At 54.0% G+C, this 70,068-nt stretch overlaps 2 protein-coding genes across 3 annotated transcripts; one reads left to right on the forward strand and one right to left on the reverse strand.

Moving 5' to 3' along the window:
- Positions 1–13,766: 13,766 nt before the first annotated feature.
- STYXL2 (serine/threonine/tyrosine interacting like 2) lies at positions 13,767–35,448 on the reverse strand. 2 transcript variants are annotated; one of them, XM_081120951.1, is made up of 6 exons: positions 35,333–35,448; positions 34,671–34,796; positions 25,814–25,908; positions 20,873–21,104; positions 18,788–19,005; positions 13,767–16,934 (listed from the first exon to the last, which is right to left on the reverse strand). In XM_081120951.1, exons 2-6 carry the CDS (start codon positions 34,778–34,780, stop codon positions 14,188–14,190), a joined length of 3,402 nt encoding a protein of 1,133 aa, XP_080977077.1. In that variant the 5' UTR covers positions 34,781–34,796; positions 35,333–35,448; the 3' UTR covers positions 13,767–14,187. The 2 variants fall into 2 exon arrangements, with proteins under 2 accessions (XP_080977077.1, XP_080977078.1); XM_081120952.1 differs by lacking the exon at positions 35,333–35,448 and adding an exon at positions 34,967–35,055.
- A 3,293-nt stretch (positions 35,449–38,741) lies between these two features.
- On the forward strand, positions 38,742–60,446 carry GPA33 (glycoprotein A33; the record flags this gene model as incomplete). The annotated part of the gene is made up of 7 exons (XM_081121914.1): positions 38,742–38,784; positions 48,059–48,213; positions 48,748–48,964; positions 53,587–53,739; positions 59,151–59,270; positions 59,847–59,970; positions 60,377–60,446. The coding sequence occupies 7 exons, from the start codon at positions 38,742–38,744 to the stop codon at positions 60,444–60,446; spliced, it is 882 nt and encodes a 293-aa protein (XP_080978040.1).
- Positions 60,447–70,068: the final 9,622 nt, after the last annotated feature.

Genomic DNA, 70,068 nt, shown 5'->3' on the forward strand with positions numbered 1-70,068 from the left:
TGTGTCTGTGTGTGTATATGTCTGTGTACGTCTGTGTGTGTGTGCATCTGTCTGTGTGTCTGTGTGTCTGTGTGTGTGCCTGTCTGTGTATATGTCTGTGTGTGTCTGTGTGTGTGTCTGTGTGTTTGCGTCTGTGTATGTCTCTGTCTGTGTGTCTGTATAGAAGAAGCCCCGGTGTTCTTTGTAATCACTGAGAGACCACCTCCAATAGCTGAGACACTAGGAGTAACTAGAAAGGAGTAGGCCTGGCCTGAGGCAGGGCGATGTTTTTTGTGGAGAGGTCACTGGCATTTCAGAGTATCTACCGCCAACCCTGAGTATGTCGTAAATTAAGCTCAGACAGAGAGTGAGGGCACTCAGTGCGGTTCAGTGCATCACCATCCCCCAAGCAACCCCAGGAATAAAACAAAACAGAGGCCCAGGAAGAATTTTTTTATAGCCCAATCCTCAGGACACATTCTGCACAGGGGATAAAAAAATGTCCTTCCAGGAAGGACAGCCTCAGAAATTGCATTCTCTTTAAATTAACGTTGAGACCCAGTGGCAGGGGTGGGGAGTAGTCCCTTTGCACACCTTACGCAGCGTGGGAGGAGGTCGCCGTGCAGTGGCAGTGCTCCTCTCCTGGCCTGCTTTGAAAGAAAGGTGAGTTTGAGAGAAAGACACGTGGGATAAAAGAAAGACTGCACACGAAAAGGAGCGCTGCCATCAATTAGAGGTACGTGCAGAATGAGAATGCCGGCCCCCCGCAGGGCTCCTGCATCCTCCCGACCCAGCGCTGTGCGGAAATGATGCTGGGAAGGTGAGGCTCCAGGCAGCTCGCGGGCTCGCTGCCTCCCGAAGCAGGGGAGCAGGACCAGGGGAAATTCTCTAGGTTTCCAAGGTGAAGCCTGGAGGAGCAGCTATGGCTCAGGAAACCAGCATCAGGGTTGACCAGCAGCCTTGGAGATCACCTGTGTGCGCAGGATCACAGGTACACCGTGAGGGAGGGAGTGGGTGAGAGTCCTGGGCCCCAGAAATGGAACCTGGGCAGGTCCAGGCAGGACTAAACCCCACCGCAGTCCATCCTCAAGTTCAGGGAAAGGGAGCGGGGTGAAAGCCATTTACCTGCCCTGCCCACTCAGGGTAGTAGCATCTTGGATGCAACTATTAGTTGGGTCTGGTTGGATCTGGTATCTTTCTACATCAACTAACAGGTTTTGTTCACCTGTGACTTCATGAAACAGCAAAACAATTCATTGACAAGAGTGACTATGTCCACACTACTGGGACTCCTCATGCAGCCTGTATCTGTGACCGTGAGCCCCAAACTACACAAAGGGAGATGTTCTCTTATCCCAATGACGGTTTGAAACACTCTCTCTTTTTTAAGAGTGTGAACATGACTTACGTTCTTCAGCGTGGTTTTGAGGGTAAGGCAGGACAGTTAGAAGCTAGGAAATTCCTTGGCAAGTAGAATGAGAGAAACTGAGACAAAATAGTTAAGGAAGGCCAAGAAGTTAACAGTCTGCTAATAAATCACAAGATCTTATCTTCCCTGACCAAGGACACTTAGGAGAAAATGGTTTACATCAATTTCCCCAACCAGAGAGTGAGTAGCTTAAATCCCTCCGGTCAAGGAGAGAGATAGAGACTCAGTGCCATTTGTGCCAGCCAAACCCCAGAATAGATGAAGTGAGGGGAATAAATAGCAACAACAACAAAAAGAAAACACAACAATCAGAGCCAGACAAATCCAAGATAAAGGTAAAGCAGTAAAACTGACCAGAGAATGGTCCCAAACTCCTCCATATGCTCATTTTGATGCATCAGCATATTAAAGGCACGCCTGGAAAGCTGTTGAATATTTTGTTGAGATTCTCCCCTGAGACCTCGCATAAAACTTCTGCCTTTAGAAACAGATAAGAACCCTCAAGACAAAGGACCCAGTGGGAGCTCTCCCTGAAGCACGCCCAAGACCCCCTGTCCTCGGGCAAGTACTTTTGCTTTCTTTCTCCTAAGATCTAAGGGTCCCCATGAGACTTGCAACCAGGGGAGCAGCAGGCAGCAGCAGCTCCTCCCAGGCTAACCCCCTGAACCTGTCCCGAAGGACTCTCCTTTTGCTTCTGTAACTTCCTTTCCCGAGTCCACACAGCCCAGCCTAAGCTCACTCCTGCTGCTGAGATCTTGTCTCTTCTATTTTAAGCCCTTCCTCTGTTTCACTGTCCCCAGCTTTAATAAACATACTCTGAAAATCACCTGGATTCATGTGGTGTAATCTTTCCCGCACAAAGTCAAGAGCCCATGCATTCCAGACAGTGCAGGGGCAGACCCGCCTCGGTCCTGGTCCCTTTCTGGTGACAGTGGTAAGCCTCACTTTCCTCTTCCTCCCGATTGGCAGGACAGGTCAAACCCAGGGCCCAGCTCCACCTGCTGCTGATGGCCCTGGTGGCTCCACATGGCTCCCTGAGCTTGTTGGCTTCGGGTTCTGCATAGCAATGGGCTTGCCCTCATCTAGCTGGGCCAGGAGGAGCCTTCCCTGTGTCTCTGAGGACTGTGTGGCAGTCCTGTGGACACACGAGGCAGCACTGCAGGTCCTGGGTCCACTGTGGCTCAGAGGAGAAGAGGGAGACACTCCCCACACCCTTTAGTGCAGAACGTGTCAGGGTCAGCAGTAAAGCCCAGCTTGGGGACCTGGAGGACCTGGAGTAGTTCATGCCGCTCTGGCTGCAGGTGGAGAAGCTGCAGGAATAGGCCCAGCAGCAGGAGGCTGCCCTTGGTGCTGGCCCTGGAGGTGGACATCACAAGGAGTACTTGGGAGCAGGCAGGACAATGGCAGGGGTGGCCGAGGACCTCGTCGGCACACAAGAATTCCTTGGGAACTCCCCTTAATAACTGGTGGGGCTGTGTGGGCTCTGCAGGGGGGCACGGAAAGATGCCAAGCCCACCACGGTAGGTTGAAGCTAGACCCCAACAAGTCCTGTTGATTTCTGTCAATGTGCCCCCTGCTGCATACTCCTGCTGATGTGACTTCAGATATGCAGGCTATCTCTCCAGGGCTTTATATATAATGTAATAAAAATATTTTATTCCCTCTACAATTATTTTAGGTCCAGTCTTCATTTATTTATTCATTTTAAAAATATATCTTTATTGATTTCAGAGAGAGAAAAGGAGAGGGAGAGAGAGAGAAACATCAATGATGAGTCATTGATTGGCTGTCTCCTGCACACTCCCTGCTGGGGATTGAGCCCGAAACCCGGGCATGTGCTCTAACCAGGAATCGAACCCCGATCGCCTGGATCCTAGGTCGACGCTCAACCGCTGAGCCACGCCCGGCCGGGCTAGGTCCACTCTTTAAATGTAGAATCTTCCTCTACTGTGAGTTTACAGATTATAAGAACATAGGACAACGGTGCCCAGCCACCAGGGCCCTGCCATTTCTCACAGACACTCGGAAAAGTTCATCTGACCAGGGTCCTGGGGCAACCAGACTCCCAGGCATTGACCTGCACCTCCGAAGCTCATAAAATACAGATGTAGAAACCAAGATAGCCATTATTAATGCACGTTTCGATTGATACCCACCCAGGAGACGCGGTACTCCTGATCCCGGCCAACGAAGTCTCTCTCTGAAGGAAGACCGGCGGGAGCTCGCTGATCCCCCGTCAGGCGTTCCCAGCGAGCGAGCGCCAGGGCAGCAGCTGGCTGTGCGGTTCGCCCGCCCCGGCAGCTGGCCGAGGCGTCTGTCCTCACTGGGGGGGGGATACCTGTGCAGGTCAGAGTTGAGAGTGGACCCATGTTAATGGGCTGTGCTGAGACGCCCTCCATGCCTGCCTCTGTCATTTCCGACTCCCCTCCTATCATGTCACTTCTGGTACTAAGCCAGCCAACTTTTCAAAGGCCAATATACCAACTTGCTAAAAAGAAATACTATTGGTGATCAAGTGATCACCAACTTGCCTAATGACCAGCCTCCCCCACCAAATGACTGCTTCGCCAAAGCCTTGCTCCTAGTAACTACGCGTGGAGCGTGGAGCGTGGAGCGTGGCGCGTGGAGCGTGAGCAGATTGCTGGCTGTACTCTCCCGTCCCTGAGCACCGGTTTTCAGCTTCGCTTGGTGAGCACTAAGCGCTCCATTCAAGGTATTCGCAAAAGAACAGCAGGAGCAGCCCAGAGAAAGCTAAGAAGGAATTAATGAAGCTAAAGCAGACATGACTAAGTAGAAAGCAAATAGTAAAATACAGTTGTTTTTGACAAAATACAAGAAAGTAGATAATCTACTATCTAATCTAAAACAAAACTATATAAACAAATATTTAAAAAAGAACAAGAAAGAGAATATAGCCGTAAACACGGAGGAAATGTTTAGGATTTGTAAGAGTGCGCTTTTCGCCCTGGCCCGTGTGGCTCAGTGGTTAGAGTGCTGGCGCACGCACACAAGGGTCAGGGTTCGCTCCCCGCCCCCAGTCGGGGCTCATGCAGGAGGCAACCAGTCCATGCATCTCTCCCATCCATCTCTCTCTTTCTTCCCCCTCCCTCCCTTCCACTCTCTCTGAAAAGCAATGGAAAGAAATATCCTCCAGTGAGGATTGAAAAAAAAGAGAGTGTGCTTTACTATTAAAAAGCAAATAGTAAAATACAGGTTTTTTTAAACCCTCACCTGCAGATATATTTTTATTGATTCTGAGAGAGAGAGAGAGAGATCAGCGATGAGAGAGAGTCATTGGTTGTCACTGATCGGCTGCCTCCTGCGTGCCCCCTGCTGGGACCTAGCCTCCAACCGGAGCATGTGTCCCGACTGGGAATCAAACCGTGACCTCCTGGTTCATGGGTCGATACTCAGCCACTGAGCGACACCGGCTGAGCAAGTTCACACTTCTTCATCTACTTTTTAATATTCTCTAATAGATTCTCTAATTGGCCAATGCATGTTAGTTTTGTCTTCTCCAATCTAGAAATTATATGTCTTACAGGAAACCCTTCTGACGTGGAGAGCATTCCTATTCTCACCGATTCTTTCAGGCCAGGGCGGTTAACTCCCCTTCCGCAGTAGCTCTGCTCCCAGCCATGCAGGCGTCACTGTCTCACCCACAGCCTCAGCTGCGGCCCCTGAAGCCCTGGTGAGCGCAGGTCTCTCTTACCGGCACCGTGACGAGGCACCTCCTCCCCAGAACATCCTGTTCACAGGGCTCCGTGTCTCTTCTGTCCCCTTCAAAGTACCTGGAACACCGAGTACCAGCAGCTTAATTAAGGAAGCTGACAGTGGCCTTGCTAAATAAGGTCATTCTCACTAAACACAAACGTTCTCGAGCAGTAGGTGTTACTGTGTGTGGTGCTCAGCAACTAATCTGCAGAAGCACATCCCTTCCACACAGCAAGCTTCAGGCCAAACCCGAAAAGCGTCCCAGAAAACAACAGATGCTCTCAGAGCAAACAGATCTCTCCGCAGGAGAAAGAAACAAACGGAAACAACCCCAGCCATGCTCAGGACAGCCAAGGAAGGAAATATCCATGTTATAGACCATTCGATTTAAAAGCGTGTGCACATGCCCTGGCAGGTGTGGCTCACTGTTCCGAACATCAGCCGGAGGGCCGAAGGGTCGAGGGGTCGATTCCCAGGAGAGGGCACCTACCTGGGTTGCAGGGCGGATCCCCGGCCCCAGTCGGGGCACGTGCAGGAGGCAACCGATTGATAGGTCTCTCTCACATCGATGTTTCTCTCTTTCTTTCTCCCCTCCCTCCCTCCCTTCTACTCTCTAAAAATCAATGGAAAAAATATCCTCCGGTGAGGATTAACCAACAAAATAAATAAATAAGTAAAATAAAATAAAATTGTGTGCCCAGGCTTTAGTGACAAGATTAGTCTTCGATTTGGGGTCTTGGAAAGGTAGATAAAATAAATTAGGAGTATCAGAAAAATCTGGGGACTTCCACAATCCCATGCCACACCCGCCTGAGCGTTTGCAGTTGGGAGGCCAAGCAGGGTGTTGAAGAGGGAGCTGACTCCAGATTTAGGCAGAAATGGGCTTTAAGGTCCAGTCCTGCCAATCTGGATGTGTGACCTCAAGCAAGTAATTAAACTTCTCTGAACTCCTTTCCTTGTCTGTGAAAAGGGTGTAGAAATGCCTATCTCATAGGATTGTTGTATGAAATAAAAGAATGTATAACAAATATTGAGGGTAGTGCCCATGACATTTCACCAATGATGGTACCGAACACTATTGGTGACATCAGGGACCAGAACACAATACAGTGCAGAGAAGGAAAGCAGACACAAATGATTGGGCACTTAAAAGCGGCATTCAGTTCCTCACTGGAGAAAACAACACTCTGAAGACTATGGGGACCATGAGTCAAACCGACACTCATGTTTACGGGAATCTTGAGTTCGTATCTCCCACATTAACGCCCACACTCAAAATGTGACAGAAAGAAATCCCCATCCCAGAAAAGGCTTGGGTGGAAAAAGTCCTTCTTGAGGAAAACCAAAATTTCACTTAAAAAGGAACTTCTAAGAATTACTCCAAAGAAACTGATAATTTTCTAGAAAGTTCCTCATGTCTAGAAGGTTAGTATGGAGGTGGAAAATGTGGAAAATTATGTTGCTGACCCATAACACTAAAAAAAAAATAAAGCCTGTGATATGGTAATAGGCACATTTTAATTATCGATTATTTTAAAAATAATCAATAATCAATAATTTCAATTAAAACTTGAAATGCCTTCACATCTTGCTTTGGATTTGGAACGGAAATCAATCGGGTGCCCAGTGGAGAAACTGTGGGATCAAGGGTCCAAGGTAGAAGATGGATTTCCCACACCCTGTGTTTCCTAGTTGGTTGAACGTGAGCAATTTATTGGACTCCCGGACCTGTTTTCCCATCTGTAAAATGGTGATTAAAATGCCTTTGTCTTGTTGTTGTTCAACCACTGAGGTTATGTAGTCACGAAAGCGAAGATGTGCGGGCGTTAGCCTACAGACAGGTCTAGACGAGCCCTGCACACCCGAGGGCCAGGTGAGAGATGTGTGGAGGACCGTGGGCACAGTGCGGCCGACTCTGGGCAAAGTCAAGGCAGGAATTTCTGAAAATGGAATTAACCCTTCAGACGTGAAGAAACATCATTTCATTTAACAACAAAAAAGATGGACATATAATGTCCGACGTCATTTGATTCTAAAACTTTCTTGATAGTTCCTCACTTTATCATAGTGAAATAAGCACAGCGCGGCTGGCGTCCTTCATAGAGAGATCACAAGCTAATGAAATGGCGTTTTAGGGGCCAAGGGGCAGGAAAGTTTGAGTGCTCTTTGTGGAGTTAAATCATCCAGCTCACTTCCCTTCCACTGGCAGCGTGGAGGCAATGGGGGCACTGGGGGGACCTGATAGCCAACCTTTCACTGGCACATGGCATTCACCCGGACAGACAGAACTCAGTCCAAAGCTGAGATTTCATAGACGGTCGGGCCTGCGAGCCCGAGTTTAGAGTCCTCGAGCCCCTTGCATCTCACATTAAGGAGTGGTAAAAAATTTTACTATAGAAAGTGCAATTTTAAAAAATCACTGTGTACAATCACGGCAGAATCAATATTTTTGTGTCCAGTAAATGCTGTCACCTAAAACTCCACAATTTTAATGATCGGATAAAAAGCCTTGGCCGGCTCGGCTGAACTGATACACAGATTTTTGTCCTTCTGTAGAGCAGGGCCGGGTGTCGAAAGGGAGCTGTGCTCTGTCTGGTGACTCACGGGAGCTCAGAGATAGAGATCTCGAGGCTTAAAATAATAGACAAGATCGAGGCGCAGGGAGGCCTCACCTTGGTCTGCAAATGGCCTCGGCTTGCCATGGCTGTTCCTCAGACACAAACTATGGGCTCCTGGACCTTTTGATATTCATGATCAAAACTTACTTTCTCAGTGTCTGGCTCATTTCAAAGGGACGTTGGCTAATCCATGCCACTGAGTTATCTCTAATTCACAGACCTTTTAACTGGAGCTGGTGCCTTAACTCAAAGGAATGCGTCCAAGGCTGGATTCCGGGCCAGAGGAGCTGCTGGCTCTGAAGTGCCTTGTTCCTTTGTTCCAGAACTCACCGGACTGGACTCATTCTTCAGAGCAGGAAGGCGCCGTGTTCCATCTGTGTTTGCATTTCCAGCACCCAGAACAATTCCTGTCCCCAGCAAGTACTCCACAGATGCTTGTGGAATGAAAGAAGGAACGAATGGATGAAACAGGCGAGGGAGATCTTTCATGGCGGGCCCCGATCGCCCCCGATTATAAATGTAGCATAATACAGGTCTACTGCGTAAGGCCAGTGTTAGCGCTGTTTGTCCAACCGTTGGCTATATCTGAAGTCATTCACCCCGACCCCACGGCTATCAAACAGGGACCAATTTTCCTTCTGTTCAAGAGACTGAGGATGAGGGATTTGCCTAATCTCTCTCTCTCTCTCTCACACACACACACACGTCCTCCAGCTATATGCCATCCTCTCCCAGCAGCCTTTGTAATCAATCAAGAGCCACACAGCTACGTGTGCCTTGCAGCTTTAAAAAGAGAAAACTGCCTGAAAGACACACATTGTCTCAGGGATGAAGGCTTCTCTCCCAGGAGTCGTGAAGGGGAGCGTGCAGAAATCTTAACCTTTGGAACACCCCACCCTTTCAGTAAAGCTCCTATTTCACCAGGGTCTCCCAGGGTCAGGGCCTGTCATCTCCCCCACACTCCCGCCCTGGACTGTTCATTAATAAGCAGCTAACACAGAGGACGAGGGCAGCCAGCATGGGCGCGGGCTTGGCTTTGTTCCAGGACTGTATCTTCTGGACGGCCAATCTGTCAGCAGCCGCAGTCAGATTCCAGATTTTTCTGCAATTACGGTTTTAATCCCACCCTGGGCATTGGTCTTTCTTAAAGGCAAGATGGTATGGTAGGAAAAGGGGTGTTAAGATCAGACATGCCTAGCCCTGGCCAGTGTTGCCCAATGGTTAGAGCGTCAGCCTGGTGACTGAAGGATCTCAGGTTCCATTCCCGGTCAAGGGCACGTACCTGGGTGGCAGGTTCATCCCCAGCCCCAGTCGGGGCAGGAAGCAACCAATCGATGTGTCTCTCTCACATCAATGTTTCTCTCTCTTTTTCTTTCCCTCCCTTCCACTCTCTCTCTCTAAAAAAAAAAAAAAAAAAAGGTCAGACATGCCTAGGTTCAAGGGCCTGTTTCCTTACTTCCATGGGGCACAACATCTCAGCCTGAGTTTTCCCATCTGTAGAATGGGGACCTGAACACTGGCTTTGTGGAATTGCGTTGGTCAGCAGGGCTACATGGAGCATAGCAGAGAGGTGGGTGAGCACCTTTCCAGATGGAATTCCAGAAAGAAGGAGAGAACTCGGGGGCCTTCTTGCTACACCTTCTCCAGGCCCCCCAGGGCCAGGCCCGGGAAGCCACTGCCTTGTCTTCCTGTTTGAGAACCGCTGTCACTGAAGCCACAGCTCTCGATGTCCTTCGAAGGGCAGTGAGCCACACCTGCTGTCTGCCCTTTGGTAGCTCTGTGTTCCTTTGGGGAATGCCTGGCCTCGAAACCAGCTCTTAGCTGCCCCCCAGGCATGAGGACAGAGCAGGCTGCTGGAGCGGCTCAGAGCAGGGCCGGGACCACTTCCTGCTACGATAGCCTTTGGAGCCACTCTCGTCTCCCCTCCATCCCCTCCGCCCCAGCCTCTGCTCCACCTCGGGGAGCTGGCAGCGTGGACAGTTCTAGAGACCGAGTCTCTGCAGCTCTTGCTGTCACTGTGGCTGGGAGAGGAGTGCTCTCAGCACCTCCGTGGTGGGCTGGACTGCTGGGCCCCCGGAGGTGCTTGGGACTCCCCCACCAAGAGCATCTTTGACATCCTCTCTCCCATCACACTCTAAACACCTTCCTCACTCATCACAGAAAAAAGGGAAAAGACCACTCTGAAACTAAACTGAAACAAACGGGTGTCTTTGGGTTGTAAAAATTATCCCTGCGGAGTCATTAAGCAGCTGATCTGTCATTCCACGCTTTCAAAGCAAGATTGGTTTAAAAACTTACAACCCAGGAGATGTCAAAGCTGCTTACTGAGCAATTATTACGTGCCAGGCATTGTCCTAAGCACTTTACAGATGTCACACACCTGTAAGCTGTGTAGGCTCTGAAATCAGACTGTCTAAATTTTGGCTTTGACATAGAGTGGCCGTGGATAATTCCTTATTTAACCTCTCTAAACCTTGGTGTCCCCATCAGTTTTTTTGTGGGTCCTTGCCAAGCGGGCCCCTCTCATCAGTCAGGTTCAGCTTAAATACGATCTCCTCTGAGAGATGCTTCCCCATCCCCCCCACTGTTTCCCATCTTCACCCCACTTATCTCAGAGCCCTGCATCTTCAGCCACAGCCAGCATCTGTTGACAGTGCCCTTTATGCTGGGTGGGCTTTTAGGTGCTGGGGACACAGCAATGCAATACAACATTCTAGAATGGAGCTTACATTCTATTTTTTTAAAAAATATATCTTTATTGATTTCAGAGAGAGGAAGGGAGAGGGAGAGAGAGAGATAGAAATATCAGTGATGAGAGAGTCACCGATCGGCTGCCTCCTGCACTCCTCCCACTGGGGATCGAGCCCGCAACCCGGGCATGTGCCCTGACCGGGAATCGAACCCCGACCGCCTGGATCCTAGGTCGAAGCTCAGCTGCTGAGCCACGCCCGGCCGGGCAGGAGCTTACATTCTAGCAGGGGCAGGCAGGCAGGTGGATAATACATAAGTAGTATTCTAAATATTCTAAATTCCTTGTCCACTGCCTATCTCCATCAATAAAATTATTAGCTCCCCAGTGGAGGGGAAGGGAGGTGGCTGTGAGGTCCCCAGCCTCATCTGTCTTGATTTCTTCTGAATTCCCAGTACCTAGCATACACTTCAGAAAATGAAGTCAACAAGTACACAATAGGGCTCTAGCGAGAACAAGCAGACAGTCTGCCAGAGCCCTTAGGGCAGTCCTGGAGCGTGGCAGACACGGAGCCAAGTGTTAGTTGCTTTTCAGTTAAATTCCAAGGCTGTGTTCTTAACCACCTTGTGTCTATAATAATAACTATAACAACAATATTATTATTGTTGTTATTATTTTTGTAGAATTATGTACAACAAGGTACAACTTGCTTAATTCTACTGTATTCCACGAGCTGTCGAGTCATATTAAAGCAACATCTTCTCATCCAGGCCAGAGGGGCTCGGGTGGTTGGAGCACCATCTTATACACCAAAAGGTGTCCGGTTCAGTTCCGCTCAGGGCACACGCCCAGCCTCAGGGTTGATCCCTGGTCAGGGAGCAGGCAGGAGGCAACCAATCCATGCCTCTTTCTTACATCGATGTTTCTCTCTCTCTCTCTCTCTCTCTCTCTCTCTCTCTCTCCCTCCCTCTCCTTCCTCTCTCTAGAATCAATTCAAAAAAACAATATTTAATTATAACCCCACGATAATCTTGAAAGGTAGACATTTTTACCTTTAGGGGCCCAATTCCTATATAAAAGACAGACGTGGTGAGAGTCAAAGGCAGGTGCAAACGAAGCACCGTCAGACCTCAGAAGAGGCAGGACGCCTATGGGAGGGGAGGGGGGGAGAGCTTTCATGGAGGAAAACGTCGGAGGCAGAGGGACCTGGGCAGGGGGAGAGGGGTGTTGTGGGGAAGGGGAGAGAGGTGGAGGGGAGAGCCTGAGGAAGGGCACAGAGTGTTGAGAATGGTGCTCCGTTCACACGAGGGTGACCCTGTGGTACAAGAAGTGATGGGGATGGAAACGGAGGGTAGGGTGGCCCTTGAATGTCAGCAAAGAAATGTAAGCTTCATTTCATAGGCAGTAGGAAGCCACTGAAAGCTTAAGAGAGGAATAAAAAGATCCAGAACTGAGAACTTTGAGGAGATTAATGTGGTTCCAGACTAGACAGGAAGGCCATGAGGCTGGGACCAGTTAAGAAGCCTATTGCACTAGCCAGGGGGTGCAGAGAAGAGGCCTGGTTGGGGGAGGGGTGGGGAAAACGCAGTGAGGGGAGCAAATGCAGTGGGCAGTTTCCTGGCCCAGGTGTGGGGAGAGGGGAAGGGAGGTGGCTGTGAGGTCCCCAGCCTCAGTAGCCAATGCCCTTCTGATATGCTTGGCACCCTAGTAAGCTAGACCCAGACAGCTTGACAGTTCCCTAACTCAGACAATTCTTCACAGTCCTTTCTCGGGAGAGACTGGAACTTTCTCTTACTGGAGATGGTCTCTGTCTCCCACTATTCACACGGTATGTTCTTTTTCCAGGCAGTGCTGGCACAGATGGGCATTCAAGAAATGTTGATCAAACTGAGCTCAATTAAATTGATTAGCGGTTGAGGCCTCTGTCTTGGTTGCTACCAAAGCTGAATCCAGCTTCTGCCTCCAGGAGCCTGGAGACAGAGGTAGTTAAACCAAGCTTATGTGCTCCTGCCCGAGGGGCCGTGTCCACCCAGGATCCAGGTGACTGAATGGTGGGCAGCAGGTGGCATGGCTGCTTGGCGTGTACACCTGCCCACAGAACCCAGTGGAGCCACAGGAGGCTGCTGCGATGCTCAGAACCTACACAGATAAACTGACATTGCTAATTACCTTCACATGCAAACCTGGGTAGATGGAGTTACACTAAATTTGGCAGGCATTTTTTTGGGGTGGTCTGACTTAAAATTTAGATTTTACATGAAATTCACTTGTGAGTGGTGTGTGCATGTGAGAGAGAGAGAGAGAGAGAGAGGGAGGGAGGGAGTGGTTTCTGGTTTGTACACGCAGACCTCCAGACCAGAGCTGAGGAAAGACTCGCTTCAAAAAACAGACACAGAAAACAGGCGATGCTTTGAAACGTGAACCTGAGCAAAACTCCCCAAAGTAGATGCTCCCAAGCATAGGTATACATTTGTATTCAAGATTTTGCTCACAAGAGCAACTTTGTGTAGAAGGTTTTAAGGCAGGTGGTAGCAGACTGTTACTTGTCATTGGTTAATAATTCTCCCAAATACACAGCAGGGATAAAAGTTTCAGGGTGTCCAGAGACATTCATAGCCCCTTTTCTGGTAGGATTCCCAACACCAGGAGTCTCCAAAACCCAGTGTCAACAATGGTATGTCACAGACTCCCTGAGATGCTGGCCTGAGATTTGGGCCTTGCTGTGGGATGTCTCCCATCTGCCCTTGCAGAGCCACATGGCCCCTGTCTGCATTTTCCAGTGCCCATGAGACCCACCCAGGGACTGTGCACCAGCCCCTTCCCTCTGGGTTGTCCCTGTGGGAGGTGGACAGGAGACAAGCATCTGAGAGACAGGTATCCTCTGGGCCCTTCCCTGTGGGCTCACGTTAGACTGGCCCCCAGACCGGACATCTGCCCCCTGTAGGTCGAGCCTGTCCACAAGCTGCCTCTGTCCCCAGGGCTCCAGGATCAGCTCTTGCTCTCACCTCTCCAGCAGAGGGAGGGATCCCCTCACCCTGGGCGCGCACTCAGTTCTATGCTTCCCACACCTTTGTCAACTGCTCCTTCAGGAAAAGCCCCTTTGAATTACCCTAACTTGGGTGTGCTCTCGGCTTCCTGCCAGGACCATCACCTCGTTTCTTTACTGCTGGCACATTTAAATGTTTCCTCCAGGATCACATCTTTGAGGGGAAAAAAGGTTCTCAGTGGATCTCTCTCTCTGTCTTTTCCTCTCTCTAAACATATCCTCGGGTGATGATTAAAAAACAAGTTCGCCCTAATATCCAAAGAACTAAAAGTGACCAGAAGGAAGAAGAAATGTTGGACAATACACCAATTTAATGCAGATCCAATACATTAAAAAGGAACAAGAACTCAGCATCGTCGAGGGAGGGCAGTTCCTCGGCCTCATTAGGAAACCCCCAGGCAGAAGCAGGTCCTGCCCCACAGCCTCCTGGGCCAGAGCTGGAGTCGCCCACGGGCCCTGGCCCCTCGCCAGCTCGGGCTTAGCCGCGTGAACACCAGGGAACAGCGAAGCCCCAAGGCTCAGAGGACACTGGGCCGCGGGGAACCGTGAGCCGTCTGCGTTGGGCCCCCACGCAGGGCTCTCCCCGCCCCGCTGCCTCCCGAGCACCCTTGTCACCCTTGTCCCCTGACGGCAGTGGCAGCGTTGCCCGAGCCCTGTGCCAAGCTGCCCGGCCTCGTCCTGTGCCCTCGCTCCCTCCCAGGCGCACCGCCCGCTAGTCCTCCCTCCTCCTCTGCAGCTTGGTCCTGGTCTCCTCCTGCCGGCGCCTCCAGGCCGCGATGACCGCGTCGTCGTCCATTTCCTCCTCCTCGCCGTCGGCAGTGCTTCGCCGGCAGCGGGCGCGCCGCCCGGAGGCAAACCTCCCTTCTTCGCTGCTTTCGGTCCTCTCCTTCTCTCCCTCCTCTTCAGACCTCATGAAGCTCTGCGTGAATTTCCTCTTGGCTCCGAACTCGGAGAAGTCCGCCCTGGACGACGCCTGCGCGTCCCCCCAGCCCCTGGGCCTGGCCCCGTCGGGGCTCGGGGGCTCCGGGGAGTCTTCCCCTGCCGAGGGCTCGGGGCTGGCCTCTCGGGAGCTCGAGGTCTCGCTGAACAGGGCCCTGGAGAACCTGTGTGTCTCGCTGCCCTCCCTGGTGGCGGAGGAAGAGAAACGGGAAGAGCTTCTCACAGAGCTGCCGTCGGCCGCGTGGTAGCAGGAGGTGTCCCGCTCCTCCGACCGCGACTTGGAGAACTTGTAACTGGACGACGTGGACTCTGTCTCCCGGAGCAGGGAAGACCTGGTGTACCGGCCCCTGGAGCTTCCCGACCAGTCGCTTTGGGGAGGAGATCTTTCCTCTGTCGCGAGGCCGCGGAGCCACTTGTTAACAGTGCTGTCCGCCTCGTGGCTGGCCCCGCTGACACTGCCGTGGAGGCCCGAGACACCCAGCGAGGAGCTGGCCTCCGTGTCAGGGTTTTGGGAGCCGCCTCGGGAGGAATAGCGGAAGCTGCCTATGGCACTGTCGGCCTCCTCCTCTCCCTCGGCCCCGTCCCCACACTCCCCCTCCGTGACCTTCTTCTTCTTGAAAAGGTTGCTGCGCTTGTGGTCGGAGGCCAGCTTCTCCATCGTGTACTCAGACATCTTCTCCCTCAGCTCCACCTGCTTCTCCTTCTCCTTCTGGCCAAGCTCCTTCAGGTTGACGTGCTCAGCAAAGAGGCTGTAGGTGGGCTTGCTGGTCCCCCTCGCTCGGCCCCCCACGCCTTCTGCCCAGGAGCTCGGCGTGCTGTGGCCCGACAGCAGGGACCGCGTGTCGGAACTGGGTCCGGCCTGGCCCCGAGGGGCGAGGCCCAGGGAGGAGGCGCTCTGTGCGCTGAGCACGGAGACCTGGTCATCCCCCAGGCAGCCGGCTGCCGGCGCCGCCTTCGGGGGGCAGGACAGAAGCAGCATCTCATTTTGCTTCTGGGCGAGAGTTTCGCTGACTACATTCGCGATCCAGTTCTGGATGCTGGCAATGGAAATGGTGTCTCCGGGCCCCACTGGCAGGTTAGGCAGCGGTGTGGTGGGGGCGGAGGCCGAACATCCCCCTGTGTTGTTTACAGCCTGAGACGGGTGGGAGCTGAGGCTCTGGGTGCTGAGTACTGATGCTGTGTCCCCATCAGCACTGACAGAGGGGGCTGCAGACCAGAAGGCAGACAGGGGGATGCTCCGGCTGGCAGCCGAGCTGTCGGCCTCCCAGCTGCTCATGGACTGGCTCTCCCCCAGCGTCTGCCTGCTTCTCTCCAGCAGCTCCAGCCTCCGCTGCCTCTTCTTGGCCAAGGTTGATGCCTCCCCCTTGCTGAGTCCCGCCACCTCCTCCTTGTTCTCACTGCCCACCTTCTTCTGGTGTTTCAGCTTCCAGGCCTGGTAGGCTGTCAGGCTGACATCGGGGACGCCTTTCTTCTCCAGCTCGGCCTCCTCTGCACCTGGCTCACAGCTGCTGTCTCCGGCCTCCGAGTCCCTCTTGTGAAATCCAAATTGGATCCTCTTGATCTTCCACCTCTCGAGGGCGGTGAGCTTGTCCTTGTTCCTGCTGCAGAAGTTGTAGAAGGAGCTGGCCTCGGACAGCACGCTCTCCTCGTCGGCGTCTCGCGCGCTGCCCCCCGCCTCTGAGCTCCTGCCCTCTTCCCTCCCGCTCCTGGAGCGGTACTTCTGGGAGGCTTCCTGCTCAATCTCCAGCAGCCTCTGGTTCCACGCGTCCCAGGTGCTCTCCGTGGACACAGAGTCGGAGCGCGGCCTCCCCGCCGGGCTCTGGCGGCTCATCTCCAGTTGCTGCTTCAGGACCCAAATGTCACGGCTGCTCGTGCTCTCCGAGGTGCTGCTCTCGCTCAGGGCGCACCTGCGCCATCTCCCTGCGAAGGCGCCAGTGCCCCCCTCCTCCTCCTCCTCCAGCCCCCACTCCCGGTGCCCTTCGGCCTGGTACCTCTCATTTCGGCTCTGCCACTCCCGGACCAGCCTCCCCACACCCTCCTCCTCGGGCTCCTCCACGCCCGGGGCAGGGGGTGCAGAGCGCGTGCCGTGTCCCCCCTGGGGGGCCTTGCCTGGGGGGAGGCCCTGCTCCTCCCACTGCTCACAGGGTTGCCCCTCCTGGTCGTCAATGAGGGCGAGGGGCCGGGGGGCCTGGCTGGCCGTCCCCCAGGAGCTGCTCAGGCGGCTGGCGGTGTCCTCCTCCTCCACCGTGAGGCTGAGGCTGTGCGCCCTGGCCCCGGCGCTCCCTGGGGCCTTGCCGACCTCGGCCCCGAGCACAGAGCCCTCCTCGTCTCTCTCCTGCATCAGCCTCTCGTTGAGCTCCCGGAGCTGCCTCAGGAAGCCGTCGTTGGGGTAGATGGCCCGCCTCCTCCGCACGGTCATCAAGGCCTCCAGGACGGCCATGTGGTGGAAGATCATCAGGTAGGCCACCACCAGCACCGCCGACCGGCTGACGCCCATCTCGCTGCTGACCAGCACCTTCCCTGAGAAGAAAACGCGAGTCATAAAGCTGCAACCACAGGACATCCTTGTTTTGTTTGGGGGTTTTAAGCTCTACTTTGATGTGCTGGGTTTTATGTTTACTGGGCCTCTGGTCTCCGTCCATGCTTGAGTCCTTTCTGTCTCCATGATACAGATGTCACACAGAGTAGCGAGGCCGCCTGAGCCCAAGCACACATTTTCCGCACTGTCTGAACCCGGGCAGGGCGTTGGGAGAGAGGGGGTAAGGGATTAACCACGGTCCCCATGGCTAAAACACTAGAGTGTTTCTTGTTTCTCCCACCAAACTGGGCTCAGGGGGAGGAGAGATAAAATAGGGGGAAGGGGCAAGAAAGAAGAAAAAACTGAGGCTCAGAGGAATGAATCACAGAGATGTGGAATCTTGATGTTTGAAAGCCTCAACAGTCACAGCCAAGAATTCCCTTTACAGCGTCCTTGAAGCTGGATCATCCATCATCCAGGCTCTGCTGGATACTTCCAGTGACAGGGAGCTCAGTACCTCACACACACACACACACACACACACACACACACACACAGCGCTCACGCACACACACCACACACACACACACAGAGTCACACACACATCACACACACATACACACACTGCTGGATGCTTCTGGTGACAGGGAGCTCAGTACCTCACACACACACTCACACACATCATACACACTCACCTCGCTCCATATTTAGATCTAATTTTTTAAAAATTCCTTCATGTGTGAGGGCAGAGCATCCCTCTCTGCAACAGGCACTCAGGGCTCCCTCTCTGAGGTTCTGGGGTCGATAATGAACACATTTGTATGAACCAGGCCCTTCATACGAAATCTTTAAGAAGATTACTATCATGTTCTTAGTTAAACCTTATTTTTATTTTCCTGGCTACTCTGGGTCTTTTGATCAGTATTCAAATGTCTTTTCATGTTCCTGTATGCGTTTTTAACATTTTAATCCTCACAGCGATTTTAGGAGGATTCGATCTCTTTATCTTTGGTCTCTAGATAAGGAAGCTAGGGTCCCTGGGATACAGGAAATGGCCCTCGGCCGCAGTCCCATGGAACACAGAGAGCGCAGCAGGTCCTAAGTCCCCAGAATTCTGCGCACGAACCCTGAGCTCTCCTGGCACCCAGTGCACGGGCCATCCTGGCAGCTCTGCAGACAGTTTCCTGCGGGCTCCTGTTTGGGCTACAGCACAGCCTCAGCGCTGCTCTCTACTCTCACCTCCCCACCTGGTGGAATCTCCAAAGCTGAAGGGGTGAGTTTTTGTCAAGGTGTCTTTTCAGCCCCTCGGCCCCGGCCTTCCTGCAGGACGGGGCTCCCGCAGCCTCCCCCTCCCCTGAAGGGCTCATCCACACCAGCCCGCGGCTCTTGAACAAGCTTATTGCCCGGACCTCCGCTTCGGCGCTTTCCTCGGCCAGGTATGTGCTCTCCCCATTTTTCCATGGCTAGCTCCCTCTTGTCACGCAGCTCACATGTCCCCTGTCAACCTCCCACTCCAAGGCACTGGCCCATCACTCTAATACATCATCCCCGGCCTGCTCTCTGCCTCATACCTACCAGTATCTCACATTCTTCTTTTTCTTTTCTTTTTAATTTTTCTGCCTTCACTAGCTCTGGGTGCATCTCTCACCCCAGGGCCCCAAACAGCAGCCGGCACCTGTCAGCCCTCAATCATGACTTACTGGACGAATGATGGTCCTTTCCTTCCCCCTCTTCTTATAATGAGACAACCACCTCCTTAAGACAGATCACCCCAGATATGGCAGGGGGTCGGAGGTTTGCACGATGTTCCCGCTTCGGGCCGACCTAGCGGCCAGGGCAGGCGCGGCGCCCTCACCTCGGCAGGTGAGCAGGGCCTCGTCCAGGAACTCGGCGGCCTTCCGGAAGTGCTGGGAGATGTCCACCTCGGGAAAGTCGTCCACCTCCACCCCCAGGTACTGGATGTCCAGGCCGCTGTAGAACTCGGGCCCCGTGTAGACGCCGGTGCCGTGAGCGGCATTCAGGATGTGGGTAATCCCCAGCCTCTTCAGCCTGCCCTTGTTCACGGCCACGCTCCTAGAATGAAGAGGCAGGGACGCGTTAGCGCCAGGGTCGGGGCAGGAAAGGTGTGTCACCCGGAGAGTGGAGTCTGCCCGGGGGTCAGGGGCCACGGTGGCCAGTGCCGCCTCCTCGCTCCCCCACATGTCAGGCTCACTGCAAATATCATTATAAAAAGGGGCCAGTGACTTGTTCTCAGCAAAGGAGAGAAGACACAGGGGCTGTGTCTTAGGCCTTAAGTCCTGGCTGGTGTGGCCCAGTGGTCAGAGCGGCGACCAGTTAAGGGCATGAACCTGGGTTGCAAGTTTGATCCCCAGACCTGGTCGGAGCACGTGTGGAAGGCAACTAATCGATGTTTCTCTCTCCCCCTCCTCCCTCCCTCCCACTTTCTCTGAAAATCAATGAAAAGAATATCCTCAGTGAGGATTAACAAAAAAATTAATAAAACCCCAGGCCTTGGGAACAAACCCTCAGTGAGACGCAGAGGAGGCAGACGAAAATACCGTCCGCATGAGTGGTGTGCCTCATGCTGATTCCGAATGCTGTATTTTTCAAAGTTCTCTTATGCACATAATTTTATTTTATCCTAATAATACACCTCAGAGGTAGACAGAGAAACTATTTTTATTCCCATTTGAAGATTGTAAAAATGAACCGGAGAGCTGTTATGACTTCCCAAGACTGGCTGGAGAAGCAGGACGCACAAGGCCCGGCGGTTTGAGTTTCCAGCTCAGAGCTCTCTTTGCTGCTGCGATGAAGGGGGGCGCTGAGTCTGAGGGGCCCTGAGGACAGGGCTGCCCAAGGAGCCGAGGCCTTCAGCTGGGGACCTCTGCAGAGGCCTGGCGTCCCTGGTGACCATGATGGGAGTGTTTCTGGATCTACAGAGCTAATTAGAGATCACTCAGGACTCAGTGCCCAGCTCTGGGAATCAGGTTCTAGGCAACTGAAGACTCCACTCTGGAGAAGGCCCGACATCCAAAGCTACTTCCTTGCTGTCCCCCCGGACCCCCAGGTCCCCTCCTGTGCTTCTGGATAGATGGGTGACTACACAAGGAGGACATCTCACCAGGAGTTGACGGGTCAGCACAGTTAGGCCCACACACTCGCCGTGGTTCCACCTACGCCCAGGCGAGACCAGGTCGATAGGACGGGAGCAAGTTGTTTTGGGGTTTGTGTGCGGAAACCACTCACAAACTTTTTAAAATAAAATTTATTTTCTGATGATAACAACCATAAATGTTTACTCTAGGAAATCTGCTCAATTCAAAAGAAACCTAAAGAAGAAAATAAAACTCCCTTGTAGAACCACCCCCTAGAGAGAAGCACTGTTAACATTTGACCACGTTTGGTTGCAATTTGTTGTCTACGCAAAAGCTACACACACATCCATGTATTACTTACATTACTGCATCTGTATTGTCATGTAACTAATTATCTTCTTACTATGTTGTGAGCATTTCCATATGTTGGTAAATACGTGTAAAAGTCACTGTCTTCAACGGCTCCGAATGCCCCTTATATGGTTTTATGGATGTTGTGGGACAGTGGTGAGGGGCTTGGGTGGGAAGGCTCTAGGCAGGAAGGGCGGCCCTGAGAAGGCACCTGGAGGGGCAAGGCTATGACAGAGAGCCCTGGCAGGGGACATGGGTTAATTGTGCCAGCACTTTGCCCTGCTGACCTATAGAGGTGAGGGGATCTCTGCATGCAGATAGGTGGGTTGGGTCCTTTCCCCAAGGCGGGGGTGGGGTGGGTGGTCAGGCAGCATAGGTTTTCCGGATGGAGCTATAGGGGCCTTTCGTAAAAGTTGGAGGCAGGCATTTCATCTCTCTTGGGCACTACCCACAGAGGCAGGACAGAGGGGCATGACCCCAGCAGTCAGACTCACTTCTCTGCTATGAAGACGTTGGGCCAGACCTCGTCCACCTCATTCCAGGGGGTCTCTTGGCGGTCTTGGACCAGGGCCCGCTGCAGGTCCAGGACGCAGGGGGTGTTGTACAGGCTGGTGTCATCCATCTTCTCCCGGACGCGGTTGTACAGGTCCTCCACCAGCAGCTGCTCGGCGGACTCCAGCATGCCCGGACGCTCGGCCTCGGCCCTGACCCCCCGCGGCCTGAGTTCTAGGGGGACAAGCAGAGTTAGGACACCACGGTCTCCCTGCTCCTGGGGAGAGCCCGCTCTTGGCTAGTTTGCAGCCGGGCCTCTGGGCATGGGCTGAAATGCTGACAGGTCTACCAGGAAGGACTTAGGGGGCCTGGGGGACCTGCATTGCCCTGGACGGTGTGGTCAGGACCAGCGGCCAGGTAGGGGAAGGGACCCCAGCTGCCCTGTTCCCCCCACATTTCTCTAAAGCTGGCTGACAACCTCTCAGACCGAGGTCCTTAAGTACCTGGTATATGTCCGAATCATACCTTATCTCCCACAGTGCCCCATACAAAGTAGAATCATTTCTGAATGAATAAATGGCATTCTTCTACCACACTTCACCCTGGTGCTGGTTTGACTCCTTTACACATGAAATGCAGACAGCCCTGGGGCAAGTGAAGCCTTCAGCAGTCATTTTTGCTCAATCACATTTAGTTGACGTGTTTATTCCGGGTTTTGTCTGCTTCCCGGCCCTGGAGGGTCAGCGTCTGTGCTGCCGGCTCCCAGCTCCCAGCTCTCCAACAGGCGGTGGGGCTGGCCCTGAGCTCTGGTGCCAGTCTCAAGGCAGCACCCGGCCTTCCCCACAACAGGCCAGAGAGGCTCAGGCTCCAAATAAAGTCAAGTCCTATTCACGCCCCCCAGAGTGGGCCTGTGTCTCCTCCTCCTAATCCATTTGTTCCCAACTTGCCACACCAGGGGGAAGTCAGATACTTCCTTTCTGAAAGAAGGTACATGGGGAGGGGAGAGCAGGAGGTACACGGGGAGGGGAGCAGGAGGTACAGGGGGAGGGGAGGGCAGGAGGTACATGGGGAGGGGAGCAGGAGGTACACGGGGAGGGGGGCAGGAGGTACACGGGGAGGGGAGGGCAGGAGGTACACGGGGAGGGGAGCAGGAGGTACACGGGGAGGGGAGCAGGAGGTACACGGGGAGGGGAGGGCAGGAGGTACACGGGGAGGGGAGGGCAGGAGGTACACGGGGAGGGGAGCAGGAGGTACACGGGGAGGGGAGCAGGAGGTACAGGGGAGGGGAGCAGGAGGTACACGGGGAGGGGAGGGCAGGAGGTACACGGGGAGGGGAGCAGGGGGTACACGGGGAGGGGAGGGCAGGAGGTACATGGGGAGGGGAGCAGGAGGTACACGGGGAGGGGGGCAGGAGGTACACGGGGAGGGGAGGGCAGGAGGTACACGGGGAGGGGAGCAGGAGGTACACGGGGAGGGGAGGGCAGGAGGTACACGGGGAGGGGAGCAGGAGGTACACGGGGAGGGGAGGGCAGGAGATACAGGGGGAGGGGAGCAGGAGGTACACGGGGAGGGGAGGGCAGGAGATACAGGGGGAGGGGAGCAGGAGGTACAGGGGAGGGGGGAGCAGGAGGTACAGGGGAGGGGAGGGCAGGAGGTACACGGGGAGGGGAGGGCAGGAGATACAGGGGGAGGGGAGCAGGAGGTACAGGGGAGGGGAGCAGGAGGTACAGGGGAGGGGAGCAGGAGGTACAGGGGAGGGGAGCAGGAGGTACACGGGGAGGGGAGCAGGAGGTACAGGGGGAGGGGAGGGCAGGAGGTACACGGGGAGGGGAGCAGGAGGTACAGGGGGAGGGGAGGGCAGGAGGTACACGGGGAGGGGAGCAGGAGGTACACGGGGAGGGGAGGGCAGGAGGTACACGGGGAGGGGAGCAGGAGGTACACGGGGAGGGGAGGGCAGGAGATACAGGGGGAGGGGAGCAGGAGGTACAGGGGAGGGGAGCAGGAGGTACAGGGGAGGGGAGCAGGAGGTACAGGGGAGGGGAGCAGGAGGTACACGGGGAGGGGAGCAGGAGGTACAGGGGGAGGGGAGGGCAGGAGGTACACGGGGAGGGGAGCAGGAGGTACAGGGGGAGGGGAGGGCAGGAGGTACACGGGGAGGGGAGGGCAGGAGGTACACGGGGAGGGGAGCAGGAGGTACACGGGGAGGGGAGCAGGAGGTACAGGGGAGGGGAGCAGGAGGTACAGGGGAGGGGAGGGCAGGAGGTACAGGGGAGGGGAGCAGGAGGTACACGGGGAGGGGAGGGCAGGAGGTACACGGGGAGGGGAGCAGGAGGTACAGGGGAGGGGAGGGCAGGAGGTACAGGGGAGGGGAGCAGGAGGTACACGGGGAGGGGAGCAGGGGGTACACGGGGAGGGGAGGGCAGGAGGTACAGGGGAGGGGAGCAGGAGGTACACGGGGAGGGGAGGGCAGGAGGTACACGGGGAGGGGAGCAGGAGGTACAGGGGAGGGGAGGGCAGGAGGTACAGGGGAGGGGAGCAGGAGGTACACGGGGAGGGGAGGGCAGAAGTGCTCTTCCCACTTAGTAAAAAACACTGAATCTGGAAAGGAGAAAGGACTTAGTAGGAAGGGAGTGTTCTCTATGTTGGCCACGACCTCCTGCCGGCACATCTCGTTCCCGGGTGGGTGAAGAAGGCACAGGTCCCCTTGGCCCCTTGGCCCAGCCCTGCAGTGGGGAACAGGCCTCTGTGAGCCAGGCTGCTGCTTGAGGTCCGCAGATGTTGCAAGTCCCCCTTTCACTGTTACACTGTCCATCCCTTGAACCTCAGGGAAGTCCTTAGTTTTGCTGGAGCTGAGAACCCCATCTCCCAAAGCCCCTCTCTCCTCTCCCCTCCTCTAAACCACCCAAGGGGCCCCACATCCCTGCAGCAGGTCTCAGCTCTAAATGTTCTCTCGCCTTGGCCAGTTTGCTCAGTGGTTAGAGCGGCGGCCCGTGGATTGAAGGGTCCTGGGTTCGATTCCAGCCAAGGGCACGTACCTCGGATGCAGGCTCCATCCCCAGCCCCAGTTGGGACATGTGCAAGAGGCGACCAATCGATGTGTCTCTCTCACATCGATGTCTCCCCCCCCCCCACTCTCTCTGAAAAGCAGTGGAAAATATCCTCAGGTGAGGATTAAAAACAAAAAGTTCTCTCATCTCCAATTCAAAGCAGGAAGAGGAAAACCTGTGTGGTCCCAGAGCTCTATTTTGTTGCCAAAAAGATGTGCTCTCCCTGGCTCTCCTGGGGTCTTCCCTAGCGCACGTGGAGGCCCCTCTCCTTCCCTCCCCTCTTGGAGGTCTCTCCTTCACTGCAGGTAAAATAAAACTCCCTGACACCTCATTAAAGTACATGGCACTGTCTCCCTCTACTAGCTGTTTCCCAGCAGCTGTGCTGACTCCCTCCTCCCCTCCCCACGCCCGCTGGCTCCGTGGGCCCCTCCCTGCATCCCCAGCTCCCCAGGATTTCTTCACAAGGAAGCGAGGCCCACGCGTTTCTCCTCCGCCCTGCCCGCGGCCGGCACACGCGGGCTCCTGAACCGAGGGGCTTCGGCATTCACTCTCACCCCTGATCTCGGGGGCAGGGCCGTGTTTAGAAATATCACCTGGGACGTTTTCCTTTCTCCGTATTTTTCTTCTTCAGCCGCTAAGACTAATGAAACTCAGGCCTCACACCCCGGAGAAGAGGAGAGTAAACGAGGTTCAGCATAAAGCCACGCATCGCTCAGCTTTAGGTTCCAGTCTCATCGTTCAGCGTCCCCAGCGTCCTAGTGACGTGCAGGTGATGCGCCAAGAGGCGAAGCGGTTTCCCCCCAACTCCAAAACGGTGTTTCTACCCAACAAGACCAGAGCCTGGAGAGTGGTCCAGAGGTGGCACAGGGTGGGAGGTCAGGACAGACCCCGCCACACCAGAGCGAAAGGGAAATCCAGAGCCAGGACGGTGCTGGGAGCCCTGGGGAGAAACCCAGGGCGGGGTGGAGACACCTCGGCCTGGCCTGGAGCGGATGCCAGAGCCCCGGGCAGGGTGGTCAGAGCAGACAGGAGAACAGAAGGGAGCTCCCAAGAAGACGGGGCCTCCCCGGCTACCCAGATAACAAGGACTGCACATAGAATTTCTGGTTCCTCGTGAGGTACACAGGAGACCCAGATGTCTCCTGGGATCCTGGTGGGGACCCAAAGGACCAGAGGCCTGAGAGACACCTGGGTTTCCACGGACAGGAGTAGTGTGTGTGGTTCTCACAACACGGGCCAGGGGTGGGGTCATGGCCCCCAGCAGCGGATGCCCCTGTAGCCCAAAGCCCTCCAGCACTGGCAGAGACGCTCAGAGCAAAGAGAAGAGCAAGGGGAGGAAAACAATCCTGAAAGATTATTTGCCCAAAATTGATGGGGGGGGAACAACTCCATCCAATCAGGATGGGTATCCATGAATAAAATATAGTATGTTTTCTGCTCCAGGATTTATTGTGCAAATGTTAACGCCTCTCCCCGCCCACGTCCCCACCTCCTCCCCATACATATCTCAGTTTCAAAACCATCTCTAAGCACCAGTGGCAATGAGGCCTCAACCTGGCAGCCCTCTAGGACTCTCTGGATGCTCCTTGCAATTTCTTGGGCTCTCGGGTCTGTGTCTCTAGCGCGAGCCACCCCAGGACCCCTGAGGCTAACTGAAAAACTGAATGGAGGCAGGAGGGGCAGATTGGAGCTGCCTCCCGGTGTCCCTGGAGAACTGCTCACACTGACACGTGGCAATTCCCCCCTCTGTCCCGCAGAGGTGGGGGGAGGGCTGAGCTGCCTTCTTTGGATCTGCTCCTCTTAATGTGACGGGAAGCAGCTGAGACACACTGACACCTTCCAGGGGCCCCATCCCAGGGTCTCCAGGTGCCCCAGGACTCCCCACTCCCGTCTTACCTTCGTTAATGATCCGTTTGGCAGCCACGGCTGAGGAGAGGTGAATGGGCTCCATGAAAATGCTTTCTGTTTCCGCCTCGGAGACCACCGAGAACCTGAGAGGAGACAGGTAAGACTACTGAACCTTTTTCCAGGAGAAACTGGATCTGATTTTAGCCACAAGCGGGCACCGGTGAGCAGCGAAGGGCCTGCTGTCCTGTTCCCGGAGCCTGAGCGTGTGAACCTGGGGCCCGTGGCTCGGTGGCGTCTGTGACACAGCCGGCCAGGCTGTGACTGGGGGAGCCTGCGCTCATGCCGCTTGGCTTTTTCTCCTGTGTTCCCACCCTCGGGGGTCCTGCTGCTCACGCTGTTCCTTACCCTCCGCTCCTCTGTTGTCAACGTGGAGACCGGCTCCCTGTGCCCCTGCCGGGTCCTGCTGGCCCGGTGGCCCAATAGGCTGCCACATTCCCTCCGTGCCCCACACCTTGTCCCTGCATGGAGGGAGTGGGCTGAGGACCGCAGGGGGCTGGGGGACGCGTTCCAGGGCCCGGTCCTCGTTCTGACCACAGGAACTCGGGGATCAGCCTGAACCCACAGATGAAGCGCCTGAGGTAAGTGTCAAGGCAGGTGGGACCGCACCCTAGTGGCGGTGTCCCCCACCCTGTGGGTCTCCTCTTCTCCAGTGTGGAGTGAGCTTTGGGTCTTTTTCTGCTTAGTCTTTCCTAGATTCAGGGAGGTTAACAAAAAGTAAGAGGATTTCATAGACCCCATTTTTTTCCTATCACAAAACTTCCCTCATTCTGCCCCTTTATAGTCACCCCCTCCCTGCCCTTGTCCCCCAGCCACCACTGCTCTGTTTTCTGTCCCTAGAGTGTGTGACCTTTTCCAGAATGTTACATAAATGGAGTCATATATAAATGGAATCTTCTGGAGCTGGCTTATTTCACTTAGCAAAATGCACCTAAGAGTCGCCCATTCTAGTGCATCAATCAATAACTCGTTTCTTTTTATTGCCTAATCATATTCCACTATTTGGGCACCTCAGGCTGCGCTGCCCTGAGTCCCGGCTGAGTATCCCGAGGAGAAAACGACGCCTGCCTCTGGCTGGCTGGTACTTCGGACCCTGGTCTCTTCCCCGACCTGCCTGCTACTATTCCTTCCAAGCCCTCGCACAGCTGCTGTCCCACCCTGCCCAGGTGCTGAAGGGCACCCACGGGACGGTGCAGGGAGAGGGTGCCACCGCCATCTCACCTGGAACCGGAACCTCCGCCCGTTGCCTTTTTCCTTTTAAAAATGTGAATGTGTTTCCTGATCTTTATAACTGACCCATTTTATTTTCATGAAAGCCACTAGGATCTTGTTTCAGTTCCCAGTGTTTAGAAATTTCCCAATGACCTTCCCGGGTCTGCTTTCATCCATTGTGTTGGGAATGGATACAATTTCTTGAGTGCCTTCTATGAATTTAATTCCGACAAAACTCCCACAAAATAGGTATTATTATTCCTACTTTAAGGTGAGAAAACTGTAGCTCAGAGAGGTTACCAAAATTGCCCCAGGCAGTAAGTGGCAGGGCTGAGCTGCAAACACAGGGGAGCTTTGCTCTAAATGCAACCTCCTCTCCCCCACGATACGCCCACCCACACCTTGAAGACTGGAAAGGGGAGGGGAGTCCGTGGCAGAAGCGGCCCCAGCTGGATCCCCTGTCCCAACACAGGCTTCGACACAGAAAAGTACTGAAAGATACATGTTGGAGCCATGAATGGCTGGCTGGGTGAATTCGGTTGAACCGAGCTGAGTCCAGCTGAACCGAACAAGGGCTAACGTGAGCTGGGATGAGTTGAGCTGAATCGCATTGAATGGATCAGCAGAGTAATGGTCTCATGGTCGACACATCAGAGTCCAGCTGTGGCAGAATGGTGTGCCCGGGGCCAGGCAGGGTATAAAGAAATAAATGTCTTTGCCAGAAAAAGACAGTAGCCTGAGACCCTACCCAGGGTGCAGCTACACCTGCCCTGCGGCGCAAGGGACAGCGGGACGTGACGTCATCTCGGGTGGTTCCCGAAGGTTCCCTCTGCCCCTCCCCACGGGCCTGGGCTCAGGCTTACTCCCTCGCCACACTTCTTTCCGCCCGGGGACGCTGCTGAAGCCCGTTTCCACCGCCTGGACACTGCATCCTTCCCTCTTCACCCATCTGTCACCCCAGGTCAGCCATCACTTCCCTGGCAAGGTCTCCCCTGACCTCCGCCTCACGCTGCCCCATTCTCCTGTCCTTAGGCCCCTCTGTCAGGTGCACTCTGACATTCACCTGTGAAACCGTCAGGTGAGTGCCCGTCTCGGGTACTAGACCACACCCTCCATGAGGCAGGACCATGGCTGGGTGTTTTGATGATGGCTGGCTTCCCAGCATCTGCATAATATTGGACACAGAGTAAAAGCTAAATAGATATTTTTTGACTCACCGACTGAATTTGTCCTCAATAGCATCATATTTAAAGGACTGTGGCAGTTGCAACGATCAAGTGTTCACCACTGGCCCATCATTCCACAGGATGCTGGGAGCAACAGCAGGGTCCTGGCTCTGCCCTGCCCTCCTGAGGCCAAAAGGCACATGCCCTGGGAGGTTGTGTTGGCAATTAGCAAGTTTTTCTTATGGTGGATTAAAGGTGGCCCCAGCCCTGTGACCCTCCTCGCTTAGAGAGGTAAATCCACTTCCTTTGAATCTGGGTGATCTCTTGACTTCTTTCACCAATAGAATATTCTGGAAGTGACTGTGCCAGCATCGGGGCCCAGGCTAAAGGGCAGCTTCCCTTCCTGGCCCTCGCTCTCTCTGGAAGTCCTGCACTGCCATATAAGAGGCCTGACTACCCAAGGCCACCAAGCTCTTGGTCAGCAGTCCCTGCCGGGCTCCCAGCCAACAGCTGGCCACCCAGACGAGCCTCTTAGAGGTGGAACCTGCACACGTCCCACCCCCCACCCCCAGGTGACACCACAAGAAACACAGACAAGCTGCCCAGTCGAGTCCCGTCCAAATTCCTGACCCACAGAAAAGGGAGCAACATAAAATTGTGGCCCTAAGTCACTGAATTTGGGGTAAATTGTCAAGCAGCAATGAATAGCAGGAACAGCTATTCTGAGACTGAGAGGTGAAATCTGAGCAAATGCCAGGCCCCCTTCTTCCTCACCCCGATACAGAGCCTGGCAAGTGTCAGCCACCCACCCACATTTCTGCAGTGGAAAGAAACAACAAATGACACATATGGGGACAGACAGTCTGGGCCAGGGTTCAGGGCACTCAGATTTTCAGATATCAACATCTTGTAAAACTATAGTCAGAGCCTCAAATTTTATAGAAATGTGAGTCCCATCTCCATTTCAACAATATTTATTAAAGGAGAGCTATTCTTTCATTTGTAATAATTAATATTATTCATACTACTGTTAACAAAATAATTGTTTTGTGTGTTAAGGGTAAGTATTATGTAAGATGAGGTTTGGGGGGAAGAGCAAAACAGAACCCTGGTAGGTAATGAGCTGGGAGTTCTTGTTCCTGTGGGATGACAAGGTGCTTCTTCCAGGCAGCCCCCCTTGCTCCCACAAGGTGGTATCTTTTCCTCTGCCACCCTCCAGGGCTCTGCATTCTGAGGAGGCTTTCTTGAGACTGTAATCAGTCCTTCAAGCTCGGGCACAAAGTGAAAGAGACAGGAAGAGCCCTCAGCTGCCAGGTGTGCAGAGAAGCCCTGGGAGGTCTCTGCAGGTGGCATCATCTGGATCCCAGCCTGGGGCTGTCCACCTGTAAGCCCTCGGCTGGCCATTTTCCCTTCACAGTGTTGACTTCCAGCAGTGTGGATTCAGTTTTAAGTGACAAACACCAAGAACTGAGCATCTGTCCTACACCTACCTAAGCTCAGAGGCTGGGGGCTTGATGGGGATCATTTGAAAAGAAAACTTGAAACGAGAAACAATGGAGAAGTACCCTGCCTTCTGGCAGGAGGTGCAGATGGAAGTTCCGCTAACTCCTCAGCAAATCCCGGGAATCACACCTGAAGACCCAGGACACTTGAGCAGATCCCCTCCCCAGCTCCACAATCCGTCTGTCCTGGCTGCTGCTGCAAACACGTGAGATCAGGAGACGCAGTCCGTGTCGGGTGTGGGTTACAACGCTTTTACGAGACAACTGCTAGGGAAGGAGGACATGGGAGCCTGGTGGCCATAAAACAGTTCGCCATCAACTCAGTTTACAAGCCTGTAAGGAAGGTGTAACAGGAGGACCTGAAAGCCCCGGGGGCGGGTTGGGGGGGGCACCGAGGAGCAGACAGAACTGCCCAGAAAGGGGGAAAGAGCCGAGACCTGAACACTGGCCCTTTGTCTATTACAAGGTCAGTGAGACGGTGGCCCTGGAGGTTTTGATTTATGACCACATCTGGGTCGCCACCCACATCACCCGCATCCGAGATGGTATGAGACGCACTCACACCTGGATCAGAAGCGGCCAGGGCCGGCTTTTCACAGACAGGCAGGGGCAGAGCGGATCTAGGATCAATAGACACCTCATCACAGGGTCAGGAAGAAGCAGCCAAAAAGCCTTGGGGGTGGATTGAAAGAGGGGCCATAAAGTGAGCAGAGGTTGACGGACCAACGTCCTAACCAAGAGCAAAAGAGCGGTGCAGCTGTCCCGTGCTTGCCAAGACTGCAGACTGTGGCCCCCTGGTGCATCCTAAAATCAACCCACTGGGTCATGCCCAGCATCTGGGGAAAAACAAGAAAGGGAAACAGAGCTGCGCCATCCATGGTGAGGACGAATGTAATTTTGTGAAACCTGTTTTTAAATGCATGCACACCTGTATATGTGTTCTGAGCTGAGACAGAGATGACGTGTCCTACTGTGGCTGACCCTTGGCAGCACTGGAAAAGTCAGCACTGCAAACCCATTGACAGGCTGTCAAGACGCAGGATGAAGTGGAATTAGGGTCCTTCAACCAGATCCCTGACAACTGGGGAGCCCCTTGGAAATGAAATGGAGGCAAAGGCCCAGGGGGCTGTCTTTCTTGATTTGGCTTTTGCAGAAGAAACAGGTTTCTGAGCTCCTTCTGATGTTCATTCACCTCAGAGAAAGCGACCACACAGTCAAGTTCAGGCTCCGAGGGAGGAGAGGAGCCAGGAAACTAAAGCAAATCGATTTCAGTCAACTGCGTCCAGCAGGCTTCCAGAAAGAACAGAGGCAGAAAAATCGTCACAAGAAAGAGATATGAAAGAGAAAGGTAAACAGGAGAAGTCACTTCCTGAGGACACCCAGGCCTGACACTCCTGCCAGCTGCCCACCCGCGGCACTGCCCACGCGGACCGCCCCGTAGACACTGCCAGCAGGCGCAGCTAAGAAACGACGGTAGACGGGACAGGCGCCGTGAGAGACGGCCTGACCAGATCGCCAAGGAATTCTAAAACTGCAAAGGCCTGAACAATTCAGGTCAAGAAAGCCAATGCAGGAAATGCATTTCTACTTGGCAAGAAACAAAGGGAAACAGAAAAAAGTGACCCTCCCTCCTTTACTCCGGGGTCACTGCTTCCCTTTTCCAGCCAACAATCTGAGACGCTCAGTCGCGCCAAGGTGATGGGCACTCAGTACAATGCCTGTCCCGTGGGCAATAATAAACTATATACCCAGACATTCCTTAGCCGGCCTACTGCTAATTGGACGGTTCATCACGTTGTTTAAACATTCTATATCCTTTATTGCTATTAGCGGCTAAAATAGTCTTCTGTGCACACAGGGACTTATTTCTGTTAAGTACAGATCAGCAGTGAGCCTGCTGGGTCATGGGACAGATGTATGTTTAGTTTTAGTAGATACTATGGAATAGTTTTCCAAATCGTTGTACTAATTTACATGCTTACCAGGAATGATGGGAGTCTGATTGCTTCAGTCCTCATTAATATTTGCTATCACGGGGGTTTAATTTTAGATAGTGTGGTGAGCATGTAATGGTATTGAGTTGTAGTTATAATTTGTATTTCTATTATATATTTTTGTTTTTACTGATTTCTAGCTTAAGTCTCAACTGGTCAGAAAACATGTTTTGTATCATTTTAAGCACTGAAAATGTGTTAATAAATGTAGTAATGGCCAGTGTATGATCTGTTTCAGGGAACGTGCCATGTGCCTATGATAAAAATATATATTCGGTTATCATTGGGCACATGGTCTATAAATGCCAATTAGATTAATTTTGTTTATTGTTTTGTTCCAACTTCCTATAGATATATTTTTGAATTTATTTTTCAATTACAGCTGACATACAATGTTATGTTAGGTTCAGGTGTACAACACAGTGATTAGACATTTTTGTACCTTACAAAGTGACCACCCCAATAAGTCTAGTACCCACCTGGCACCATCCATAGTTATCACAATATTATTGACTATATTCCCTGTGCTGCACCTTGTATCTTGTGCTATTAATTAGCAGTTATAAAACTTCCCTTAAAAAATCTTAAAGATTTTTTTTTCTCATGCTATCAGTTATTCAGATTGTTTTGTAAAAATATACATTTGACTAAGAGTGTGGATTTTCATTTTTTATTCAGTTCTGTGCATTTTTTGCTTTCTGTATTTTGCGGCTATGTTATTAGATCATAGAGATGTAAAATGATTACATCTCCCTGTGAACTGGACTTGGATCGTCACAAAACTTCCCTCTTGGTCTCCAGCAATGCTAACCCTAAGTCTCCTGGCCTGATATCCATGAGCAGCTCCTCTGGCTTGCTTTCGGTTAGTGTCTGTGGTATTTTCCAGAGATGGCCCCAGGATGTCCCACCCTCTTGCTCTCTTTACAGCGGGACCCTGACACTCCTCCAGAGCAGGGGTAGAGTCGGTGCCCCTCCTTTCAAACCTCATGGTCCTTTATGTGACTTCTGAGGCTACATCTTGAAAATCAATGCACTCCTGTTTTGTTTTTTGGATGCTAGCTCTTGGAATAGAGCTACCAAGCTATGAGAAAGCCCAAACTGGCCCACATGGAGGGATCATATGAAAAGACCATGTAAGGTGTCTGGCCAACAGGAAGCGCCGAACAAGTGAAGATGCCTCTACGATCCCGGCCCCAGCTGTGGAGTCACCCCGAGCCTTCAGGTCATGCCCAGCTTTCATGTCTTTCCGGCTGAGGCCCCAGACATCTCGGAGCAAAGGCCAGCCAAGTACTGTCCCTTGTCCAGGTTCCTGATGCTGAACGTAATAAAATGGTTGCTTTATGTCACTAAGTCTTGAAGTCATGAGCAATAGTAACTGGAGCAGCATAGTGTAAACCTCTACCCCTTGTTAACTTTTGTATATCTTTATTTTTAAGGTGTGTCTCTTGTAAGCAGTATACAGGCTTTTCAAACATTGAGTCTGACAAGTGTGGTATTGTAATTGCAGTATTTAGTCTATTTGTGTTTAATGTAATTACTTATATTTGGGTTTAAGTCACCATTTTCTTATTTCTTATGCTTTTCTTGTTATGCTGTTTTTATTATTTTCTTCTCATTTTTGTTATTATTTTCTGTATATTTTTTCTTTTCTTTCTTGCCTCCTTTTGCATTGATTTTATTACTCTAACTTTCCCTCGTTAGACTTTTAGTTCCACATTCTGTTGTGAAACTCAACAATTACGCTAGAAGCCACAACACAGGTGCTGGACTTCCCCTGGAACTCAGTGTTGCAGAAAACCTCGCAAGAGAGTGCGGCCCGGCTGAGAGGCGCGGCGCAGACAGGGAGCAAAGAAACGAACCCGGACCGAAACTCACACTTCAGGAAGACTTCGCGCGTCCATGGGGATACAAAACCTAGTAGGGGAGGGTATTCCTAAAGAAACCATGAGCCTTAAAAAGCCTTTGGGTGTTAGAAGCCTTAAAACAGTCCATGGGCCCCCAAATGTCCATAAGCAGGGCACAGTCTGCAAAAGCCCAGGGGGGTGGGCACCCACATTTATTCCTATCTCCCTCCAGTGGGAAGCCTTTCGAGCCCCGAGAAGCAGGCGAACACAGACCCAGGAGCACTGAGGGAAAGGGAAACGGATTCAAGGTCAAGTTACCTGGAGGTATTCTAGTTGGGGCTTTCCTTCCCCCTTTACAGAAAAGACAGAGGCTCCAGAATCAGAGTGACTTTTCATATAAATTTGGTGCCAGAGCTAAGCCAGGCCCCTGCTATTATTTATGGCAGAAGAAAATAGATGGGCACACACAGTGTTGCTACAGCAGGCAATGAACATTTCTCTGCTGTCTCATGATTTTTCTTAAAACTTCATGAACATTTTTCACTGTACATCATAATATACTCTCAGTTTTATGTAAAAGAAGGTGTTAAATTGTCATAAAATAAAGAGGACTGTCCAGGAAGCTACATCATGTTGATGTACCCTGGGCACATGTCCCCTCACCCCCAGGCATACACATGTCCCAGTTGGAAAGACACAGACTGATCACAGATCAAATTATCTTAGGACCCGGGCCTGTTCTCAGGGCCTCTCCCTGTCCTCAGCCTTCTCTTACAGTCCATGGTCGCCCTAGTGATTCAGGCACCATCCTCCAGGTACACCTGTCAGATTCCTCTCATCCTTCAAGTTTAGGTCCAGCAGCACCTCCTCCAGGAAGCCTCCCATGCCCCTTCCAAGTCGAGTTGTTCCCACCCAAGACTAGGATACACTAGACCCCAGGCACGATTCTAACGCTCACTGGGGACACTGCAGTCCAGTCGCCGGGGTGTTTGCCTCTTCCAGAAAGGATGGCACATAGAAAGCACTCAACACGCTTGTCGATGAGTGGCCATCGCTTGTCGGGGGGTGGCCATATGCTCCCTGGGGCCCCTTGCCATCACGCTCCCTCGCCCACCCGCACGCGCACTCACTGGCTGGGCGAGGGGCTCCGGAGGAGGTACCGGGCCTGCACGGCCCTCACCTCCGCTTCATCCTCACGTGGGACGACCTGCTCCTCCTCGCGGTCCCCACCGGTCGCCATGGCAGCCAGTCGGCCTCTGTAAGTTTGGAGTGAAAAAGGCAGTTGAGGTGTGTGTCAGCAATGTCCCCTCAGTGGACCTGGGAACAGAAGGGTCCCCACATGCTAATACCCTCCCGGTGAGAAGACTCATGAGGGAAACCAAGTCACGCTTGGCCCAGCCATTGTCACCAGGATATCAAGACTCACACCCTGGCCGAGGAAGGAGCCAGCCTCAGAGTCACAAGACTTAAGAAGTGACAACTTGGGTCCTTCCACAGATGTCAGCAAGGAAGTGGTGGGGGGACCAGAAGTTGAAAGCAGTGAATTCCGCAGACCAGAAAGGTCTCTCTGTTGAAACAAACACCCACCTGCACACACACACACACACACACACTTTCTGTCTCTGCTGGGGGAGGGGCACTGGCCCTCTCAGCACCTGAACCAAGGCCACTGGAGTCACTGCCTCTGGCCCAGGCGCCATCCCCCAGCCTGCTCAGGAAGGAGAAATCGGGAGCCGACACCCAGGACAGAGCTGCTGCCCTTGGGACCGAGTGGAGAAAGCAGCACACTCACCGTGGGTCTGTCTGCGTCGCCACACCGAGGGGCAGTCTCCCAAGGACTGGGGGCGCCAGAGGAACCGGCCAGGAGCCCCACCGTGAGAGGGCCCGGCTCTTTCTCCCCAGTGCCTCTTCTCTGAGGGGCAGGACAGCTGTTAACAGGAAACCTTAGCTACCTTCTAAATTTAGCCTCCGGCCCCACAGCGGCATATCTCTGGAAGGAATGCAGGCTCAGACCCCAGAGGGAAGCAGGCCCCACTTAACCCTTTCCCTCTGGGCCGGTTCTCCAGACACTGAGCAGCCGAGTTGGGGGAGGTTCATGCTTTGTAGGTGGAGAGGCCTGAAGGAAAGCTTTTGGGGGGAGGGCTCTCTCTCCATACCCTCCCGCCTGGGGCTTCCTGGGCAAGTCTCTAGAAGACAGTCTGAAGTCAAGGATCTAGCAGAGAGAGACAAACAGCACCTCAGCCCCATGTCAGCTTAGAGGAGCTGGAAAAGCTACCCCACGCGTAGGGTGGGCGGGTCCTCTCCTCAGGGAAACCAGTGCTTGTGAGCAGGGTCAAATTCCTTTTACCACAGCTGACTCTGGATAGCAAACTGGGCATTTGTGCTCCTCTCCCAAAATCCCTCCTTCACACTCACACCCCTCAGTGATGATCAGCTGGCAACCTGGGTGATGAAAAATTCCATGAGCTTCATAAACTTCAAATAAGCCCATAAAGCCATCCTGCATACCAACACCACCTCCTGTCATCACCATGATCAAAGCAAAGACCAGCAACCCAGTAATTCACCCCCTGATCCCAGACATTCCATGATTGCCAATCCACCCATCCTTCCACCTATTCATCCCCCCACCCCCCATCCACCTACCCACCCATCCACACATCCATCCACCCATCCACCCCATCCCCCATCCACCTACCCACCCATCCACACATCCATCCACCCATCCACCCGCCCACTCACCCATCCACCTACCCACCCAGCCATCCATCCGTCTACCATTCATAGGTACCTATTGATTACCTACTATGTGTCAGATACTGTACGTGACCGAAGTTAGCAATTATACAATTTCATGCTTAAAATGGTCTTTCTTCCTGGCTAAGTGAACAAATGCCTGACACACACTATCATGAACAATTGGCTGAAGACATGAATGAGCTCACAGTTTATTAGGGGGAATGAGACCAGGGTCAAAAATAACTCAGGCACAAGGCAGAGTGTAGTTAGTGTCCTAAGAGAGCCCCAGAACGCGGTGTGAGTTCTAGGGAGGGAGTCAGGAAAGCCTTCACAGAAGAAGAGGTTATGTCTGAGCTGGCTTTTAAAGGACAAGCTGGATTATAACAGCAGATACGGTGGGGAAAGGAATCCCAGAGGGGATGGCGTGGACAAAGTCCTGGGGTAGGAAAGTATGTCCAACTTGGTCAGAGCACAAGTTACATATTTTGGAAGAGAATCCCTGGGAGGTAGGCTGTGTTTGAGAAAAATACTAGACTATATGGACACAAAAATAGCTGTAGAAGAAACGGATACCCACGGCTGCCCCTGCAGAGCGGAACCAGGTGCCTGGGAGACAGAATTGGGGGAAGACTGACTTTCACGTTGTATTTCCTTTTGAATGCTTGAATTTTGTATGTATCCAGATGAACAAATTAAGTGAAATGTCTGTTGGCAGTGGAACTGGGCAGAAGGGAGAGCCCAGTGTTGTCATTGAGGACAATCCCTGTGACATCCCCTGCCTAGAACCTCACCACACCTGGCGCTTGGTAGGATTCAACAATTATTTTTTTTTAATGAATGAAGTCCCCAGGGAATCCTCCTAAGATGAATTATTAAGTGAAGCATGGGTATATTAACTCAAAAATAAAAAGACATTTCAAAGTGAGAGGCAACAAGCATTTATTTGAGATCAGTAAGAACAGCGATTCAGGAAGCACTGATTCGGGCAGGAGCCCAACAGTGTTCAGATGCAGAGACAAAGGCGATGAGTACTGATGAGAAAAAGAAGGGGACAATGACATCAATAGAAGGAAGGCTTTGCTACTGATGCAGATAACATGATACAGTGATGTTAACCTAAACGTGTTTTAAATTTTCAGCCCAGTAGTCATAACTGCCTTCTTGTTTTCTTTGCAAACAGTTCTTTGGGTCACAATGTTGCCCAGGCCGAAGGTGCTTTTGCCCTGTTGGACATCCCAAGGCATGAGATGTGCGCGGCAGTTCCTTTGGGGGCAGCTTCGGCGCTATTTAAAGTGGATCCGTTGATATTATTTTTATTAACAGTGGGAGCAGAGCAGGGACAGGGAGGGACTGCAGGGTGACATCGGGCAGGGTGGGGCTCATGGTGACAGCTCCAGCATGGGGAAGGGGGGTGGAGGGGAGGGGGGCAGGGCAGACGTAGCACTAACACACTGAGAGGCAACTGACAAGGAGGGGACCCCTCAGGAGGAGAGAGGACTTTGCTGTCTCTGTACCCGTGGCACAGCCTTGAACTTGCGGAGGGTGGCATCTGACCACTAAGGTGGACTAGAAACCAGAAAACAATCACCAGCTACATGCCCCTGGAGAACTCCTTTAACCTCTCTGAGACGGACACCTGTGTATAACACTCACAATGCCCATCTCCCCAGTTGGTTCTGACCACCCCATCTAAAGAAGAGGCTCTCCCCTGCCCACCTCCTGTTTCTTCCCACCTCCCAGGCTATGCTCCCCACAGGACTCTTGCTCATTAAGTTGATGGCCAGTCATCCTAGCTTGCTTGGGACTGAGAGGTTCCAGGGCCATGGGACTTTTGATTTAAAACCAGGACAGTTCCAAGCACACCGAGGCCAGGTTTTCTAAGGTTGTGTTCTTTGATTACTGGTGTACTATCTACCTCCTCTACTGGATGGTCAGCTCTCTGAGGGGACAGGCTTCCTGTCTCCTCATGAAGTCTCTAGTGTGGGCTGGGGCCTGCAGACAGAGAGGGAATTAGAGGCTCATACCATGGTTCAGACTGTGGGCAACACCCTCTTTTATTGGCTTTGGACCCTTCTCTGAGATCATTTCCCTTTTTATTACAAGGCAGCAATTTCCTGCTTATCGTGGGAGAAGCCCACAGATGGGTGAGGAGCCCAGGACTTTGTACACCTGTCAAGTGGAGAAAAGGCAGGGAGAGAGGCTGGTTCAAGGAGCAGGCAAGCAGGTTCCCATTGGGCCTCTGGTGGAGGCGGTGGAGCACAAGTCCAGTCCCATAGGTGAGTTCACCTGCCAGTCCAGGTGAGGGGCGGGGTACGCGGGCAGCTCAGCTGGGGCGGCCAGGAAGAGAAAACCACAGGAAACCTCTGGGCCAGGCCAGAGGTGGTAGCTCTAAGGAGCCATCCCAGACCTGTCTGGGTGCCCCCAGTGCCCGGCAGGGCTTGAGGCACTGAGGCAGCAGGACCATGGTGCGGACGAGGCGGCCTGAGCTGTGGGTGCTCTGTGCAGGTGAGTAGGCTTCTTCGCTGTCCTGTGCTCCAGGGTGTGGGGGAAAGTCTCCGAAAGTCTCCCAGGGTGTGGGGGAGGCCCCCAGGGACACAGCTGTGCTCCTGCTGGGCAGAATGACCAGTCCTGTCACTAAGGTGGCAGGTTCTGGTCCAGAACCCAGAATCAGAATGGCTTTCATTCGTATATCAGTAAATAAAATTCCAGCCCATTTCTGGAATGAAGAATTTGTAAATCTCAAAGATCATATTTTCTGATCCCAAATCAGACCAGAGGGTCGGACGCAGGATCTGACCATTGGGAAGAAATGTTTGAAGTTGAGTTTGTTCTGGAAAAGCCAGGATGTGCAGATCTAGACCTGCTCACTACTTGGGATTTTGCCTTTGCCTTAAAACCAGAGAAAAGGGCAATGTTAAGAGTGTTAACATCTGTATCACATATATGGAAACTGAGCAGAAAAACAATTCAACTGACCCAATATCATTCCCAGAGCAAGAGAAGACTCAACCCTTCAACAGCAACAAAATTAACAGGCCCTTTCCAAAGCCTTCTGCTACTCTGTTCACTGAGAATGCAGAAGATGGGGGCCCCACAAAATAGAAATCAGGCAGCTGTCAATACACAGCTGAGTCTAAGTCAAGCATTACATAGCCAGATGGCTGTGTGGGACCCGTGCAGTTTCTCGGGTTAGGCTTGGCGTTAGGGCCCTGGGCATGGTGGGAAGGAGAATGGAGGAGGGAAGTTGAGAGATGGGGGTTGGGAATTTTACGAGTAGATTTCATTTGGTGTATTTGGCAACACTGAGAAATCCCATCAGCCTGCAATTTAGAAGCTATTGTAGGCTCCAGGGAGCTGGGAAGGAAGGAGGGAGGTGAAGGGTTATAGCGGGAAATATAGGAGTCCCGAGCCTTAGGATGTGGAACCAAGGAGGCTCTTCATAGAGGCAAGCCCCAGGACTGCTGGACTCCTGCCCCCCAGGTTGTCCTCCCAGGCCCCTAGCCCCCCACCTTCCCCATCTCTCAACTCCTGGCCGTGGGGCCCTTGGGTGGAGGGCAGCCTGGTGCTGGGGAAGGGCTAGGTAGAGGCTTGGAAATGGATCTGGAAAAGACTGATTCTCTCAGGCTGTCCCAAGCGGGGCCCACCGGGTGGTCCATCTGACTGGGACCCAAGGGCCTGCTCACCAGGTGACAGGGCCTGGTCCATTCCTTCATCCAGACAGCTCTCTACTGAACACATAGTTTGTGCGGGAACTGAAGGTGAGGGTCTGGAATAATCGCAGTCATGAGATCATGAGAGAACCCGGCAGGTCCAGATGGGCATGGGGAGGGGCTGAAAGGAAGCTACCGTCCTGCCGTCCTGCCGTCCCGCTGGGGCTGGGCTAGTGACACCTGCCTTCCCCTCCCCACCCGCTGCAACCCACAAGTGAACAAAAAGAGAGGAGTTTGGCTTAGGAAATAAACCCAAAACATAGAATGAAAAGCTGCCCTAGCTGTGTTGCCTAAAGGGGTCCGTTTGCCTCCCCTTTGAGAAGGCACGTGGCCCTGGGTGACTCGTCAGTGGAACCAGTTGTTGGGCTGTGTTCAGATGAAGTGTGTCCCCTGCGCCTCCCCTCCTCCCGTCCCCTCACCCGGAGGCCAGAACCTCATGCCCACCAGCTTTGCCTCCATGCCTTACCCTGGAGCAGGGGCGGGGAACCTTTTTGCTGCCAAGGGCCATTTGGATATTTATAACATCACTCATGGGCCATACAAAATTATCAACTTAAGAATTAGCCTGCTATATTTAGTCAAATATTTAATTAACTCGCCCCTAACGTGATGGCTGGAACTGCTTCTCTTTGGTGAGGCCTTGGGAGGGCCGGACCCAATGATTTTGTGGGACCATACACGGCCCTTGGGCTGGACATTCCCCACCCCTGCGCCTAGAGGATGGGGTAGAGGAGCTCAGGCTCAGTGGCCAGCTCGGGTCCTACGGACAGTTTGCTGAGTAAAAAATTTTGGGGGAGAAATAGCCATTGCCATGTGCACGTGAGCAGTGAAGGCCTTCAAAGGTCAAACCTAAAAGCAACCACGTGGCCCTCCCCACCATACCTCATGAGGGGACACCAGAGGAAGGAGCAGGGAAGTTAGGGAGGGCTTCTTGGAGGAGGCAGAGCTTGAGTTGGGTTTCAGAGGACCTACTGACCTTTGCCATTCTTCTTTTCTCCACCTGAACTTGCCCAGTCATAACTTAGATTTTGCTATGTCCTGGGCATAGCATCACTGAGCTGATGAGAACAGGCCTAGGGCCCCCTCAGACTTTGGGGAGGGAGAAGATACCACATAAGAAAATAATATGGAGGGGACACAAACAGAAGGTAGTGCATTAGAGAATTTAAAAACAAGGCTAACAGTGGCTAACCGTTGGCCTGATAATTCTAAACGTCAGTGACAAATACTTCTCCCTCCTAGGGCTCCCACGCCTCCCACTGCGGCACCCCAGCCATCTCTCTTCCTTAACTGACTTTCATGTGGGGCAAAGTAGTTCACCCTGATAAGCCTCCATTTCCTAATCTGTGAAACGGGCAGGATAATCTCTGACATGTAAAAATGCACATTGTCCCCCAGAGGTCGTGATAGATATTCAGTGAGTTCGTAGATGTAAAGATCTTGGAAGAGTGCCTGACACACGTGGAGCATTCAGCAAATGCCACTTGTGTGTGCCCAGAGTCAGAGTGGCTGTGGGTGAGCCTGGAGTTAGCACCCCTCCCAGAGGCCACTAGAGAAAACGCTCCAACCTGTGCCCAGAACCCAGGCTCCTCCACTCTGGGAACTGTTTCAGCCACCAGACTCCATGAAAGACTTGGCATGATGAAAGTTTCAACTGTAGGGGAAGAGATTCAGAAAGAGGAACCACCAGGAAAAATGTCCCTGAACAGTGGTGCCCAAGTCACTCAAATCTTTGAAGACATGATCTCACACACACACACACACACACACACACACACACACACACACACACACACCACACACACCCCACCTCCCCAGAACTAGAAGAAACCTCCTTGAAGACTAAATGAGAAAAATTTGGGAAAATACTGCTTTACACAGAGAAATAAAGGAACCCGTCATCCCCAAATATTCCAGATAAGAAAATATATTTTTTCTCCCCCATCTAAAAAAATTCAATAAACCAGTGGATGCCAACCCATGATGGGTGCTGATGGGAACCAAGTCCCCCAGTTCCTGGCCTTTGAGGCCGGTCCCGCTGTTTTAGAATCCTTCCCTTGGGGTCTGTTAGGGCCAATCAATCCCCCACACCCCCAGCAGGGGAACTTTCCCTAAATACCTTCCACTTGGCCACTCTCAGTGCCTGTGTGACCAACGGGAAGTTGGCATATCTGAGCCCCATGCCTTGGCTCCGTGCAGGCACCTGGCCCACGTGGCGAGGCTTCCAAGGCTCAGCCTCAGCCATGCACATCTGATATCAGAGAATCGCCTATGAGAGTGACCCCGTGCCCACAGCCAGGCTGGTGTCAGTGACAAGTGTGCTTCCATCTGCTCCAAGGCAGTGAGCCCTGAAGCCACTCTAGTCCCCAGGGCCTTGCTTCCGCCTGGAGCCTGCTGAAGCCGGAGCCTGTCAGCCAGTGCTCACAGGGCGGGCTCCGGGGCCTGGGGGCTACACAGCTGCCTGCAGCGGTGCCGTCAGGATTCAGATCCCTGCCCCGGCCCAGCTTTAGAGGAAGGGTGCCAGGAAAGATCAGGCTGAGAGAGGGGCATGTGCAGAGGGCACAGTGGTGTGTGGGGCAGTGGCTGGCGACCCTGGCTGCCCAGGGTCACCCGGGGAGTGGATGGTCAGGCTGCCCCAGACCTTATGAATTGGAACCCTGAGGGACGGAATCTGGGCACCCCTTTGATTTTGAAAGTCACCCAGGCTGTACCGTCCAGGTTTAGGGGTGCAGACTGGAACTTGAGGGAAAGTGGGTTGAAGGAGCAGTCACCTGTTCCCGGGGCAGGTCCTCTGCAGGTGGCTTGCAGCTCAGGTTTGCACGGGCGCCTGTGTTACTGGAGCTGGGTCAGAGTCAGAGTGCTGCAGGGACCATAAAGTGGGGATAGGGCAGGGGCCCCCACCTGGCCACTCTGGCAGCGCCTGACCACAGAATTTCATTGCGGGAGAGTCTGGGCGGGGGGAGAGCTGATGGCGGGATCTGTCCGAAACCGTCCCGAGGGGACAGTGTGCTGTTTGTACTTGGCCGGGACGTGTGCTTGGGGCCATAGTGGGAGGCTCAAGGATATCATGTAGGGGACCACACCCCCAAACCACCACTGGCTTGTGTCGTTTCTGGAACCCGCCCTGCTTCTCCCCTGCGCTGCCCTCTCCCCCACTCGCCTCTCCTCCCCTTTTCTCCTCGCCCTGGGGCGTCCTCAGGACAGCCCCCCCCCCCCCTTTCCTCTGTTCCCTCCTGCCATCGAGTGCGTGAGTTTCCACGGAGGTTTGGTTTACATGGACCCGTGATTATTGCTACCGTGTGACTCACGAGTGAGTGCTGGCCCCTGCCCGGTGCCCAGCGGCGGCCACTGCGTGGTTGTCACCTGCCCTCGAACCTCCGGGCAGCCAGCTGCTTTTCAGGGCTCCCCTCCTGCCTCTCTCCCCTCCCTGGTCCTCCAGGCAGCCCTGCCTCCTTCCAAGCCTCAATTTCCTAATCCCACTTGCTTCCATCAGAATGTCCCACCCGAGTCCCTTTCTGGGGCTCCATGGGTAAGACAGGGCAGTGGATTTGTCCTGCGGGTTAAAGGACCCGAGGGTCCCCCCCGCCCCAGATAGACCTGCACCTTAGCAGGAACATCAGCGCAGCCCGGGGGTGCAGATTTCAGACTGTGTGGAGACAGCCGTGGTGCTCCCTCCCCTCGGCCACCCAGTGCCCTTTGAGCTGCTTTCTGGTTTTCTGCCCTGGTGAGTCAGGGTGCCATAAACAGCGGGCAGGACGTGGCTGCCAACAGGCACCCACCCAGGCCTGTTACAGAGTCCACCGGGACAGCATGGAGTGCGGGGTGGGGCCCGCCAGCTCACCGCCCGCACCTGCCCCTAGGGGCACAGGTGACGGGGTCCTGAGCAAGACTCATCCTCCAGGATCCCCGACCCTCCTCCCACCCAGGCTGGGGTCTTTATCTTCTGTCCCAGTGGGGACCAGAGACACCTCACGCTTGGTGGCCCTCTGGCTCCATCTGGCTCCTCTCCCTGCGACAGGCCAGCTCGGACTTACCGGAACCGTTGTGGTTCCCAGAGCACCCCATGCTTGTTGCAGGAAGTTCGGAAACTAAAAATGAACAGAGAAGAAACCCCTGATTGCCCCATGACCCCAGAATCCAGCGACAGCTGTTACCATCCTGCATTCGGGTCTGCTTTCTTCTAGAACCTGCTTTCTCTCTGCAGTGATGGAGAAGGGGGGGTGGCTGTGTAGACGGTCACGCATCCTGATTCAGTCCCTCGTATGCACACCGTCAGCCTTGTGGACTGAATCCCTTGGGAGCTCCTTCAGGTCCCAGCCCCGCAGGCAGCCTTTCCCCGACAATCCTGGACCCACACATCCCCTGCCTCTCCCCACACCTCACTCCCTGGCACCTGCACTGAATGAACAATCGGGCTCTATTAGGAGGCTGGCTGGCAGTGACCTCTGACTGCTTCTGGGAAGGGACTGTGCCTTGAACCACTCAACCGACAGGGTCGTATTAGCACCCAGCTCTGTGTAGAGAGCTCAGGGTGGGAAGGAGCACAGACCTGGTGAGGGGGCCTGCACCCACCCACCCTCATCAACATGAGAATAGTGTGTGGGGAATAGACATCTGCCTGAGGTGGTTCCGAAAAGCCAGCAAAGAAAATGAAAACACTACCTCAAAAAGACACCTGCACCCCCATCAACGCAGCATCCTTCACAGTAGCCAAGATGTGGAGGAAGCACAGGAGTCCACAGACAGATGACTGGATAGAGAAGATGTGGTGCACATACACAATGGAACATTACTCAGCCATGAAAAGGAGGGAAACCTGCCATTTGTGACAATGGACCTCCAGGGCATTACGCTAAGTGAAATGTCAGACAGAGGAAGACAACTACTGCCTGATTTCACTTACATGGGAAATCTAAAACAAACAAAAACGTCCCCAAACAAAACAAAAACAGACTCATAGAATCAGAAATTAAACTGATGGTTGCCAGGGGGGAGGGTGTGGGGGGAGTGGAAAAGGTGACAGTCAGTGATATTGTGGTAACTGCACGGTGACCGATGGTTACCAGACTTAGTGTGGCCATCACATTGTAGGGCATATAAATTTCAAATCATTATCTTGTGTACCTGAAACTAATGTAATGTCATGTGCCAGCTATACTTAAAGAAAGAAATAAAATAAAAGCCAGTGCAGTAAGGGCTGGGATGTTCCCCGTGGGTTCCTGGAGGAGCTGGGGCATGAACAAGCCTGTGACCGTTTTCCCAGTGCCTTGCACTAAACTAGGCCATAGGGAAAAATCGTTGAATTGATCGGCATTTGCAGATTCCTAAGATCCATGTTGAACAAAAAGTTCAACAAACATTCATTGATTTCTAACCCCCTCCTCCCCCAGTTGCCAGCTGGAGAGCGTACAGAGGCCATTCTTGGGGGGGGGGGGGTCAGGGAAAACCCACGTGCGAGCGTGAGGTGCCGCTCAGAGACCAGCCCTTTCTCAATGCCAGCGCACGCGTCCAGGCCCGCGGCCTCCAGCATCCAGCTCCTCCCTCACTGAGACGGCGGCTCCTCGGAGCAGATGGCTTTCCCTGAGCGGAGGCGTTACTGCCAGGGTCCCCAGGGTTCCCCCGATGCTGTGTGCCTCCAGCAGCCAGTCCATCAAGCATTTCATTATACTCCTCGATGGACTGCTTTCCGTGAGCTCTCAAGAGACCGTTTATCATCTTAACAAACCTTAATTATTTACAAGCAGTCGTCCAGGTTTCAGGCGGGGTCTCCGTGGCCCCCCCTTAGGGAGGTTAAATAACTTCCCCGGTTCCATCTGGGACACTTTGAAGACTTGGCTTCCCTAGCGGGGCTCCTTGGGGCTCCTTTACTTGATTATTTCATTTTATTTTTATTTTCCAGCAATCTGTGGGATAGGGTCTTCAACCAAGTGTCTCCGGCTACGGACCCCACCCGTGCCGTGAGCTTGAATTCTCTGTAACTCATTCATTTGCTAGAGCAGAGTCTATGTGGGCGGCAGTTGGTCGAAGCCTGGGGTGTAAAGATGAAAGGAACCCAGCCCGTCGGGGAGGAAGGCGAGAACTTGGGAGGCTGGGGCCTGCTTGTGTCCGGGGAAAGGTGGGTACACTAAACGTATTGTCATTCAGCCCCCACAACATCCTGGAGTTGGTGCTATCTGCATCATAAATTTGTTTATTTCTTGATTTTGAGAGGGAGAGAAACATTGATCTGTTGTCCCATTTATTGACACGTCATTGGTTGCTTCTCGTATGGACCCTGACTGGGGATTGAACCTGCAACCTTGGTGTGTCAGGACGACGCTCTAGCCCACTGAGCTACCCGGCCAGGGCTCCTCATTTTATAGTTGAGGACACTGAGGCACAGAGAAGTTAGTTAAGTTGCTCCAGGTCACACAGCTGATGAGTCAGAATGAGGTGCCACCCTGGGCAGCCGGGCTCCGGCATTTGGGCTCCGGGCCACCCTCCGTGTGGTGTGATAACCCTTCATGAGAGGGAAGTTCAGGAGGCAGGTGCTCATGGGTCGTAGGTGGCACAAAGGATAGTCATCCGCTCTGCTTGGGGGAATTGGACATTTTCTCCAGGGCAATGTTTGAGCTCAAAGCACCTTCCTCCGCCAAGGACACAGTGCAGGGAGGTGCTGACCCTTCCTGCAGGTGGGGCACCTGCTCTTCCATCTGTACCCCGCCCCCCGGGAAGGCTGGCAGTCACTGAGCCCTCAGTCCTTGACACCCCTGGCGAATCAGCGTCAGGGGGCCAGCGAGGAGCCCGGGTAGAGAAGGAGCCCCTGGGAGTGAGGGGGCGGAGGCTCTGGGGCGGGAGGGCAAGCTCTAGGGAGGGAAACGGGCCAACTCCGGGGGGTGGGCAACAGGGAGGAGGGTGCCCGATGCACCTGTGCAAGGAAGTGGGAAGGGGGGTCATTGGAAGGCTCTAGAAATTTCTAGAAGTTCTCCACTTCCTAGTTTTCTAAACACAGGTTGAATGTCCCACCCGGGGCCCCCCACCGAGGAGGGATGAACAGTGCTCCGCCTTTGCCCAGGGCTCCCCTTTTCCTTACGAGCTCTTTCTCAGCCGCTCCTTTCCGGCTTTCCCCTCGCGACTCTAGCCACGTGAAGTGACGTTAGCTCGCTGTCGCAATGGCCTCCCAAACGGGTCGGTTCTTGAGTCCCAGCCTCTAGCGATTGCTCCCGCTTCCTGGGAGTTCCCGGGGTGCTGGTGGGTGGTTACCGCGCGTGATTCGCTTTGTCATAACCAGGCAGGCGCCTCAGAACGGGCTCCGGGGGAGGGGGGCGGAAGTGAGCCCGCAGGACAAAGGTGCACATGGTGCAGCTGGCAGTTGCTGGGCGCTGTGGGTAAGGAGCCGTGCTGAGCACAGTGCCTCCCGCGTCGGCCGCCTCCTCACAGCCCTGCCCGGGAGGACCGGGCAGGGAGCTTGGCACGGCGCTCAGGGCCCTGCGCTCAGCACGCAAAGGAGCGATGCTACTTCCCCCAATGGCCACAGAGAAGGTGTGTGGCCCGGCCGGGTGTGGCTCAGCGGTTGAGCATCGATCTAGGATCCAGGCGACCGGGGTTCGATTCCTGGTCAGGGCACGTGCCCGGGTTGCAGGCTGCAGCCGATCAATGACTCTCTCATCATTGATGTTTCTATCTCTCTCTCTTCCTCTCCTTTCCTCTCTCTGAAATCAATAAAGATATATATATAAAAAAAAGTTTAAAAAAAAAAAGAGAAGTTGTGTGATAAATGTGGAGACCCACAGAAATGGGACTGAAAGTATCGAAGGGACGTTTCTGAATCGGAAGAGAGTTGGGGTGAGGAAAGGACAGGGGGAGGAGGTGGGCTGAGGCTCGAAGCCAGGCTTGTCTGGGTGCTGCAGGGAGGGGTGGGGAGGGCCGAGGTCCCCTGCTGGTCCTCACCCAGGCCCTCAGGTGCCCTGTGTCAGCTGCGGTTGTGCTTGGGGGGGTCCGGGGGGTGGGGGGATGTCACTGGCATTCCTGCAGAGGTCCTCTGGGTGTGCCCATGTCCCTCACTTCTCCCCCCCCCACTTCCTTTCCAGTCTGGGTGACTGTCGCTGCCATCTCAGTGGAAACCCCGCCGGAACTCATCCGGGCTGCCCGAGGCAGGAGCGTCACCCTTCCCTGCATGTACCGCACTTCTGCCCATGACCGGAATGGGTTCATCCAATGGGACAAGCTTCTGCGGAGCCACACGGTAAGGCTCCTCAGCAAGAGGGAGCCCCACAGGGACTGGCACAGGGAGGAGGGGGCAGGATTAGGGTTTGCGTTGGGGCAGACCTGATCTCAGTGGACTCCATGTTCTGTTTGATAACTGGTGAGTAAATCAGTGAATAATAAGCTCCAAAGGCAAGATTCAAGTCAACCAAGTGGCTTGGGAGCTCAGGGTGGCTGCCTAGCACCATGCCTGGCACGTAGTAGGAGCTCAATAAATACTGGCTGACCAGACGGGTGAGAACAGACAATGGGCTGAAATGGGACGAGTAAGAGACGCTGGAGGCGACAAGAGGTGACTGTGCGGGGGTCTGAGGAAACCCCATTTGTTCGCATGTGCTCCCGCGGTGGGAACTGTCTACCGGCCCCAGTCTTTCCATATTGTTGTTAGACACGGGTAGGCATTGTAAGGAGCCACACAGGAGAGCTGTTTGTTCTGGGGGCTGTTTGTTTCTGGAGGAAGGGCCGTGCCGGGGCCTTAGGGTGGAGACCAAGTGGCATTTCTCCTTCCTCCCAGGAAAAGGTGCTCATCTGGAGATTTTCAACCCAAGACTACGTCTACGGTGACCTTTATAAGAACCGTGTCAACGTGTCGGGCAATGCTGAGCAGTCCGACGCCTCCATCACCATTGGCCAGCTGACCATGGATGACAATGGCACCTACGAGTGCTCAGTCTCGCTGCTCACAGACCTGGAGGGCACCTCCAAGGCACGCGTCCGCCTCCTGGTCCTGGGTGAGTGTCCCACCTCCTTCTGGGTGGTAGGAAGCAGGTGCGGCGGGAGGGCTCGGAGGACGAGTCCTGGGGTAGGACAGAGCCAGACGCAGCAGTGCCTGACCGGACCTACGACTCCTCGGTCATACCCCCGTCTCGGGCGGGGCTGCGCCTCCCCAGAGCTGCAGTCCTGAGCTCTCCAGGAGAGGGAAGCTCCTCGGGGCAGAGGGCAGGGCCCATTTGGGGTGTAACCGGGGGTCTGCCCGGGAGATCCTGTCCATGCTCTGCCCACTGCCCTTCCTGGACACCTCTCCTCTTTTTTTCTTTTTAAATCTTCTTTAAACATAACCCAAGGATATGTTCATCGATTTTCAGAGAGAGCGAGAAAGGGAGAGGGAGAGAGAAACATTGGCGGGTTGCCTCCCACACATGCCCCAGTCCAACCTGCCACCTTCCCGGTGCACGGGACAATGCTCCACCCAACTGAGCCACCCGGCCAGGGCAGCACCTTTCCTGTTTTTCATGCCAAACTTTCTAAGGAGAAGAAAAGGGAGCCCAAGGTCCTGTTATAAAGGCACTCGCTGTGCCCTACTCCCCTACTGAGGGCCCGTCGAGACTGTCCTTCCCTGTCATAAATCCAGCTAATCAGCAGCAACCCTCACACCAGCTCCCACCCCTGCACCCCAACAACACACGGTCGGTCAGGTCTACTGCCTTTGAAATACGTCCCAAGGGACCATTCTTTTCATTAAATAACTTCTTATTGGAGGTTACAGTTCTGAAAGCACCTGAATGACCGTCTGCATGGATACCTTCACCCTGTAGGTGAGGCCCAGAGAACGCAAGCACCCGGCTCAGAGTCAAAGTGACTGAGAGCTTCGGTGAGCACCTGCCCTCCCACCAGCCTGGGGAACGGCCTGCACCCTGCAAGGGAGCAGCCCTTTCAACCGAAACGATGCCTCCTTGTGCCTTTGTTTTTCCCCTTTACACTACTTAGTGGGGTTTAATTTTTCATTACATAAGGCGGCTGCCTGGCTTTTCGAAGCATTGTAGTGAGTTAAACAGAACCCTGAATGAAGAGTGACTGTCTCCCCTTTCCACGCACCTCCCAACAAGGCGGCCAGTGGTAGAGCTGGGTGTCCTCCACACTTCTCCCCATGTCCTCTCAACACACGCGGGCACACACACCACACACACGAGTGTGCATACACACACACTTTTCCTTTTCCTTTCTTTCTGTTCCTTAAAAAGAGAGAGATCACATTATAAAGACCACTCTGCGATGTTCTTTTCTCGATGCTTCATGCACATTTCTCCAGATTTACGTATGACTCCCTGGTAACAGCAGGGGTCCCGTTGCGTGGATGCACTGATTTATCCAAGCGGTCCGTGCTCACAGCCAGCCTCAGGCTATCTCCATATTGTTCTGTACGAACAATACTGACATAAAAATAGATGTTCTTTCACAGTGTTGTTTTTATTTCTTTTGGCTAGATTATTAAAAGTAGGATCAGTGTTAACCACACCAGCTAGTTTCCCCAAAGCAACTTAAACCACCATTGGCGTGCTCTGAGCAGGCCCATCTTCCCACAGCCTTGCCAGTACTGAATGTTGTCAGCCTGTTTAATTTGTGTAAATGTTGTTAATTTGCTAGGTGAAAAAATTCAGTTCAGTCTACATCGCATTTTAATCTGACATCAGTAAGCTGCACCCACCTCCTTCCCCTACCCCCTTCCCCTTCCCTCCTTCCCAAGCTAGAGCCTGACTCCCTGAGGCTGGGAAATGGGGGGCGTGGCTCGCTGTCCTCACTCACCTTAGCCCACTTCCTCCCCCCATTTCTGGATCTTCTGAGGTAAGGACCCGAGGGGGTGTTAAGGGGGAGGCACAGGCCCCTGCACTCTCTTGGCCAACAGAGTCGCCATCTCTCCATATTTACCTAACCTTCAGTGCACCCTCCCCTGCACTCTAGAGCAGACGTCAGCTCGCCTGTTATGTTGGATCCCCCATGGCATTAACCTGTGCTCTGTCCCTCTTGCACCCACACCAGCCACAGAAGGTGGGGGACAGAGCAGGCCCGCCTGGACGCGCCCACTGTGTTTTCCTCCCTGGCTCCATGGAATGGGGGGCTGCCTCTCTCTGGAGGACCCCGAGCGCAGGGAAGGTTGTTAGCATGGAGCTTATTTCTGTTCGGCTTTCCCGTTCATCCACTATGGCAGCATCAGTCCAAACACAAACAAGCAGCCGTGTTGGTGATTCTCACCCCTTTAAAAATACTGCGTTTAAAAAATAAGAAACTGAAAAAGACAAGCACCCACCTATGTGCCTAAGCATGTGTTCACCTCTCCCAGCCCTGTGCATGTGCCTACTCAGCGCCCACCTGAGCTTGTGGCCTAACCGGCCCTCACTTTCTTTTTTCATCCTGTGGCACCCAGCACCTCCTGCTGATGGGAGTGCCATGTCCCTGGACTGCTCGGGCTGTCTCCAACCAGACCTATTACAAATAACGTCACAAGTCATTGTGCTTGCATAGCACTTAATTTTATATTTGCATTAGCTCTTTGGAGAGAGGTTACCCAGCCAAGAAAAGGAGCGTTTTCCTCCAGTTTCTCTTCTGCTCACCTCCCCACATTCTCTCAGTGCCCATGTTCCCCCAGCTGAGTCCCTCACTTCCCACCTGATCTTTCTCTGCCTAATTCTCGCTCCTTCTGGCTCCCTTTTAACTACTCCTGTCTTCCTGCAAGGAGCTGGTTGGGGAAGGCAGCGGATCCCACCCCCCAGAGCCACTGCATTTTAGTTAACTTGAAGAGTGAGGGGGCCTTGCTTAATCTGAGGTTATGGAACTCGGTGAAAACCAAGCTTTGCTTTAAAAAAGAGGGACAGAGATCATTCTGTGCTATGTGTTAAGAAATCCTGCAAATTCACTTAAAAAAAAAATAAAGTTTTCTTTCCAAAAGGTTCTCCTGCGGGACTTTTATGCATAAAAGCTTTAATTATGCGGCGCCGCCCTGGGCGAGGCGGGGCACGGGGTCCTGGTCACTGCCCGGAGGCCGCCTGGCCCTGGGACACCTGCGCTGCGCCCTCAGGACCAGCCGCCTCCGGCCTCTAGCGCCCCCTGGTGTCCAAAGACGGAATCGCAGGCTCTGCCGCGGCCTGGAGCCCACCTACCTCCCGTCTGGGAGGGAGGCCCAGCAGACCGAGGTCTGAGGTCTTGGGGGCTCCCCACAGCAGGTGTAAGGGCTGCTGGGCTAGAGGGGACAGGCCGGTCCTGAACAGCTCCCCCAGAACTGTGGGGCGGGCTGGGGGTCGGCAGAGACCGGAGTTCACTCTGCATGTGCAGTGACCCCGCACCTGTGGGGTCTGGACTGCGATGGGCCGCACTCAACCGGGGCATGTAAAGAAAGAAGCGGAGGGGACTGGTCTGCCACCCACGGCTTCCAGTATAGCCCTGTCCCCTGTGGGACCTCCCTGCCCAGCCCCAAGGACACCACCTGAAGTCTCAGGCACACCTGTCCCTTTGCCGGGAGGGCCCACCTCTCTCTGACCACCACCACCTGCACTGTGGCCTCCTTCACTGCCCCTTCCAGTGGCAGCCTGTGCTGTGACTGCCTGTCCCCTGCCCGCTCACTGTCCAATCACTTGTGTTGTGCCCACTGGACTCCTTGAACACAGGGACTCACTCGCTATGTCACCCCAGTCCCCAGCAGTGTCATGCGTACAGTAGGTGCCTAATAAGGTCTGTAGAATGAACCGCACTATACGGTTGTGCGGATGGTGCTGAATGGGGGGCCTGGCTGGAGGTCTGCAGGAATTCCAGGTTAGGTATGAGCTGCGGGCTGACGGTTTCTGTACCCTCCTTTCTGTGGGCTCCCCTGTCCTGACCTCTGTCCCTCTGTCCCCTCCCAGCCCTCTGGTCCTCATTTCCTGCCCAGCACTCCCGCTGCTGCTGGGGGTCTCTCCTATCCCCTGGCTACTCTGGACAACTGTGTTTTATCAGCAAAGCCGGGGAGGAGGGCAGCGCCTAACCCAAAGTGAGCACTCCCGAGGCAGAGGCGCCGAGGTGAAGGGCTGGAGAGAGCAGGGCTTCCGTTCGCCCCAGGGGTAGGCAAACCGTGCCCAGGCCAGCGCAGCCTGTCTTATGTGGCCTGTGGGCTAAGAACAGTTTCTACATTTCTGAAGGGTGATTTACGAAGCAGTGACAGAGACCGGGATGTGGCCTTCACAGAAGAAGTCTGCTGTCTCCTCAGGTGACAGGCTGAGAAGAACCTAAAATGGCACAGCTGAGTCACTGGAGGGATGGCTGGTGGGGAGCCCCCTGGACCTGGGTCCGAAGGCCAGGTTCCAGCCCCAGCCCTGGGAGACGGTGCCCAGCCCCCTCTCTGGGCCTCCGTATCCCGGTCTTGATAAGGGTGACGGCTCTACGCCGGCCACGGGGATGCTTCCCACTGCGAGAGCTGCCTCTCTGATGGGGACAGGCCGTGGGGAGGTGTTTCAGGGGGACTGACCGTCTAGTGTTAAATCTCACGTATAGGCTGTGAATTTCTCTGCCTGAGAACAAACAAGGCAGATGTGTGTGTTTGGGGTGGCAGCTGGCTGTCACCACGCCCCACCTGATTCATGCCTTCTCTTTGACCCCTCCCCTTCAGTGCCACCCTCCAAACCAGACTGCGGCATCAAGGGCGAGACAGTGATTGGGAACGACATCCAGCTGACCTGCGAGTCAAAGGAGGGCTCCCCGACCCCTCAGTACAGTTGGAAGAGCTACAACCTGCTGAACCAGGAGCGGAAAGCCCCACCAGGTAACCACATCAAGGGGCAGCTGATTGGCAGGCTGCCCGGGGAGACTGTCTCGCTCCCGCCTGCAGCTGGCACTGCTATGCTCGAGTCATCTCTCTGAGCACCGATCTCTCATAACAGTACCTGCCTACCCCACAGGTTGCTGTGAGCGACAACAGTGATTTCACGCGAAGCACTTAGTGGAAGCACATACTGTGTGCTTCCTGGGTGTCCCGGTGCCCGGGGACTCAGTTCTCTGGAATAAGCGTCTATCATCGTCACTCTGTGTGAAAGCCCTGGGACCTCAGCTTTGATTACGATTATGTCCTAAAGGACATATTTGAGGCCCCAAGTCCAACTCTGGCTCTACTCAGACTCCCCTGAACCCTACCTCCCCAAACATGCCCCCTTTTATGGCCACACACCTCCAGACGGCTGCGGTGGGGACCTGTTCTCAGGGACTCGGGGACAGGATGCAAGTTTCACTTTTGGTTGCCAGGAGACTGATTGTGTCCTGGGCAGCTTGGTATTTGACCTTTTGGTCAGGAAGCAAACTGAAAAAACAAAAAAAACAAAAACCATATAAATATCCTCCTGTTACTGTGGAGCCCACTGGTGTGGGCTCACCCCACCGGGAGCCCTGGCCCCCGTGCCCACGGCTGCCTGGCCAGCTGCACCCAGAGTTCCGGAGGTTAAGAAGGCAAGGCTGAGAGGCGCCCTTGGTCTAAGTGGTGGGGGTCTCCAGCTCAGTGGGGTGGGAAGAAGGGGAGGGGAGGGGTGCGGAAGGCCGGGGAGGGGCCTGGTCAGGTCCCCAGGAGCCCCGTGAGTGACCGCTAGCTGGGGCTTCCATCAGACCAGGGTGAGTTTGCCATTGTACCCTTCCCTCGTTTGGGGGCTAAACAAGAACTTCTTAAAAGGAAAAAAAAAAAATGAATTGCTGGAACCCACTCCATCTAATGAAAAACAGAAGACGTGTGGATTTCAACAAGCTTCCAGTTTGGGTCCATATTTCCGGTTGGCAGCTTTGTACTGAGTGTGCCTGGAGCTCGGCTGACACCACCTGGCAGCCCCCCTCTGGCCCATGAACAGTGCCTCGGGCGGTGGTCACCACAGCCTGCCATGGGCACTGGTCGGTCTGCCCTTCCTGCAGCAAAGTGTGCACAGCGGGGTCCAATGCTACAACAGTTTACACCCAGTGGCGCTGTAGCCCAGAGGACGCAGGGGATCAAAGATCGTGTCTCTGAGGGGGGACTGGAGCAGGCCGCACAGCATGGTGCGTGGCATGGGCTCTAATCTGGGCTCAGCCCCTTGTCTGCTATGTGACCTTGGCAGGTGACTCAGCCTCTCTGTGCTGTAGTTTCTCCAGAAAACATGGGCATAAAACCGGTACTTACTTCATAGGGTTGTTGTGAAAATTAAACAAAAGCACACGGGACGCACTGAGGCCAGTGCCTGGCAGATAGTAAGCACTCGGTCAGTGCTGTTCTGTGAGCTGGACCCTGAGGATCCTGAGGATGTTCTGTGAGCTGGATCCAGGCATGTGGACAGCAGAGGGATCCAGAGCATTGGGAGTGGCTGAGGAGAAGAAACGTGCCCACGGAGGAGGGGGAGTGGGGAGCGTGTGCCCAAGGAAGGACCAGGAAGCCCTGAGAAGGCCAGGGGCCTGTGCCCTGGGTGGGGAGGCTGGCCTGGGCCTAGAGGCCACGGGCTCCTTGTGGCCAGCACTCCATTCGTGGTTCCCCCGCCTCCAACAGGAAAGACTCAGCTGTTGTCAGAGCCCAAAACCTCATTTTTTCAGTAATCCAAAAGGGGAGACGCCTGAGGACACAGAAGGAGTTAAAGGAAATCCACTCACCTACTTCGGAAAAGCTTCATCCTGCCTGAGTTAAGACTTGCTCAGTCGGCCTGGGCATCGGGGAGTGACGGGCAGAGTGGGCTACCCTGGCGCGAGGGTGCGGGCGGGGCTCCACCCTGCCTCACAGAGCCCTAGGAGCCCGTTGTGTCTGCTTCCTCTGGGTCATGGGGAACCCATTCCTCACTTTTAAAGCATCTCAGGCCACAGTGGGCGACTTGGAGAGCAGGGCTCCTCCTGCACCGGAGGGCAGAACCCCCACATTGGAGATGCCCCCTCTGACCCAGCAGTCAGTGGGAACAAGCCAGCAGAGAGGACAGGGAATCTGAATCAGCGCACAGGGATTGAGGGCTGACTTCTCCACTAGCCTCTGACCCTTAGTATCTTCATCTGAAACGCTGGGAAGATCATTACCCTGCCCCCCCCCCCCCCCGGAGGCTGTGAGGAGGGTAAGAGGAGATCCGTGTGTGGTATCTCTGAACATCCTCCGTAAACCAGGGCATCATGCAGGAAAGGAGTAGGGATTTGGGTGTCAGGCAGGGAGGGAGGGGTAGTTCTGGGGGCTGGAGCACTTTGAAGAACTAGTTGACTACCATGGGGCGGGGAACAGGAAAGTTAAACCCTGTCAACTGACATCAGTGCCCAGGGGAGACCAGGGCTCCCCTGCAGGGAAATCTCTCCCCAGCTGGAGCAGGGGGAGCGGGAGGCGCCCTTCTGTGCATTTCCTGTTTGGCCACAAGATGTCACCATTGCAGCAGAAACGTTAGTTTTAGCCTGATTTCTGAACTATTGGGTCCTTCCCAAGAAAGGGGGTTTGGGAACCCCAACTTAGGATAAAAGCGGCTCCTGGGATACCGGGTACGCACTGGGCAGCCCCCAATGCCCGCTGCTTTCTTGAGGAGCCAGGGAAGGATGGTGCTAACTTGAGTAGGAAGCCCCACGTCCCGTTCCTTAAGCAAGCCTTCCCTCCGCCAGGGCGCGGTGCGCACCTCAGCAGGCCAGGCTTCACGCTCTAAAGCAGTGGGAGTCGGGTAAGGGCTATTTGCCCGCGAATATGTCCAGGGCCAGAGAGCATTTCCCAAAGTGGGTTCCTTCAAGGTGTGTCTTAAAAAATCCCACCCAGACACTACATATTTAACCCTTAACTCTAATTTCTAAACCCGTTCTGGACATGGACTCTTTTCAGTGTATTAATAACCCAGGTGAGCAACATGCCAGAGAGTACCCCGAGGTGAGGGATGCCAGGATGGATTTTAGGGAGATCGAGCACCCAGAGAACACTGCCCTGGGCTTCCAGGAAAGAAGGGAAGAAAATAACCGTGATCACCAGCTGTTATTTCCAGCTGGGGAGGGAGTGGATGGTTTTAATTTTAGCCCGTTCTTTACAGAGGTTTCCCGCGCCCTGTGGTGGTGGTCACATTCCCCTCCCATGCGCTCCACTTGGAGCCCCGTCGCAGCCGCCGCAGTGCCATGTCTGTCGCCCTCCCAGACCGGGGCCTTTCACCTTGTTTAGAGCTAATGGGACCAGCATGTCTGTTCTGGATCAGACTGAATTGAAATAGTCCTTTTATGTCCTGTACGAGTTTTATAATGAGCTTACTTTGGTTTTATAATTTCTTCAAAGAAATTTGTCAGCTGCTTCAGAAAGTTCTGGACCTAAAGCGGGATTTTTGTTAATGGCTTATCATTTTTTAATTTTGTAACCTTGGGCAAGTCAGTTACCTCTGGGACGCTGGAGACGGAAATATTGGCTCCGTCTACCATCCGAGATTGTTGGGAGAATCAGGGGCCTGGTACCTGAGGAAGCGTATTGAGTGGCTCGTCCAGACAGGGGAAATGAGTCCTGCGAGAGGTGAAGCTGGGGTGATGGCAGGGCCGGTCCGTGCCCCTGGGACCATGATGCAGAGCCTGGCCTTGTTACTAAGATTACGGCTGCCTCTGAAACGTGGCTGGGTCCTACCTGCAATGTGGGACATCTCTGGATGGTGTGCAGCCACCTGGTGGCAGCAGGGACCACAGGGGGCTCTTTCTGTGGCAAATGAGAGTGCAAAGGCCTCTTAACCCCTCTCAAAGCTGCAGTTACAACAAAGCTTCTCTGAGGACAGGACACGCAAACACGTCTGAGCACCAAGCTCTCCCTTTCGAGGTGAGGAGATAACAGGGTCAGAGTCCGCAGGAAGGTCACTCGCGAGGACATTCGGACCCTCCCCTGAACTCAGGAGGGTCAGGGTTAGCGCTCCCGCCCCAGACACGGGCTGTGGCTCCCACAAGTTAAATGGCCCATGTGGGTGGCGGACGATGAAGAGTCCAGACAGCTGCCTCCCCGCCCCCCAGGTACACACACTCACATACGCACACTCAGACACACTCACATACGCACACTCACGCACACTCAGACACACACTCACATATGCACACTCACACACTCACATATGCACACTCAGATACACACTCACACACTCACATACGCACACTCAGACACACTCACATACACACTCAGACACACACTCACATATGCACACTCACACACTCACATACGCACACAGACACACTCACATATGCACACTCAGATACACACACACTCACATATGCACACTCAGACACACACACACATAGGCACACTCAGACACACACACATACGCACACTCAGACACACACATACGCACACTCAGGCACACACACTCACATACACTCAGATACACACTCACATAGGCACACTCACAGGCACACTCAGACACACACTCACATACACACACTCACACACATACGCACACTCAGACACACACACTCACATACGCACACACATACTCCCATACTCACATATACACACACACCACACACTCATATACGCACATACACTCACGTTCACGCTCACATATACACACACCATACACTCACATATACACATTCACACACGCCATATACTCACACATATACACATAAATACACCACAGAGACATACAACACACACGTATACACATTCACAACACACCACACACACATATACATATATACTCATTCTCACACACACACACACACACACACACACACACACTACTCATGGCAGAAAACCCAGAGATCAGAGTTCTTGATTTCTAACGCCTTCTTCCACTTGAGTCCCAGCTAAGGGATTTGGTTTCTGGAGATCACAAAGGGGGTCACAGTGGCACCTAAAGGCGTTTTCACGCGGCACATGCTGTACACCACACGTACGGAGCACTCGCCACGGCCGGGCCTCCTGTTGCGGGCCTAGAGCGGTCAGTACGTCATCTCATGCTCACAGTGCCCTGCGAGGCGGCACCAGCATTGCTTCCTTTCGGAAACAGGAAACTAAGGCTCAATGAGGCTGTTGCCTGCGCAGAGGCACAGGGTTGATAAGCAGCAAGCGTCAAGCTCAGGGCCTGTACCATACGCCCCCCGAGTCGTGCACCTGCCTGGACCCCGTCCTGCAGCCCGGAGGTGGGTCTGCTCCAGACGCAGGTGAGGCCGGCCCAGTGCAGCCGGGCCGAGCTCCGGGCTGTTTCCACTCCGCTGTGGCTCCCCTCCCCGCCCCTCTCCTCACCCAAAGGTCTTCCTCCCCAGGCGAGGGGCAGACCTTGTCTCTGAGGAACATCTCCACAGACACGTCGGGCTACTACGTCTGCACCGCCAGCAACGAGGTGGGGACCGAGTCCTGCAACATCACCGTGACCGTCAGGCCTCGTAAGAGCTGCTGAGTGTGGATGGAGGGACAGAGGGAAGGAGCGGTGGGGAGGAATCGCAGCCTCCTTCGGGTGCCCACTGGCCGGCAGCTGGGGTGACCAGGCCAGACGGGCACCCTGTGCGCGGCTCCTGCTGCCTGGGGGCCAGTCTGGCTCCCTTGCTTCTTTGGAAGCAGTGCCCAGAGCCACCGCCACAGCCCTTTGGGTGGGACACTGACCAGCTCAGGGATAAGTGGAAGTAGGAACTGCCTGGTTGACAGCCAAGGATCCTCCGGAGCCCAGGGAGCCCAGGGAGCCCAGGGAGTGTAGGGACACAAAGCCAGGGCCATCTGCCCCTGTCTGCATCTCCATGCAGAAGAGTATCCGCAGCCCCCCGGCACGCTCCTACCAGGCCGCCTTTCATGCAGGGCTCCCAGAGGCTGGCTCTCTGGGCTCAGAGGACGGGAGCCCTGGGGACTGGAAGGGACTGCCTGGGGCCCTGGCTGCCGCGGGGGCCCTCCCAGCACGCTCAGCTCTCCAGCCTGGGCTCAGGCCAGGGCTCCTCGGGCTGGGGGTGCAGCTGCTCTGTCCCTCGCAGCCTCCATGAACGTGGCCCTGTATGCGGGCATCGCGGGTGGCGTGGTGGCGGCCCTCATCCTCATCGGGGTCCTTGTCTACTGCTGCTGCTGCCGGGAGAAGGGCGAGGACCAGGAGGCCAGGCCGTGAGTGTTGGGGCCTCCGGGTGGCACGGTCTGGGCAGACTGGGAAGACTCGTCCCAGCTCCTCACATCAGGGGATAGATGTCACTTTCATGAGCACCCCCTGAAGCGGCGTTGCAGTCCCAGACTTGACCCAAGGCCCGTGGGTCTCGGGGCAGGGCTCCCTGTGGGTGCCAGGGCCAAGTGTGGCTGGAGGCTTTGTCACCGGCCGGTCCCTCCTGTCCCGTGGAGCCAGCCTGCTCCCCTAATGCCCTCAGTTCACGAGTGGAACAATTCTGGGCCACTCCCTGTCCTCCCTGAGCCCACCCTTCAGCCCAGGGTGCAGCTGGCTGGGTGGGGATGGCAGGTCGTGAGGAGCACTGGGCCCAGGTCCCTGAGCCAAAACTTCCCTCTGTCCTCACTGCCTCAGGAGTCGGTCCATCTACCAGGAGCCTCCGGAGCAGCTGAGGGAGCTTTCCAGGAGGCAGGAAGAGGTGTAGGACTCCAGGCACAGAAACCAGGGGAGCAACAGCCGCCAGTGCCCTGACCATGCTGCCCACGGGTGACCAGGGCCTGCTGCAGGATCGGGGAGGGCCAGGGGGTCCTTCCCAGCCTCCCCGCCTCCTCTCTGCTCCAGCAGTTTTCCTGATCCCCTCCAGCACTGACGCTGCACCCCACCCCCCGCCGTGTCGGAGGCAGAGGCGCAGCTTAGCCTGATGAGCTGATGCAAGTGACCCCTACCCCCTGCCTGCCTCCAAGTCCCCAGCTCCTGCTCCCGCGACCCGGCTGCAGCCTCCACCTTTCTCAGAGCCAGCGGGACAGCAGGGGCTGCCGGCTCACAGCGAGCCCAGCGCCAGGCCAGCGCCAGGCAGAGGGGTCCCACGCAATACATTTTTGTCGAAGGAATGAAAGAATAAGGGAGCGTAAGAAGGGCTCCCTATTATTTATCCAGCTTCAGTGTGAACTCCTTGCTCTGGGGCCCACCTGGCCTGGCCTTGAGTTCTCCTTCCAGGCTCATCACCCACAGATTCCGTGCACATTCAGACACCCCGGCGAGGGCGACCTCCAGCCGCCTGCACCTGCCGGCAGGGCTGCCCACGCAGCACCCGTCTCAGCCTGTCAACACCCCAGCTGCCCCGGCCCATCTCAAGCCCCTGTGAATTTTATAACTCTGTCCTGGTGTCCCACCCCCATCACCAGTCAAGGGCACAGGTATCTGAGCACATGTGTCTCCCCATTAGAGCTGGAGCCCCTCGGAGCAGGGCCTGCACCTCGCCCCTGCTTTGGGCCTTCCTCTCTCTGGTCCCCCTGATGTGATTGCGGACACAAAGATGGTGCCCACCCAAACCCGTCTGCTCGTTTGGAGAATCAGGATGAGTTGATTTAAGTGAACACGCACAGGAGCCTGTTTGCAGCTGCCTGGATTCTCACATCATGGTGATGCCTCTAAAGGCCAGAGGAGCTGACATGCCCACCTGCCCCTGACCCCTAAGCCGTGCCCTGCCCAGCCCACTCCTGGCAGCTGCTGCTCTGCTGTGCTGGTTGGGGCCCTGCTGCCCCCCCACAGCCTCTCCCCGTTCCTGGCTGTTCCTTCTCCTTTGAGGGCCCAGGCAGTGTGGCTGCATAGGCCTCGCGGCCCGGTGACCAGACTCGCCCAAATGCTGTTTACTATTAAATAAACATTGTCTTTTCTGGATGATCAGAAAAGTAATTTTTAAAATTTGCTGTCCGTTTGTGATTTTAAAAATATTTATCTTTTATATTTTTTAATTCTTTGCTTCATTCAAAATGCTGTCAATAATAGTAAAGTTGTCAGTAAAAATTCTTCTTTTTCCTTTGATGTGGGTTTTGCTCCCATCGGGGTGGAACTTGTGTCTCATGCGTCGGTGTCTACCTCCGGCAGGCCTCTGCTTCCTCCAGGAGGCGAGGCGAGGTGTCAGGCTGGCTGACTCCTCTCTGCCTCTGGAAGGGCTCTGAAGGTTTACCTGCCTTAGCTCCAGGCTTAGGTTAAAAAAGGGGGAACGAATTGCATTGATTCAACAATTCTGTGAGCACCCGCTACGTGAGCACGGTTCTGGCTGCAGGTGTACAAAGGTCGCTGAGACCCTGTTCCACAGGAGGAGCTGCAGTCGCATGGAGGTGACACACAGAAACCTGTTTACTGAGATGGAGACGCGGCCACAGGCATGTAGCTGGCGGAGCGGCTCAGCCTGAGGCAGTTGGGGAAAGCTTCATAGAGGAGGTGGGATTTGGATGCATCTTGAAGAAAAATGAGGCGTTTTACAAGTGAAAAGGGTTGGTGTCGACACTCCTGGCCCCCCAGAGTGGGTCTGGTACTTGATTTCAAATCACATTATCAGTTGGTAAGACTACAGTCTTCTGCTGAGTTTATTTGAATCCAGAAACTCAATGGGAATGAGATGGCTGCAGGTTCTCTTACAGTCACAGTTAGCCCAGAATAGGCTTCCTGGACGGGCGGCCAGGCAGTCCTTCCCAATGCGTGGTTTCCAGCTGACAGTTCCTAGACTTGCGGTGTTAGAGGGACTATGCTGATTGAGGGAACACTGTGTACTAGGACTGGTCAGGCACGGACACAGTCATCCCTACAATCCTTAAGTAATGTGCTAAACCAGCCACTCTTCGGGTCTTGTCCTCCAGCTGCTTCAGTGCACACTGACCGGCATTGGCTTTCGAAGACAAGTCACAGGACCCAACCTAACAGAGCCTGATGTACAATACCAACAGCAGTCACTCTGACAGCTGCTCTGTGCCAGCCGCTGTTCTGAGCACGCTTCATGTGATACTCATAATTCTCGCTGAAACTCTGTGACACAGGGGCTATTCCTATGTCCATTTTACAGACGAGGAAGCTGAGGCTCAGTGAATTTAAGCATGCTGAATAGACACAGAATTTCAATTGGCTGTTTCCGGCCGTCAAGTAGGCTAGACTTCCTGCCCCCTGACCCAGGCTTTCTCACCCCAGGGCCCTCACCTGCTTACCGGCTGTGGAGTCAGAACGAGGGAAGTTAGCTGTCTTCAAGGAGCGCTCATCCTCTGAAGCAGTACAGCCGGGCGTCACCTGTGGGCATTCTGAAGGTTTTCTGGCCTTGGCCCCACCCGGGAGATTCTGGTTCAGGCCCTGGGCACCCGCACAGGTGATGCCTGGTCCCTATGAGAAAGTGCTGTCCTCAGTGAAGGCCGCTTCAGGGACCCTCAGCTACTGGTGATTGGGTTTGCTCACCAAGATTGCCTGGCCTCTAGTTAGTTTCCAGAAAGGCCTTTCTACCCACCTTGTTTCACAGACAAGGAAACTGAGGCTCAGGGAGGTGACGTCACCTGAGTTAACATAGCTGGTCCGTATCAGAATAAGAAGGTGACTCAGTTTTGTCTTATGCTGTTGACCACACTCCCTCTTGACCCTGTGTGTTTGCACCGGAGGCTGAATGGGGGGAAGGCAGGAGTGGAGACAGAGTTAAGGATTTTTTGTTTGTTTATTTTAAATTTGTATGTGGCTGTTATTACCCACCATAGGCATTTCAGATAAAACACTATATGTACATTTCTCCTGCATTCTGCAAACACAAGCTAAAAATAATAGGACTTTCGGGGAAAAGGGGGTTAGAGGCAGACCATGTAAAACCAATGGAACTTGGCAACCATATCACTTGAAAAACATTAAAAATCCTAGTGAGAATCTGAGTGATGTTAAATCTATGCTGTTAACACCAAGTATTACCCTCAAATCCTTACTCGCTGTGGGTGATCATTTCTGTAGAAAACCACTTATCAAAATTAAGAAATGACCCAGGAAGTTCGCCTGACTGCAAAGCTGGGGGAGGAGCTCTCTGTGCTGCACCCGCCTTCTGCTGGGGATGCTCTGAGATGACACCAGGCCCAGGGGGGGACATGAAGGCAGGTGAGTGACATGGGCCTGGTGACCTCAGGCTGCTGCGGACCTGACCTCCAGTGACAGCACTTTCCGGCTTCTACTGGATGCATGGGGACTGCCAGCATCACTGCTCCAGGGCTTTGGGGCCATTGTGAGGTAAAGTCGGGGTGACGTGAGCACAAACCCTGCGATGCCGCCAGCGGCCAGCTGATGCCAGGAGGCCCCTCTGTGCCCCCGGGCGGAGCGTGTGGAGCTGGAGTTGAGGCGGGAGGGAGGAGCCACGTCGCGGCTGGGAGCGGGCCTCCCGGGATTTCACTGCTGCTCAGTGAGGGCAACTTAGCACGTGTCCATTTGTTTCTGGGATCGTCCCGTCTGTGTTTTCGGGCCTCGGTGGCCGTGGGTGGCAGACCACGGGAAGTGGAACTGGGCGTGGGGGGACTGCTGTATTTGGCTTTCATCTTTTATGCACTGGGGTCCACCTCATCCTACTGAAAACAAAATGGGCTTGATTAGCGGTAAATAAGAATCGTAGCAACAGCCCGAGGGCCTGGTCTGCTCCAGCGCCTGCAGGAGGCTGACGTTGGGTGTGAGGAGCCGCGGGTGAGCCCGGGACAGGGGCCACAGCGCCGAAGTCTTCCCTGTCTGGGGACTTCAGGTGAACCATTTCCTCACAAAATCAGCAGCAGTATTCCCCAGTGGAAAGTCTTAATGGAGCGTAGCTTACTCAGCGTGACAATCGTCTTTTTTTTCCCCGAGTGAAGAGAGACAAGCTTGTCTGTTTCGAGGTCACCCCCACATTCCCAGCGGCCTGGACAGACACCCATCACCTGGTCCCCCGCCAGGTGAAGGACCTCCCGAGACTCAGGCTGAGAGCAGAGGGGAGGCATGCGGACCTCCAGGTAGCAGGAGCCAGAGCTCAGGAGGCACGTGGGGCAGAAAGTGGCAAGAAAGTGACATCAGCATGGAGAAGGGGGAAGTGGGTTCCTGCAGAGACACCTGGGCTCGGAGTGGCCCCTGTCACTCCCTCCCCCACCTGGCGGTGAGGCCAGAGATGCTCCTGCGCCTCCCTTTGTGCTGCCCAGGGGGGAGATGGGCTCGCTGTGCCAAAGACAATTCTTTCATTTTGCTCCAAAGTGAAATACTTCTCCGCAGCTGCCTGGGAGCAGGAGGCCTGAGCGGTGAATTCAGTGCCTCATCTCGCCCACGTCCAGGAGGAGGCTTCAAAGAATCGGCTGAAACACCGATGGAGCAACGTTCTAGAAAAATCAGCCGTGATGACTCACAGCCAGCGGGGCTCCCCGAGAGAGGCCTCGTGTCTGGCCCCACGTGCTCGAGGTCTCGGGGCTCAGGAACGGAAGCAGGGCGCTCCGGGAGCACGTTCAGGTGCCCGCTGGAGCCCTCACAGCCTCCCCCAGCCAGCTGGCCGCGGGCTCGGCGACAGACCGGGGAACCAGGCTCAGGGACGGAAGGGACCTGTCAAGGCTGCGGGCAGCTGGCGAACTGGCGGAGCTGAAGCCCAGTCAGGCCCCGCTGCTTAAGCGCTGGGCTTCATATTGGTGCCTTTTCTTTCCGAGGGAGACCCGGGCCCCCAAGTGACCGTTAGCGGCGTGAGCACAGTTCCCCACGCCCAGCGCGGCCCCCCCAGCGCTCACCTCCACGGCCTCGACGGCCTCCCGCTGCCTCCCTCCCGAAATAAAAACACCCCGCAGGCCCGGAACCCGCTGGGGCCGGGCGAGCTGGTGAGGCCAGGGAGCCGCTGCCGGTACTGCCAGGCCCACGAGGAGACCGCACGGGCGGGCATGTTGACACGGGCGAGGCGGGGCTAGGTGTGGCCAGGACCCGGGCTGTGCCGGAGGAGGGAACGAGCTGCGGCGACAGCGCAGGCGAGGGAGTGATGGCAGCTCAGTCACAGACTCGGGACCTGGTGGGAGCGGAGGGGAGACGGCAGGAGGCGGAGGTGGCAACGGGGGCCGTGGGCCCAGCACAGTAGCAGCGTTGAACGTGGGGTGCCAGAGGCACGAGCCAAACACCGGAGACGGCGAGTGGATGTAGGAGCTTGAAGTGGAAGGTGTGGTGGGTGGCGGTGGTGGTCACGAGAACTGGGGTGACTCCGAGAGCTGGCAGTCACGGGGCGAAGGACGGCTCACTGAGGCCAGGAAGACGGAGAACTGACCCTGCGAGGTGAACAGCTCGTCTCCATGGAGGCTGACCTCACCGAGAACCACGGCAGCGGTGGCACTGGGGAGTGTGACAGTGAGCCCAGGGCTCCAACCACCAGAGCGCGTGGGCATGCTCTGGTGGGGCAGTGGGTGACACGGTCCATCAACAGGACACTCAAACCTGTAGGTTTTTAGGGAGTAGGGTGGGCCAACAGTGTTTAAAGGGCACTGCGGAGCCAGGGGTGCCCATGTCACCTGTGGGGCAGGGGAGAAGGGGAAGGAGCAGCAGTGGCGAGGCCTGGGCATGAGTGAACACTGGAGGGGCGGTGCGCGCAGGCGGAGCTCCGGCCGGCCCAGGGGGTTTCATGGGGTGGGGAGGGCTGGAGATGGGGCCCGAAAAGTGTACAGAGCTTTATGGGGCTCCAAGGTGGAAAAGAGGGTGACCTGAGCCTGGTGTTCGGGGTGAGGGTAGGATGGAAACAGGTCTGGACCATCTCATTGGGTGTGAGGATGCTGCAGGGTCCTGAGCCGGGTGACACTCCTGCCAATCAGGGATGAGGTGAGGACATCTCATCGGAGCCGTCAGAGATCCCTGCTGGCTGGGGGTCAGGGTGAGCCTGTCTTTCCTAGAATTTACCTGGTGCCAGGAATAGTCTGAGTGCATCCATCGTTTAATCCTCATGACTACAGGGTGTTATCACCACCACTCTTCAATGAGCAGCACAGAGAGGGTAAGCAATTTTCCCAAGGCCACATAGGCAATATGTGGTGGAGCCCAGATCTGGATGGAGAGGCTCTGGCCCAACCCCCGCTGTTGACCATGAACTGCAATATCCGGCACTCTCCCTACGTCGACTGGGTGCCACCTCTGTGCCCACTTCTCTGGGACTGCATTCACCCTCCTCTCTCCTGCACCTGACGTCATGCCAGGTATTTAGGTGCTTCATAAATGTTGGAATAAGTGAATGAGTGCATGGATTGAATTAATAAACAGATGAAAGATATACACCGACCTTGGGAAGGGTGGAGGTTGCGTTACAAGTGAAATGTTCCGCACACAAGGATGACAACTTGTTGGAAAGCTGTACCAAGGAAAGCAGGGGCATGAGAACGCAGGAATAGAGTGGCACAGAAAGTCAGGAATTAGACCTAAATACACACAGGAACTGACTACATGCAGGGAAGTCAGCATCTGAGGTGCCTGTGGAATGAGGATTATTTAACAAGTGATGTGGGGGAGCTGGCTAACCATCTGGAAAAAATACAGTGACTCCCCACCTCACACTGTCACCAGGGTACAGTTCAGATGGATCACAAATGAAAATATTAAGCAGTGAAATCCTAGATGTCTGAGAAGTGAGCTGGGAACATTTTTTTCATCTCATATAGGGAAGGCATTTTTAAATGGAATATAAAGCCCCCAAACATAAAAGATAGATAAACCCAACCAATTTAAAAACAATAATTTCAGCATGGCAAAAACCACATGTAATAAAGATAAAAGATACACAACCAGCTGGGATAAGATGTTTGCAACTTCTATCAGATGAAAAGCTTCTACAAATCAAGATAAAATTGAACAGCTTAGTAGCTTAGTGGATCAAGGACAGGAACAGTGAGTTAACAAAAAAATATAAATTGCTCTTAAGCATGTAAAGTAGCCCCAGACTCACTCGTGACAGAAATGGAATCTAAATGACAGTGAAGACTGCATTCACCTAGCACACTGGCAAAACCCAGGCCATCTGGTAACACGCTGTGTGGTAAGAGTGAGGACCAGGTGCTTCCGTACTTCGGGTGCAAAATTACACGTTTTCAAGGACATTCACTGCCGCTTCTGTAACAGCTAAAGCAGCAACTTCCCTGTCTAAACACAGGGATAGGCCACACCCGCACAGCCTGGGCTGCCGCCTGTGACCGCAAGCACCTGACAGCAGGAGCTCTAGGGAATGCTCCAGCGCCCTCCTGTCCTCCAGCTGCCGAGCTGCATACTCCCATCCTGGTCCGGAGGCTAAGGAGCGTGTGCATGGATGCACGTCTGCATGGTTCTACACGTGTAAACACCTTGGGAGGATACCCAAGAAACGGGCACCACCTTCCCTCTGCAGGAGAGAGTTGAGGGCCTGGGGAACAGGGGTGCCATACATGTCATGTGTGGGGACTACCCAGTACCCATCATATCTTTTGAATTTTTATGGAGTACAGCACCTACTCCAAATAATAGTGATAAAAAGGGCTTCTGTACTCCAGTCAGGGAGAGAGAAGTTTCACTACCAGATGGACGTGTGAGGCATCCAGAGAGGCAGAGATGGGTGAGATTACGCTCTGGTTTGGCCTGAAAGATGGGGCTGGCGGATACTTAGGCAGGAGTGTGCTTCTATTTTATTCCAATATACTTACATGGAATTGCAACAAGTGCGCAAATCGAGTTCAGGTCACGTTCAGCAGCACTTTGGCCTGGAACAAATTTTCTTTTTCTGGGTAGAAAGCAGGCGCCTGAAGAGTTCCAAAGGGCACCGAGAGGCTCTGGTGAAAGTCAAGGGCCTAATGCTCCTGAAGGCTTTTTAAGGGCTCATCCCTCTCCTTTGTGACCTGTCCCCCTGGTAAAGTAGCTGGAGACGTAAAGTGTACGTTATTTTTAGCCAATGCCAGTACAAATGCTAGATGCTCTTTGGGCCTTGCTGGCAGACTTGCCTCTCAGCTCCTGGAAAGCCAAGTGTATTTAAACTGCCATCCTCATCTGTCATCTCAAACACAGACATGGGCTTCGTAGACTGTTCAAACTGTGATGTGGTAGGTGAACCAGTGCCCAGGGGCCATCCAGCTGTGGACTAAAAGTTTGGAGTTTTATTTTCCTTAAAGGTAAGGACACGACATTTCAGCTCCACAGCTAATAAGACATCTAATTTACTGAACAGCACACAGAACTCTCCTTGCTTTTATTTTCTGAAATATAAAAAACATCTCAGGTAGCTCTTAACTCTGGCCTTCCCATATCAACTGGTAGAAACTCAGATTAAAATATCATCTGTGCTAAAGAAACTTTCACTATTGCCTGACTCACCAAAAAGGCCCTATTAATATTTGCTGTTTATTGTCCCTTTAAATATAACATCTGACACATCGATTCCTGTGTTCTTACTCCCACTTCCCAGAGGCAATGGCCATCTGAGTCTGCAGTCGAGTCTCCTGGTTGTGGCTCATTTTATCACATTCTCTGTAGTCTTTGTTTAATGAACACAAGTTCTGAAATTAACAGTCACATGTGTCAAGAGTTTCTTTGGTAGTGAATTTTCTGTATTAGGTGTTCAAAAAATCCTTATGATCTCAGTCAGAAAGATACTATACACTGTCTTCTAAAAATTTTAAGCAGCTTCTTTTTCATATTTAAATCCTTAAACCAAGTGGAACGGCTTTGTGAATAAGGTGGGGAAGGGGTCCAATTTTTTTTTTTTTTTAAATATATCTTTATTGATTTTAGAGAGAGGGAAGGAGAGGGAGAGAGAGAGATGGAAACATCAATGATGAGAAAGTCATTGATCGAGCCCGCAACCCGGGCATGTGCCCTGACCGGGAATCAAACCCTGATCACCTGGATCCCAGGTCAATGCTCAACCGCTGAGCCACGCCCGGCCGGGCTGGAAGGGGTCCAATTTCAACTCTTCCCCTTGATGCATTTACAAACTGTTCTTAAGACAGTTTTCTAAATTGTCCCATTGGTCTGTCATACATCAGTTTCCATAACACACAGGTCTCTGGACTGTTCCATTTGTTAGTTTGTCTATCCTCACTTCAGAATCCCACCACTGTCATTATTACAGGCTTTATACTAAAGTGAAGACCTTGGGGGGCAAGCCCCATCCCCAACACCTTCTTCCATAGGCCTGTCCTATTCTGTGCCTGTCCTCTTCCTAGAATTAGCTTGTCAAGTCCCACAAAAACTTGGGATTTTAATTGAAATTGCATTCAAGCTACAGATCAGTCCAGGGAGAACGGAAATATTTTTAATACAGCTTTACAATATTACAGGAATCTATTTAGGTCTTTGTTGTTTTTTCACTAAGTTTTATAATT

The sequence above is a fragment of the Miniopterus schreibersii genome (assembly GCF_964146895.1).
Source record: "Miniopterus schreibersii genome assembly, chromosome: 19".
Taxonomy (NCBI): Eukaryota; Metazoa; Chordata; class Mammalia; order Chiroptera; family Miniopteridae; genus Miniopterus; species Miniopterus schreibersii.

Coding starts and splice junctions, on each gene's coding strand:
- STYXL2 (XM_081120951.1), bottom strand. CDS start 34,780: ATGGCGACCGGTGGGGACCGCGAGGAGGAGCAGGTCGTCCCACGTGAG. Junction 25,909..34,670: donor CGGAGCCCCTCGCCCAGCCA/GTGAGTGCGCGT, acceptor GTCTCCTCTCAG/GTTCTCGGTGGTCTCCGAGG. Junction 16,935..18,787: donor GGCCCTGCTCACCTGCCGAG/GTGAGGGCGCCG, acceptor TTTTCTTCTCAG/GGAAGGTGCTGGTCAGCAGC.